Source organism: Durio zibethinus, chromosome 15, assembly GCF_047325235.1.
Source record: "Durio zibethinus cultivar Kanyao isolate XHJ-2024 chromosome 15, ASM4732523v1, whole genome shotgun sequence".
Lineage (NCBI taxonomy): Eukaryota > Viridiplantae > Streptophyta > Magnoliopsida > Malvales > Malvaceae > Durio > Durio zibethinus.
This window is the reverse complement of record NC_143176.1, coordinates 9942468-10014556: the sequence shown is the minus strand read 5'-3', so window position 1 is coordinate 10014556 and position 72089 is coordinate 9942468. Positions and strand designations below refer to the sequence as shown.

At 26.0% G+C, this 72089-nt stretch overlaps 1 protein-coding gene and 1 pseudogene across 5 annotated transcripts; one reads left to right on the top strand and one right to left on the bottom strand.

The window, feature by feature from the left end:
• The first annotated feature begins 32376 nt into the window (after nt 1-32376).
• Nucleotides 32377-37908, top strand: LOC111301974 (Pseudouridine synthase family protein). Of its 4 annotated transcripts, none has more exons than XM_089744588.1 (8): nt 32377-32786; nt 32898-33061; nt 33212-33357; nt 34857-34948; nt 35060-35406; nt 36045-36114; nt 37174-37249; nt 37500-37639. In XM_089744588.1, the coding sequence occupies exons 1-7, from the start codon at nt 32502-32504 to the stop codon at nt 37219-37221; spliced, it is 1152 nt and encodes a 383-aa protein (XP_089600714.1). In that variant the 5' UTR covers nt 32377-32501; the 3' UTR covers nt 37222-37249; nt 37500-37639. The 4 variants fall into 4 exon arrangements, with proteins under 4 accessions (XP_089600714.1, XP_089600715.1, XP_089600712.1 ...); XM_089744589.1 differs by having other exon boundaries at nt 32379-32786; nt 36045-36108; XM_089744586.1 differs by having other exon boundaries at nt 32385-32786; nt 37187-37249; nt 37500-37908.
• Nucleotides 37909-39710: 1802 nt separating this feature from the next.
• On the bottom strand, nt 39711-41473 carry LOC111302375 (UPF0481 protein At3g47200 pseudogene; annotated as a pseudogene). Its single transcript, XR_016327970.1, has one exon. The product of XR_016327970.1 is annotated as a UPF0481 protein At3g47200 pseudogene (transcript).
• Nucleotides 41474-72089: the final 30616 nt, after the last annotated feature.

Here is a 72089-nt window from a genome sequence, read left to right as displayed (position 1 = left end):
TACCAAGTTACAAATGGGTATTTGAGAAAAGTGAATTTTGGAAAAAATTATTTAAACCAAAAAGAAAATCGCAAATTGCAAAAGCTAAAAGAATAGTCGAATGAAGTAAAAGCTAAAGTAAATAACTAATGAATAGTTGAAATAGGTTCTAAAAGACAATGCTTGAATACTAAAAGTTAAAGGAAAGGAAAAGTAAATTATAGTTGGTCTGGAAAGAGAAATAGTAAAATAATGAAGATAAAGCTTGAAGTTGGTGATTGGATGCACTAAGTTTGGAGACAATTTTATTGGACTAGATTATTAAAGGCGTTTACTAAGAAAAATACCTTTAATAATTTTCTCTTAAATATTTTTTGAATAAATTATAGACGCCTTCAATAGAGTCGTAGTAAAATTGTTTGAGATTATTAAAGGCGTTTACATTCCAAAAACGCCTTTACTAATTTCATCTAATTTTTATGGTGTATTTATTGAAGGTATTTTTTGTATAATACACCTTTAATAATTCTCTCATTTTTATCTGTGAATATTAATTAAGATGGTTTTCTACTAAAAACGCTTTCAATAATTTTCTTTTAAAAATTCTTTAGGATTATTAAAGGCGTCTTCTATACAAAATGCCTTTAATATTACACCACTAAAATTTGAAGGGGTTATTGAAGGAGTTTATTCTAGAAAAATGCCTTAACTAATTCGTTTTATTTTTTTGAAGGAATTTATTGAAGACATTTTTTACAATAATTTTAAAGGAATTATTGAAGGCGTCTTCTAACGAAAAATGCCTTTAATGTTCCACTACTCAAATTTTAAAACGGTTAGTAAAGGCATTTATTCCAAAAAAATGCCTTTAATAATTTTCTTTTAAAAATTTTTGGGATTATTAAAAACGTCTTCTAGTGAAAAACACCTTCAATATTCCACTACTCAAATTTTAAAATAGTTAGTAAAAGCATTTATTTTAGAAAAATGCCTTCACTAATTTCTTTTAATTTATTTACATAATTATTGAAGGCATTTTTTAAGAATAAACACCTTCAATAATTTCTTTTTAAAATTTTTTGAGATTATTAAAGGCATCTTTTAGTGAAAAATGCCTTCAATATATCAGTACTTAAATTTTAAGATGATTAGTGAAAGTGTTTATTCTAGAAAAAAGCCTTCACTACTTCTTTTTAATTTTTGTACATAATTATTGAAGGTATTTTTTTAGAACAAACACCTTCAATAACTTTCTTTTAAAAATTTTTGGGATTATTAAAGATGTTTTTTAGTATAAAACACTTTCAATAATTTTAAGAGGATTTTTGAAGACATTTTTTTCAAAAAAATGCTTTCAGTAATTTACTATAATTTTTTGAAAGAATTTATTGAAGGCATTTTCTGTATAATACGTCTTCAATAATTTTCTCCATTCTTATCATGAAAATATCAGTGAAAGTAATTTTCTACTAAAAACACCCTCAATAATTTTTGTTTAGAATTATCAAAGGTATTTTTTGAGGAAAAACGCCTTTAATAATTTTCTTTGAAAATTAGTTTTTGGATTACTAAAGGCATCTTTTAGTAAAAAATGCCTTCAATAATCTCCAACTAAAATTTTAAAGGGATTATTGAAGGCATTTTTTCTTATAATTTTTATATTCATTCATCTATCTTAAACATCGAAATCACAAACTGTTAGTACAAAGAATGATTAAAAGCTACATTAATAAATCAAACCAAACCCATTAACACATTTCTATCAACTTTTATTTTTTTTATCCCCATCATCGCCATCGACCTTCAACAAATCAAAGGTGTGCACCTCTCTGTTTACCAATATGTCTTCTTTTTTTTGCTGCATTATTTATATTATTCGATAGAGGTATTTTTTTTTATTCCTTATTATTTATATATGCATATATATATTTTTATTAATTTCACCATAAGCATAGTCGTCCAAGCACTTTTCATTGCATGTATGATGTTTTTGTGTAGTTTTCTTTAAATATTGTGCTTTGTTGAACCTAGTTGCGTGATATTATTTTACTGAATGGTATTGTATGATATTGGTATGCTGAATCATATGTTAAATGGTTTGCTAAATGGTGTTTCTAATGGTTTGCTAAAGGGTGTGTCTGAGCACATTGCTGATTGGTTTGCTACATGATGTTTCTGTACGTAGTATGGTATTGGTTGAATTTAATTATGTATAGTGTTAAATTTAGACGGTCATTTTGTGTAATTCGTATAATTATGATCAAAATCATAGGTATTATAGACTTTGAACAACATCATTCTCTTTTTATTGAACATGCACAAGACACACCTATAGGCCAAAAAAAAAATAGAAGGGGCCCAAATAAACAAATTAAAATGAGTGACACAAAAATTCACATTAACTTCAATCAAAGTGGGCTATCTGTGTCTGAAGGAGTTGCCAAGTTGGCTACTCATATTGGAGTCATCGTCCATAATAGGATTTCAATTACGTGCACCAACTGGCGATAAGTTCCTAATGATCTAAAAGATGATATATGGCAGTCCGTTGTGGTATATTTATTCAACTATTTCATAAAATTTGTTAAATATTCATTTAATTGAAATTCAATTTATTCATACTAATTGTGTTAAATTATTTAGGAACAATTCGATGTCTCAATTGATTGTAAAAAGATTGTGTTACAATCTGTTGAGAAAGTATTCAGAGACTTTAAAAGTAGATTGACAATCTAATATATTTTACTGCTGGTTGATCAAGATGATGTATTGGTTGTTCCACCTACATCATATGTAGATGTAATAAGTGTTGAAAACTGGACAAATTTTGTTCCATATCAACTTTCAAAAGATTTCTCAGTACGCAAACACATTACCAAAAAAATTATTTATAAGTCTTTATGCAATATATCCTTTGATCTTCATATGTGATTGATGTAATTTCTTTCTTTTGTAGAAAATTAAAGAAAACCAATAGAACATTTGGGCCAAACAATAATATCACCATTGAATAGTGAGAAAATGATATACAAATGTGAAGTATGAGCTTGCATGTATTCGCATACTTGTTTTATACTTATTAATGAATATTTATGAATATTCATTTCATACATTTTGATTCTTATATTACGGTAATTTAATAACAATCAGTGAGCTCTAGCACTGAAGTTCTCAGATGGGATGTCTAGAAATAAGGACATCTACGAAAGATGGATCCTTTATATATGAAGCAACTAAAGAAATCGTAAAAAAGATTTTATGTATAACTGCTTTTTTAATATCATGTATGATTGGCATTGTGGTTGTATGCATGACTATATACTAGCTTGAATAGATTTATTGTTATAGCCCATCTTATTATTGTCTTTCAGGATGATTATGTTACCAAAGTCAAATCTTGTAAACTGGCAACCTAGTATGGCGAAGATCTATTGTCTTTAGCATTAGGTGCTAAAGCACTAAAGAAAGGCCTGGTCAAGTTCATAGGGTTGGTAAATTTGTTTTGCCATCAAAGTTTTTTAGTAATCAACCCAAAACTCTGTGAATGACAAATGCACAATATGAATCAATCATTAAGCAATAACAACAATGACTTGATGACCAGGAGCAACTCCTCAATGAGCAATAGCAAAACTCACTGTTTTGAAGGCCATGTTGGCAGTCATGTAGCATAGCATGTCAGTAGGCCAGTCGAATAGTATCGTCCACATAGGATAAGCTTTCGTTGCAAGTCAGGCAACGAACCCAACCTCCGCAACCACCTATGAGGTATGATTTTGTTTATAAGTTTAATATTAATTTGTTTATTATATTTATTGATTTGATTTTAATACTTATATTTCATTAAATATTGTAGCAAGATGTTAGGACTCAGAGTATGACTCTTGCTCAGGATACTATAGATGAATTATCTAATTATTCGTTGGAGCATTTATCCAGAGAAAACTTCATAACCATTGAGTCTGAGGAAGGGTTACTTGATAAACCATCATTTTCTTTCATTGGTGTGGAAGAAGTTAAAGAATTTTGTGAACTGGATGAATTATCAACTGTTGATATTGTTGCTTATATGAGGTTAGCTTATAAATACAAATATGCATACTCAATATGTATTAATCTATATTACGGTGTAATACTAACTAGTATTATTGATTGTTATCGTGCAGCTTCCTATATAGAGAGCTCAAGAGGAGACAGTTGACCAATGAATTTAGATTTGTTGACCCCAACTTTATTAGTGAACAAAGTGGCACAGTTGCTTATTGAGTTAATCATATGATTGAATGCATGAAAAGTTTGATTGATTGTTATTTGCTTCCATATAATGCACAATAAGTTATATTCATACAAATAATTATTGCAACCTTACCCAAATCTAATATGATGTGTAATCTAAGTATATCATTGTTATTATTTTGTAGTCATCATTGGGTGCTTATTGTGATTGACACCAAATCCTTAATGCCATACTAACTTAATTTAGTTAATTCAATAGCGATGCCTAACCTTGAAATTCAAACTTTTATAAAGCGGTATTACACTTTATTATATTATATATTTTCTTTTTTTCATAAGTAATTTTATTTATGTATTAAGTAATTTTCTTTTTTTCAATTTAGGGTAATATCTATATTCGATAAGAAGGCAAAGAAACTAAAATGGGTGTCATTACTAGTAAATGTGAAATTTATTCTTTTATGCTGAGTTTGTGTAGATAAATATTTTCTAAACACATTTAATTTAATTTTCAAGTACCTCGTTAACTCGGTAATATTGAATGTGGTTATTATGTTCTTCGTTTTATGCGGGAGATAGTTTTTCATGATTTTATGACCACACCATTCAAGGTTAGTATAAATTTCATAAACTCATTATATCTTTAAAAAATAAAAAGCTAAATTATATTCTCATTTATTAACATTTACTTCTGATTTTTTTTTTATTGGGATAGTAAAGAAAGCTTCACGATAGAGAAACTAGATGAAGTTTGTAAAGAATGATGTGAGTATGTATTATCATTTATCAATATTGATAAACCTTAAGGTTAAACATTGTTGGTTGAATGTATATATATGAGGAACAAATTATTATAATATTTTTAACATGCCATGTTGAATGGAAAATTTAAGTTTGTAGATTGAGGTATTGGTTTAATATTATTGGAATATAGTTGTTTTATATGAATACATTATGTGTGCTTAATATATTATTAAGTATAATTATTTCATAAAAGTATATTAATATGGCAACGTTATCAGTTTTAAATTCAGATGTGTAGTCAATTTATTGAAATACAACAATATTTATTATGTAAATTCTAAAATGTAATTCGTAGTATCACATATATAAACCAAATGTTTTCTGGACATAAATATACAATTGACTTCAAATGTTTTTTGGGCATAAACCTACAACTGACTTGACATATACAATATCAAAAATGTTTTTTTTATTAGATTAATGAAGGTATTTTTAGTAAGAAAACGCCTTAAATCATCCCTAACAAAATGTTATTGAAAGTGTTTTTAACCAAAATTGCCTTCAATAATCTCACCTAAAAATATATTGTGTGGAATATTAAAGGCATTTTAGGACAAAAATGCCTTCAATAATCTCTTTTAAAAATTTATTGATTGGATTATTAAAGGCACTTCACCCAAAAATGCCTTTAAGCATCCATTTCATATTTTTTCTATGAATTATTAAGGGCATATTTAGCAAGAAAATGCCTTGAATTATCCCTAGTAAAATATTATTGAATGCATTTTTTTACCAAAATCGCCTTCAATAATCCCACTTAAGAATTTATTATATGGTATATTAAAGGTGTTTTGGGCCAAAAATATCTTCAAGAATCCGTTTTAACTTTTTTGTATGGATTATTGAAGGTGGTTTTAAAAAAAAAACCGCCTTTAATAATACCAACTAAAAATTAATTGAATGGATTATTGAATGAACTTTCGACCAAAAACGCCTTCAAGAATCCGTTTGATATATTTTTCTATGGATTATTAAAGGTGTTTTTCTATCAGAAATGCCTTGAATAATCTCTAACAAAATGTTATTGAAGGCATTATTGACAAAAACTGCCTTCAATAATTTAACTATTCAAATTTATCGTATAGAATATTAAAGGCGTTTTAAGCCAAAAACACCTTCAAGAATCCATTCCAACTTTTGTGTATGGATTATTTAAGACATTTTTGACAAAAATTACCTTTAATAATCCAAACTAAAAATTTATTAATTGGATTATTGAAGGCGAGTTCGGTCAAAAATACCTTTAAAAATTGGTTCCATTTTTTCCTATAGATTATTAAGGGTGTTTCTCTATAAAAAAAATGCCTTCAATATTCTCTCAAAATTTTTTAAATCGATTGGTGAAGGAGTTTTTGCCCAAAAAATGCCTAGAATAATCAATTACAAATAATTTCTGTAAAAACCTAAAAAAGGTAAAGGGAGGGATCGAATCTACCACTTTATGGTTAACATCCGTACTATCTTAAAATTTTGCTAGGATATTTATTGAAGGCATTTTTGACTAAAAACACCTTCAATAAGCCTATGAAATTTTTTTGAAGGCGTTTCTTGTAAAAAATGCCTTTAATAATTGCATACATTTTTTCATAAAGGGATTATTAAAGGCATTGTCAGTCAAAAATGCCTTTAGTAATTCCCTATCAAGCTTTTTAATGGGATTATTCAAGTCGTTTTATGCCAAAAACACATTTAGTATTCACTCAAAATTTTAAGACAGGATTATTCAATGCGTTTTAATCGATAAACGCCGCTAATATCAAGATTATGTGGCATTTATAAGTAAAAACGTTGCTATTTGAATATTTAGTGGCATTTTGATAATAAACGTCTTAAGTTTTATAAAAACACGGAAGCTAGCGACGTTTGTAAGTGAAACGCTATTACAAAACTGCCACTAATCTTTCATTTTCTTGTAGTGTGTTAATTCCAAATATTAATCACTACAAAAAGTAATTCTAATTTTTGAAAATAAAGCTAAAACTATAAAGTTTACTTAAATTTTACTAAGTTAGATTTTCATTAATTGAACACACACATAAATTATTAGTCTAAAACACCATTTAACTTTCATCATTGGTGTTAAATATTATCTCCTTCAACTTTCAAATATAAAAATGTCTTTGAAATATTTTTACATACTTAAACTAACTCCAAATTCTCTTAAAGATGAGAAGGAGTTGGATTGAGGTGACTTTTTACTCATTCATTCTCCAACTCTACTTTTAAAATATTTCATATGACTTGGAACAAACCAAATATCATATTGGTTTTCTTTTATATTTGACTTAAACTCAACTTATAAATAGATAATCAGCTATTGACTCACATTTGACCTCAAATATATATTTAATATAAAATTAAATAAATAATATATTTTTATATACATCTCAAGACGAAGCGAGACAAAGTACCTTAAAATTCACCTCCAATCTAATTTAGATTTTTTTTAAAGAAATACTTATCCCACCTCTGATTTGACCCTGATTTAAAAAATTACCATTATAAGGTCAAAATGAATTAAAATCCATTAAGTATGAGTTGTTTTACCATCCTTAAAATCTATTTAAAATTTAATTTAAAAAAACAAATTCGATCTTGACAAATCATCATATATATATATATATATAACTCAAATATTTTGTAATAAATGTCAAGTTTTTTCTAAATAAATTATAAATTTATACATCTTAATTTTATTACATAAAACATAATAAAAAATTTGATTGTGTAATATTTATTTGGATTATTTACTTTTGATTTTCTTGTATTCATTTTTTTTAATCATTATTTTAAAAATGTATTGATCAACCTTTTAGTTTTATAACATTTATATTTTTTTATTTTCGATTTTCTCATGACTTATGATTTTCTATTACTTTAATTATTGACTTTTAATTTTCTTATATACATTTTATTTAAAACCATTATTTGTTAAAATTTATTGATCAAACCTTTGATTTTGTAACATTTATATTTTTTACTTAATTTTGATTTTCTTGTGATTTATGATTTTATATATCTTTTAAGGGTGAGAGTTATATGAGTTTTTTTCTGGTCTTTTTTACACTTTTTTCTTCCAATTCTTATTTGTCATATTACTTGGATTATTGATTTTTTATTTTCTTGTATTCATTTTCTTTAAAATCATTATCTGTTAAAATTTATTGATCAAATCTTTGGTTTTGTGGCGTTTATATTTTTGCCTTTTAATTTTCTTCTGACTTAAAGTTTTTCATCTTTTTTTTAGGATGAGATGTTATGTGAGTAATTTTTATACCTTTATTCCACTTTCTTCTCTTAATTCTTATTTGTCATATTGCTAATTATTAATCATGATCTATGTTTTTTTACATTTCATGTTTATTTATTAGTCAATTGATGTATTTTTTTAATGTTTTTATTTTTCTTACTTTTTTACCATATATATATATATATATTTGTAGTTTAAATTTGACTATTGACCATTACAAATAATGAGGTTTGTTTATTATTATGTTTTCATTTTTATAATTTTATAGCTTTTTTAATCATGATTTATGATTTTTTTTTTTTTTTGCATTTCAAGTTTCTTTCTTAGCCAATTAGTGTATTTTTTATTGTTTTTATTTTTATAATTATTTTACCATATATTTTTTTTTTTTTTGTAGTTTAAACTTAACTATTAACAAATTAGAATATACAATGATTAATAATTATCTCTTAAAAAGATGAATGGATTCATAATTTGTGTTTGCCGATAGTAAGATGTTTATTATTTTAAGATTAAATAACATGTTAGTACAAAAATGATGTTGATTAATGAAAAGGTATACATGTTTTTTTTCTCTATTTTTGTTATGTTATTTTCTTATCTCTAATTTATTTTATTATTTTATAGTTAAATCGTAGGCATGTGTATTATTTTTTATATTATTTATTTATGACTTTTGATTTTCTTTTTTTTGGATTATATAAATTCTTTCAATCTTTCATATATTTTTATTTTTTATCATGTTACTAATCATGAGATTTCTATGCATCCTCTTTATGGTTGCATTTTTATAATTTTTTATTTTTTATATGATCTATGATTGATTTTTTGCTATTCAAATATATTTGTTTGGCATTTGATACATGTTTAGAACTCATTTTTGCTTATGGCTTTCGAATTTTTTTAAGTGATAAATAAATTGTTGTAATGAGGATTGAAAGGTTTAATTTATTAATTGTATCATAATTTTTTATTTTATTTTGAAAGTACAAATTGATATTTTATTTTTAAGGAATCAAGTTAACTTAAAATTTGCATCTTTCTGTATTTTTTCCATTGTGTTTGATTTTTTACAAGAATTCAAAATTTTGGTAATGTATGAGTTCAATGACAATAGAAGGTGATACTTAAGTTTCAATGTTTCGATAAAATTTTGATTCCTTTTGTTATCTTATGTTTTTTTCTTTTTTTTTTCTCTTAATCTATTTATTGATTTTTTTTCTTCTTTTCTTTCGTTTCATAATTTTATGTGATAATTAATTATAAAATATAAATATTTCATGTTGTTATATTCATTTATATTGTTAACAAATTTATATTTTCTTTGGAAGATTTCTTTTAATTTTTAATGGTTTTTTTATGTGATTATAGTTTTTTTTTTTTATATTAAAGCAATAGTGTAAATTCTTTAAAAACTTGAGATCAATGTAATTTCTTTCTCAATAAAAAAGTATTATTCATCTTTTGGATAAGTCATTTTCTTCTTTATTTTTAAACTTCTTAAATTAATTAAAATGATAGATATAAAGGTTTACAAGGATAAAACTAATTAAACTAATTATAATATGATTAAAATAATCATATAATTCTTATAATTTTATAATATATCATGTATAACATACTTATAAATTTGATAAATTTTACGAAATAAATGCATTTTAAAATGAAAACATTTTTCTTTTAATTTTTAGTATTTAAAAATGAAATGTTATACTTGCAATTACATTTATGGTATAAATTTATGTAGTTTATAGATAATTATTTTCAATATATTTAACATTTTAACTTTTTAATCTTAAATTTAAAGTAATAATTTCTATTTTATTAATCTTTTTTTCTTCCAAAAAACTCTATCAACAATCAAATCATTTTTATGAATGAAATGGCAGAAAAGATTATTAAAAAGATTATATTTATTTTATTGTGCTAAGTAAATAATTTTTTTTTGTATTTATTTGATTATTTATCTTGCTATAATTTCAAAGAGATTAAAAAAAGTTAACGTTCTTTGTATTTGGAGATTATGAATATTTAAAAATCCATGTTACTTTCAAATTTTTTATCTATTTCTTGAGAATTTTTTCACATTAGATTATTACTAATAAAAAAGTTAATACTTTTTGCCATCAACATTAGATTTAATAATAATAAATAAATAAATAAAATTAACAATTTTTAAGTAAAATAAAATACTCAACTAAAGCCTCCAAGAATATTCCAAAGATTAAATTTTTTTTTCTTTTTTGCTCATTAATAATTAAATCTTAACATTTTTATTTTGTAGGTCTTAAATTGAGCAAAATCAAATAGATGAGTTTTACTAGATAGAAGAAAATTATACCAAAATATTTAGTTAAAATATTTACGGATTTTTTTACTTCATTTCACTATATTCTTTTGTTAAACATAGACATTTAGCGGTAATGATTTAATTATAATAATATAACTTTTTTATAGATTTTCCTTTTAAAGGCACAAACCTTTACAAAGGGAAAGTGAAAATATTAATATTAAATATATATAGGGTTTTATAAATCTTATGATTGAATTTATTTACTTTACTATTTTTAAATTTAATATTTTTTATCAAAATAATAACTTGACTAATAAAAATTGATATATTTGTTTTCTAGTACAATAACTACTTAAAATATGGGTTTCAATTGAAATTTTAATAATATAATTTTTGTATAGTTTCTTCTTCTAAAAATATCAAATGCACATAAAAATTATTTGAAAAAGTGTTGCATGAATTTGAATGAAGCTAAGAGTCTAATATAACATTGATAAATATTATAAAAATTGTAATAAATTTTACTTATTTTTTAAATATTCTTATGAACATATTATTTAATTAAAATATAGATTAGAGTAATGATTTATATAATAAAAAGTTTTATAGTAAAATAGAAGGTGGATAGTATTTATATTATATTTTATATATTTATATATACTCAATTGGATTATAAGGGTCTAATTTCAATTTCAAAAATCTTATGATTAATTAAGTTTATTTATTTATTTTCATATTTTATTTGTAAATAAATTCTTCCCAAAACTTAAATACTTTTCTTTTTTTTTTATTATTCATACTCACTATTGAAATCACGAATTAAAATGATAACTTATAATAATAAAAATTTTATGTGAATTACTACTTTAACAATATAAAGAAAAGACACATAATAATATTAATATTGTAAATATATGTGAATTTCTATAAACTTTTTGGATTTAATGCTAATTCATAATATCTAAAATTGAAACTAAAATTTTAAAATTTTTTTAGTGTAATTTTTATCAAAAGAATTTTTTTAAATTTGTCAATGCTAATAGTTCTTTTTAATCATGGTATTGATTAGTGGCTCTAAAATCAAGTTTAAGATCTTATATTCTTAAACAATTTATATTTTTATTAATTAGCAAAAAGATAATTAATTTTTTTATATTTTTTCCTCAACATCCATGACTTAAAGCTTAGGTTTGAACTATAAATTTTTATATAAATTTTCATTTATAAAAGGCACAAGTATAGCTAAAAGGAAAAGTTAAAGATTTTTCTATTAAATAAATTTGAGATCAAATAAACACTAAAGATTTAATGCTAAATTCACAAATTTCATTATTTAAATATAATAGTTTTATTTAAAGCAAAATAAAACACTGAGTGAAAAGTACTCTAAGTAATTTTTTTACCTTTTAAGAGTTCACCTCTTCTTTTTTATGAGATTGATACATTCATTAAATGAATTATTTTTTCTTTTGAAAGATAAATAAATTTAATAATCAATATTGAATAATGAATTTCTTACATTTTCACATTATTTAAGTATAGTTAATTTATTAAAATCTTTTATATTTTTCATTTAAATTTGTTTGTATCTCATTTTTTTTATAAATTGATCAATTTTTGAGTTAAATTGCAATATTGGTAATTTTCAACATACACTGAAATTTCCTAAATAAAATTTGGTTTATAGCAAATAAAAATATATACCATTTAGAAGAATACTTTTAATGATATTCTAACATTATAAATGCTTTTCATTACTCAAGTAGGTTATTCTAAGCCATGTGTTACAAGATCAATTTTTTAATAAATTATTTAAAATTAAAAAATTAAATATATCTCTACAAAATTTTAAATACCATATATTAAATAAATTATTATAATGCAATATATATTTGTAGGACTATTATTGTAAATATATTTGTATACCCTTTAGCAAGTTTATGTATTTTTTATTTCTATTATCGAATTTATTAAATACATATTAATGCAAATTATTTGAAATTTTCATTAACTAAATAAAGAGTTTAATATATATATATACACATGACTATTTATTTTTAAGCCCATTGAAAGCCGAAAGGCAAAAAAAGTAAGATACAATTAATATAATATGTATTTCTTTAAAATGATGAAAAATGAAAAGGTAAGAAAAGCAAAAAAAATATAATAAATTATTACGATTAATAAACATACATTATTTTTATTAAAATTAAAAAAAAAAAAGCAAAAAGAAAATAAAGTTGAAAAAAAAAATACATTCAATAATAACGGTTAATCCAATTTTAAATAGGTGAATATTATATCTAAACTTTTAAAAAATTAAAAGATAAAAAAAAAAAAAGCCTAAAAGATACAATCAATTATCATAATTAATAGATAAATATAATTTTTAAAGTTGAAGAAAATGAAAAGGTAAAAAACAAAAATTGAATAACAAATTACCACAGTTAATAGATAAATATTATTGAGAAAAATGAAAAGGTAAAGCCAAAAGGCAAAGAAAACAATACATAATTAATTTAATATATCTCTTTAAATTACGAAATTTAACAAATAAAAAAATACAATTAATTATCACAATTAATACTTAAAATAAAAAAATCAAAAGGTAAATAAAGCTAAAAAAATACGATCAATAATCACAATTAATCTAATTTTAAATAAGTGAATATTATCTTTAATATTGTAAAAAATAAAATATAATAAAACTTAAAAGACACAACCAATGATCATAATTAATAGATAAATATTATTTTTAAAACTAAAAAAAATTGAAAAAATAAAGAAAACCAAGTATACACAATTAATTAATAAATATTATTTTTAAAATCGAAGAAAATGAAAAAGCAAAGAAAGCCAAGAAAACACAATTAATTGATAAATATTAGTTTTAAATTGAAGAAAATAAAAAGGTAAAGAAAGCCCAAAAGAGCAATTATCACAATTAATTATTAAAATTTATTAATATTATATAATTAATTTTATGATCATTAATGAATATATTTGTTGACAAGTTCATTAATTAAAATGTATTATTTTTAAAAATATAAGTAATTTGTTTGTCTTTTAAAATTTAAAAAATTTTATTTCATGGAACAAGTTCACTTGAATTTTTATAAAAAGTTAAAATATTAAAGAAGTTCTAATGTGTGATAACAAAGTTTTAATTAAAATTTTTATATATTTTAAATTTATCATCTAATAATTCATAAAATTATGAGAAGAATTATATTGTTTTACATTTATTTTTTATTTTTTAATTGGACAATCCAATTCAATCATTTTTATTTGATTCTCTTTATTTACAAATAATGATAAATGCTCTTTGTACTATTTATTTTTTTCACTTTAAATTTTTTTATTGGATTTAATAAAGATGAGTCTCATACCATTTTAATTAAAATTAAAAATAATTTATCTAAGTTTTTAAACTAATTATTTAGGAACATGGCTTTTTTAGCATTAGAATTACAAATTCCTCAATGTAATTCACAAGATCAATTTTTATGTAAGAGATAGTGAATTTTGCTTTTGAATAAATTTTAAGATGCAATTATATTAAAACTTAAGAGCTTGTTATTTTTTTTATATCTGTATATTTTTGCTTTTATGTATACGAGATATTTTGATTGAAAGACTCACAAATAAAATTTACCTTAAATCTTAATAGAGCAAAATCACCAAAATATAATTAATATAAATCAATTTTAAAGGATTTTAGTCCTAACAATATTTTTATAATAAATTCAACTGTAATATGATTGGCATGGTTGAATTTTCTTGAATTCAACTCCTCAAAAATGTCTCTTGAGAAATATAGATTTTAGTGCAATTATAAATTGTAAAAATTCATAATGCATTTTATTACTCAGATTAATAGTATAGCGTGTGAGAACATGAGAATTTCACTAATTTTCTACACTTAATTTTGCATTTGTATTTATCAATATAGGGTTTGTATTGTTTGTAATAGTAACAAGATATTCTCCTCTTTTTAGATAAATAAAACACATCATTTATCAAAAAAAAAATTAAATAGAATATATTCGTGATGCAAACAATATTTTTTTCATCATCAAATAACTAAAAAAACAATAAAACTAGTATTTATGTTCTAATTGTTATGGCAAAAGGAACAATTTAATCCATCTTTATTATTGGGATTTTCATATTTATATTTAAATTTTAAGTACAAAATTGAAAGAGAAAAATAAATAGGATATTGATGATACGATATAAAATCGTATAATTATCAAAATTTTATAAATTCTAATACTAATTGATTATGAAATTAATTGTGCAAAGCACAAGTGTAAAAAACTTAGTATTTGTCAAAATTTTAAATACTCTCACTATATGGGAATAGGTCTTTAGTGGCTTTATTTTTTCATATTTAGCAGCATTTATAAACACCACTAAACGATTCATAACGTTAGCCAAAAATGCTATTAAGAGCATTGACTATACCTGTGTCTAAGAAAATTGTGACGTTTTAGGGGAAAATGTCATTTACTTAGCAGCATTCTCATGCACAAAAGCTACTAAATTTAGCAGGTTTGTGTTTAAAAATGCTACTAAATTTAACAACATTTTTGCGTACAAATGCCGCTAAATTACCAAAAATTAGATGCATTTTGCATAAAAACACTAATAAATTTAGCAGTATTTTTTAACACAAACGCCATTAAATTTTAATAATTTAATGGTGTTTTTTAATATAAATGTCGCTAAATCAAAAAATTTACTTTTTTTTTTCATTTCTTTCGGTATTTGCTACTATAATTAAATAAGAAAATTATTGAAAGAAATGAAAATGAATTCAAATTCATAAACTAAATATTATAAATATTTAAATATCTAAATGCATAATTTGTTCTATTGTCATTGTAATACAAAATTTAATATAATAATATTCAAATTATTTCAGTACATTAATCAGAAGTTCAAAATATATGAAATCGATGATCGCTTAAATTTTAAGCACTGCCATTTCATCGATGAAGTAGTATTCCAAACACCGATCCACAGACCTAAATTTCATAAATGAAAGAAATACAACACCAAATATGAAAGCCCACACTTTCTTTCACACCACCTAAGTTGTCAGAACAGTGCTAGAAGTCAGTTAAAGAAAATGGATCTCAAGGATTATAAGCCTTTTTGGCATGCTAGAGATAAAAGAGGCTGATAGAAACTTTGCTCGGGATAAATATCTAGCAAGATAAGCCACGGCACTCATCCAGCGTAAAAAGAAATTAATTAGTTCAAAAGTGACGCCACCACCCATGTTTTAGGCCTATATTATATATAATTTAATAGTTTTAGCATTTAAGCAATTCAAAGCACTACATTCTATCCAGAGCAAAGAAAAAGCAAGTAGAAGGGCGAATAAGGGGGGGACTTTCTATTTCCTAATCTTCAAACCAAGCAGTAGACTACCAATCTAGGAAAACATATGTGGAAATAGGCTTTTATTTTTGAGGAAACAAGATGGCAATGTTTTGATATCCGGTTGATGATGAGACATGTAAAATAGGCTTTGTTATATAAGTAGCATGCGTAGACTTTCTTTGCTCAGTGGGCATATCAAATTACTGAGAAGTGCATACAAATTAAAAGACTATTTAACTTAAGAAGTAGCTAAGCGATAATTCTATTTTTTTATAGAATTATCATAGGTTTTATGCTAAATTATAATATTTTTATACTTGATTTTCATTTGATTAAATTCATTTTTTACCTAAATGTGCTGATTGTCCTAAATATAGGTAAAATAAAATATTGAGGAGATTAAATTGGAAATACACATTGCAATTAAGTAGATATTTATGTTAATTCAACATTAGTTTATATGATAAAATTTTGAAGATTTAAGATTCGGAAAGATTCATATGCATATTATCATTTTCTTATAAATTAAATAAGCAAGGGTGGATAAAATTAAATATTTTCACATATGCAATCCATGTTTCCAAGCATCCATTAGTCTTGGACTATTGACAGTGAATGCCAAATTGTGAGGAAATTATTCAAACATATATTGTGATGAAACTTAGAGGGGAATCAAGAGCATTGATAAGCAATATCCATTTAAATTTAAAAATGTCCCAAAGTTGAATCAAAGAAAACTTAGGAAAAGTATTCCTTTTTGCTATTTTATTGAATAGGCTGCATAATTAGTTGAAATTGGAGGACATCAGAACTGCAGTTAAATTATTTGTTCTGCTCTTGTTTCAGCACACTTTGGAAAGCATCTGCAATTCTACATAGACAAATATATACTACGAAATAGTCATTATCTGCGGTTCGGTATATATTTTTCTTCAACAAGACTACTGTAGATGATTCTGCTTTTGATCATATCAGGTAAGCAAAACTATATGCATAAAATCTCTGTACCAAAATTGGGAATAACAAATAAACATCTCTGATATGATTTTAACACTCCTTAAGCATATATACAGTTTCTAGTAACGTTTCTTTGTATTAGAAATCCAACTATTTGGGAAGAATCCCAAAAACAATGGCAGCCAAAAAAGCAAGATCTCAAGAGAATGAGAATTCTGCTTCATGTGGTCAATAAAGTGGGGAAAGGCAGTAAATTTAACATTCAAATATCTTACTTTTCAATATCTCAGGCAGGGATGGATAAACTTACTCCATTAATCTAAAACCACAAGATATCTAAACAAAATAGTGTAGAATACCAGTTGGTATACTTCAACACGATACCAATGTATAAAGGTCTGTTTCGGAGCTCGATGCCTAAAAACTCATGAGATTTAGTGTCGTTTTAGAATATAGTGAGAAGTCACAATTTCAAACAGGTTTTATATAAAAGTAATTTTAAAATTGTGCGATGCACGGAAATATATCCATTTATCAATAAATTCTATATAAATATAAATTTTTTAAAATGATAATATAAGCTATGAAGTTTATGAACAACTTATAACTTATATAATTATTTTTATTTAAATTTATATATTTTAATATAATAAAACAAATTACCTACATATTGAATATACTTATGCAATTAGCATAAGTTCTAAAGAAAACTCAAATTATAATTTATTAAATCTAAATAAACTCTAAACAAAAGACAATAATGTTTTCAGTTTCAAAAAATTAAAAATTTTATCTTTAGAATCAATCTCGTATACAAACTTTTTTCATAAGAGATTTTTTCATATGTTGTTGTTGAAGTAAAGACGTAGCAATTGTTTTTTTTAGTATTTCTTGCTATCTTTGAAATATGTGTCATTTTACTTGATAAGCCAATAGATTTCATAGATGGAGGTGAAGAAATAGATAAAATAATAATCTATAATTTGACATCAGTTGAGTTATAATCTAAACTATATAATTTTATAACAAACATAATCATTATAATAAGTTTATACTTATCTCTTCCAATAATTTTTGACATTCAAGCTTAAGATTAAAATCATATACCTTATTTACTATAAGTTTGGTACTACTTATCTCAAGATTATACTTAGTTGCCCTCGTCTCGAACATATAAATCTTCAAATATCTCTTAGATTTTATAATCTTCATTTTTTTTAAATCATAAGTATAAATATATCATTCAATTAATTTGAATCTTAAATAATATTAAAATAATTTTTAACTCAATATCTTAACTGATATTTCATAAAGATCGTCAATATTTCTATTAATTAAATATTTAGCTTCTATATTGAATTGTACAAATATCATTTTTTTAAAATTATCATATGCCTCAATATTCAACTTACACCTATAAAAAATACAAAATTCTACAATTATAAATATAATATAATAATTTAACATACTTTTATTATCATCATGGAATAATAATTTTTTTATGTATCAAATATAAAAAATATAAATACTAATTACCTTGGAGTTGGATTAGGGACATTAACCTTGCAAGAATAATATTGAAATTTCCCATCAATTTTCAGATAATTTCTTGTTACATCCACATGACATATAGTACCAACCAAAAGTGATAAAACTTTTATGATAGTGACTCTATTGGTGAAAGATTTTTCCCGCATATACCCAATCATTTTTAAATCAATCATCAACAAAAAAATATTAAAAAAAGAAAGTTACTATCATAGTTAAAGAAATATAAAATATAAGTATAAAAAGAGAATAATCATTGAGCAATACAGACCAAGAAATGATGCAAAATGAAAATTAGTAAGAAAATTAAAGTAGAGTTGAGTAGTAATCAAAAGATATAAAATTAGTAAAAAGTGGTTAAAGATGCATTATGCTTAACCTAAAGCTACTTATACAAAAGGTGTGATGTAAGTTAATTAATAAGATAATTTTAAATTATGAAAGTTAATATTGAAATAATAAAAATTGTGAGTGAATAATGGTCTAACAATGACAAGTTGATTGATATTGAAATATTTTATTCTACCATTAATATTTAGAGATCTCTTAATTTAGAACAATAAAACAAATTAAATTTATTATATTTAATAAAGGCAATAAAACAAATTAATTTTTAATTAAATCAATGTGCATTAATATCTAGATTTTAAAATTATAAAACGTTACAAATGAAATCAAATAAAATCCAAGTGCATTAATATTTTATCAAATGAAATCAAACATGCATTAGTATTTTACCAAATGAAATCATATTTAATAAAATATAAATCTATCAATCAAATATAAATTAATAAAATATTTTATTCCATTAATTTAATTATGGAGAATTAATTTGATATATTTGCTTTCTATATTTACACATCAAATACATCAATTACTCAAATTAATGCTATATTTAATCAAATATAAATGTATCAAATAATTGATAATTGATTAGAGAATCAATTATTTTATAATTGTAATTGTAGTATTTATTAAATTATTAATTAATTATATATTGGTTGATTTAATTTGTCAAATTAAGAAAATTTTAAAATATTAATACTTTTAATATGAATTGAATTGAGAGTGCTGTAAAGTCAATAATTAAAACATAAATATAGTCAATTAATAATATAATTTTAAATTATGAAAGTTAAAAATGAAATAATAAAAATTGTGAGTAAATAAATGTATAACAATGGCAAGTTAATTGATATTAAAATATTTTATTTTGCAATTAATATTTAGAGATTCCTTAATTTAGAACAATAAAAAAAATTAAATTTATTGTATTTAATAAAGACAATAAAATAAAATAAATTTTAATTAAATCAACATGCATTAATATTAAATTATAAAATTATAAAACGTTACAAATAAAAACAAATGAAATCAACATGGATTAATATTTTATCAAATGAAAACAAATTAAATCATATTTAATGAAATATAAATGTATCAATCAAATATAAATTAATAAAATATTTTATTCCATTAATTTAATTGTAGAGAATTAATTTGATATATTTGCTTTATATATTTACACATGAGATACATCATGAAATATGTCAATTACTCAAATGAATACTATATTTAATCAAATATAAATGTATCGAATAATTAATTAGAGAATAAACTATTTCATAATTGTAATTATAGTATTTATTAATTTAGTAATTATATATTGATTGATTTAATTTGTCAAATTAAGAAAATTTTAAAATTTTAATAATTTTAATATGAATTGAATTGAGAGTGATTTAAAATTAATAATAAAAACATAAATATAATCAATTTAGTTTTTTGAATTATATTTGCTTTATATATTTACACATGAAATAAATCAATTACTGGATACTATATTTAATCAAATATAAATGTATCAAATAATTGATTAGGGAATCAACTATTTTATAATTGTAATTGTAGTATTTATTAATTTATTAATTATATATTGATTGATTTAATTTGTCAAATTAAGAAATTTTTAAAATTTTAGTACTTTTAATATAAATTGAAATTGAATTGAGAGTGATTTAAGATTAATAATAAAAACATAAATATAATCAATTTAGTTTTTTAAATTATTTTTAAATTAAAAATGTATTAAATAAAATAAAATGCATTTATTAGATGTCACGTGATGATTTTTAAAACCGTCCACATGTCAATATTTTAAGCTTTCCACATAAGATTTTTTCCATTTTTTTCCTTAAGCTTTTGACTTTTATATATTTATATAAGATATAAGATATAATCATCATGTTTGGAGTAAAAGAAAGAAATGAAAATATTAGGGGATTATAATTTATTAAATATAAACCTTTCGCTTCAATTGTCTTTTTCTTAGTAACTAACTTGCTCATAATTTCTACATCTGAACCAGCTTAAATTCCACTAGGCCTTTTTTATTGAAATTGTAAATATTTAATTTTGGGAGAAATGTTACAGGGAGGTGTTCTATGTTTTGGCTATAATTTTTCTATGATTAGGGGTTTATCAAACAGTCAAATAAATTAAGTGCTAGAGTTTATTTGGCTAAATCTTGTCCAAAAAAAAAAAAAAAAAAACTTCAAATAAAGGGAACATTCTCTTTAGATGAGGCAAGAAGATGTATACACCAATTAATACTACAGTACAAACAACAATTAATCTCGCTCCCAAGTAAATGTAAGTTAAATGTCTACTTTAACTCTAAATATATAACAAAATGTCACAATTGACCTTAAAAATTGAATTATAAATCATATTCCACCTTAATCATATAATATCATACCCTGGCTTTCAAATATTTTTTTATGACAAGTATTAGTTGTTTCCAAAAATTAGAGTCAATTCAATTAGTGATAACTTTAATGTATTGTATAAATTAAAGACCTCAATCCAATCTAAATTTGAAATGATCAAATTCAAATCTATTTTAGATTTAAGATAATACAATCCAAAATAATTTGATTTAAACCCGGTTTAATTTGTTCATTTTGACACTTTCATTAAATTAATTGATTTGTTGAAGTTAATATTTTTGTTTTTATATTTTTCACAAAATTAATAATAATAAAATTTTAAAATTTATGAGAAATAAAAAATAATTAAAAAAATGGAGTCTATCTTAGAGTTGGTAGAACTGGTCCGAATTTGAAAACCCGCCTCATCCTATTCAAGATCGAACTTAGATCGATTCGGATTGACTAAAAAAAGTCAGAGATCAAAACACAAAATAATTGAAACTTAAAAAAGCCTAAACACGTCATGACCTTTATCTGTAATGATCCGAACACAAGACTGATTCAATATGAAACCTGCAAAAAATCAGATTATAACCCTTAAAAATAATTAAGCAAATAAATGAAAAACATTTTTCTTAACTAAAAATTTAATTTAAAAAAATGTTATTATTGATAATTATTAGATAATTATACAATAATGTATTATTAACAAAATTAATGTTGAATTTTTAAATTCGATTATGAAATAAAATTAATTAAAATACACTAAATATGAATTTTAAATAATTTTTAATACTATCTTTATTATATTTACAATAATTACCAATAAAAAATAAAAATAATAGCATTAATTTAATATTTGATTTTATTATAAAAATAATCATTTATAAATATATTATTGATTATTGTCTACTATTCAACATTTTAATTGAATATTTGATAATTGTTGAATATAATTATATTTGATGCTAATATCAAAATGGTCAAATATTAAAATTAGATTAACACTATATAGATTAATTTTTACATATCATGGTTTTTTAAATTTTTTAAGTTTTGATTATTAAGATTAAATAAATTTATTGAAACTCTTTTAAAGTTTTAATATAGACTATTTAATATTCTAATTGAATAATTAATCAACTAGTATATATGATTAGATCTAATATAATTATGTTCACATTTAACTTATACCTGAATCAAAAAAAAAAAAGTAACGAAATTTTTGAAATTTTAAAATATTTGTTAAAAGTTATGATATAATAACTAAAAAAGCTAATAAGACAAAGTTAAAAATTAAAAATTAAATTTGTTGGACTAATGATCTAATGAGTTATTAGATTAAGACTTATGAATAAAAAACCATTTATATAAATGTTCAGTTGATTTTATTTATAACTTATGGAGTCTTTGAAATATATATATATATATATATATATATATTGTGGCCTAATGATTTTGGATTTTTACTTTTATATATTAGAATTATATATGTGTTTAGTTTTTGTTTGAACTTATAAGATAGACTAAAAAAGTAATGTATAATATTTAATACAAAATTATTATACAATGTATATTTATATAAACATTTATTAATTTTAAAATTTTAATTTTAGTATTTTTATCATATTTTTATTTAATTATTTAAAAGCTAAAATTAATTATTACTTCAAAATTATATAAAATTTATACCTTATAAAATTTTAAATTATTCAAATCCATCTAAGCCCACATGAATAGAATCGAATTTAAAATAATTCAATTTTAAAATAATTTAAATAATTTAAATTTGACTTTACTTAAATTTAAAATTATCTAAATTAAAAAATATTCAAATATGAAATAAACTCTAATCCAAATTATATGAATCCAAACACAATCTAATACAAATTTGTCCAAATCTACTCATTATGAATTTTGCTAGCACAACTTATTTTGTCGCAATAATTGGTCATGCTTTTGCACGATCTTTATCAAAGTGTCAGATTAGATCAAAAATATTTTTTAAAATAATTTTATCAAAACTTTTTAGTCCATGGATTATGGCTAGACATGGACAAAATGAATTATGATTCGACATGTGATATAATCCAATATAACATAATTCGTATATTTTTTTTATTTGGTTTCAATCAATTAGATCTTTAATTTTTTAAAGTTAATTAATGAGAAATGAGTAATGACCCTATCAAATCTTTTTTTTTTATGATATAGCTTTTTTTTTTTTTAAGTTGTGAGAGTTAATTGTTGGTAAAAATTATTATTTTTTGAGTTAATTAGTACTTATAAAATTTATTTATCTATAAGAATTTTTTTCTCTTTTTTATGGAAGTAGACATTTTAGATCAAACCTAATAAATCATGTATCTAACTTTTTTTTTTATTTTTTATGATTATGACACTAAAACAATAAATACATTAAAAAAATAATAATTAAAAAATATATATTAAAAAAAATATTGAGACCAACCAAGCACAACCGAACCAAATCTAACCCATTATATGTCGGGCTAAACTCTAGTACCGACACCATTCATAAAGTATTCAATCTACGATGGGCTCACTCCAAAAAATTATGAGCTATACATATCATGGTCGGGTTAAGCCATCACGGCCTGGTTAGCATAATGCCCATTACTGTGCCATGCTAGTTGGCCCAACAAGCCTATTTAATTTAAACGAGTTTACTGGACCTAATGTTATGTATCATTACCTTCAATTTCAGTAAATCTATCTATAATGTAAATACCGCAAATCGGAGGAATACTATTGTAGATACGTAATATTTGCTCCTTTCTTTTGATTTTTTTTTTGCTTTCTTTAATGGTGACACCTGTCACCATTTTTTTTTTTTTAGTTTTTCACATATTTTATACCTTTATTACTTTTCGATTGGGCCATTGTTTTTGTGAGACCCATTTTCTTTTTTTATTATTTTATAATTTTTTTTATAAATTTTTTCTTTTTGAACTTTTTTATTTTAAAAATATTTTTGTTAGTTTAAGTATAGATAAAGTGAATTAGGTTGTTTTTAAATTATTTCCTAAAGATAAATTTTAAATAAATGAAATGGTAAATATAGAATATAAAAAAAATTATGAAATTAAAGTACAAATAAATAATAATGAAAGTAAAAAAAGTAAGTAGAAAGATCAAATAGAAAGATTTATAGAGGTTTAATCTTTTTTTAAAAGTATCTACATTTTCTCCCTTAACTTTCTTAGCTAAGCTTTCAAATTCACTAGTAAAAAATATTCTTATACAAATTACAATCTCTATCTATCAAGGTTAGGGTAACAAGCTTTATTTCTTTGTAGGATTCTACACAATTCTTTACAAAGCTCTTAATAGGATACCTTACCTCTTAACTTACTAAGTCTTTTTTGAATACAAAGGCTTTTGCAAACTAATCAAAACCTCTAATAAATAAGTGTGTGTTAAGGTTAAGTGCAAAAATGAAGAGATAAATGAAGATTGGATACCAATGGATATTAAATATAAGAATTTAAGCTCTAAACAATTGATTTTTCTTGAATGACTTGAAGAAATTGAATCAATTCTTTTTGGGTGCTGTCTCTTAGCTTTAATAATATTGAAAGAGTCTTTTTTATAAAGAAAATATATCTGGAGTCATTGGGGACTGTTTAAAGAAGAAAATGCACATTTATCTCTTAAAAAAGTAGTCGTTAGAGGTTGTTATAGATTAAGGATTGATTAGGTACATTAATGGATCAATTGGGTATTGAATTTCATTCAAAATTTTGATCGTTGCCAGATAATAAATGGATCAATTTTGATAGGGGATCGATCAATTTTGATAGTTTTGCATTCAAAGTGATTTTGAATGAATAGTGCAGCCATTTGCCTGAAACTAAATCATGTTTTACACTATACTTACTAGTTTAATTATATCTTGAGTTTATAAAACTCCAAATCAAGCTTTGTTAGAAGATTTAGAAATTAGATTTAAGGGGCTTTTTATTCATATAAAATCCAACATTTGATTCAATGCAAAAAATTTATACCTATATAGTCTTTAGTAAAAATTCAAAACCTTTTCTTAAAAAATTTAGATTTTAATTTTGTTTGACCTATTAGAAAGTAGACTTAAAAAGATTTTCATTTATATAAAATTTAAATATTAAAAATTTTGTAAATCAATACAGAAAAATAAAACAAATTCAATGTTAGAAAATTTTGTTCATACTAAACAACTTTATCAAATTAATTCATTTCTTAATACCAATATTATCAAAATTGAATTGAGTCTAAGATGAATAAGTTCACTTTAAAAATAATAATTTGACTTTTATTTAAATTCAAATAAATAATCTTTAAAGATAATTTTGGTTTGAGAAATACAAAAACATAAAGAAAGGTTTCAAGTTTTATAGAAACATTTTTCAAATCAAATAATATTTTGGAAGACATAATATTTATTTAGTACCAAAATAATATATCAAAAGAATCATATGCTAAATAAATCTTATCAAAATCCAAAACCATTTTTAAAAAAAATTTTCATTTCAAATATCACATGTATTTATTTAGTACTAAAAACAATATAATTTAAAAACATGTACTAAATAATATTTTTTTCAAAATCTTAATCAAGCTTAATTAGAATTATATTTTGTCATTTTAAAATAAGGATTAATTCAAGGCTAACAATCTCATCTTTTTTGATATGACAAAACTTAAAAATAAATTTACTTAATGAAAAACTTTTTGTGAAATATTTAAGATTTTTGAAAACCTTTTTGAAAAACTTTCCCTTAAATAATGCATATTTCCTAGCAAAACTCCCCATCAACTAATGCACTCTTCATCCTAGTCCAACATTCATAATCCAATGCATTCTAGCACATATTCTTTTAAGTACATATATATCAAAACATCAAACACTTATAATTCAACATACATATATATTAAGGCATATACATATATTAAGCATACACACATATATGTATATTAAAGTAAATTTATCCATAAAATATTTTTTCCCTTTTTGTTATAACAAAAAGGTGATAATTCAAAGTATAGGACAAAAATTAAAGAGCAAATAATTTCAAGCAAATATTTTTAATTCAAAGCTTAATGAATTCATGTATTCAAATATAATATGCACAATGAAGTTTAAATACATGTATTCAAGTACAAGAGCATAAAAATATTTCAATATGTGTAATTTTAGTATTTTAGCACAACAGTCATAAGATTATAGCATGATTGTTATAAGTAAAGAGAAAGAAGAATATTATGCATATTACTCATACATCATACTTTCATAAAATGTCCTTAAAATTTAAAACATCAATATCATATAACCATATATTCAAGTACATATATTCAAACTCATACCAATTGTTAAATATATGTTATCATTAAACAAATCATTTTAATTCAAGCAAAATTATATTCTAAGATATCTCTTCTTTTTCAAAATAAAGAGTAATCAATTTAAGGCACATACAAATTTGCATAAAAGGTACAAGTTATATAAAAAATAGGCATAGATTTCATAATGAGCATAACCATTCATGAAAGTTCAAAAATTCATTAGAAATTTTGTTCACTAAACTTTCAAAGAGCAAAAATATTTTCATGCATATGAAAGATCTAGTCAATAAATTAAAATGATAAAAATAATCTTTCATAAGCATATCCTATTTAAACAAATTCTTAGTAAGAACCATAACTCATAGATAATTAATAAGATATGAGTACTAATTAGCAATAAGGTTCTTTCATCATGTTATAACAAAAATTATACAAGTATAATTTTCCAAACATAATAAACATATATGCTATATCAAAGAAATTGTAAAAGCATGATTATCCAAATGCATGATGGACACACAATCAAATATATTTCAAGTCATTTTAATGTATAACAATGTGTTCAATCCAAAATATGCAAGTATCTAAACATAATTCAAATATATATTTCAATTATACAAGTATATGCAAATACATTTCATATCACATATAGCAATATACCTAAGAAGATACAAATACTTAAGTATAATTTGGTACATGTTATCTCAATGGTCTCAATCAATGAACATGTATAAAATTTCAAATAATAAGTTCATAATTTATGTGCCAAAGCATTTAAAGTTCAAGAAATCAATATATTTAACTCATATCCATATTCAAATATGCATCTTAAATAAATATTCATGCATTAAAGATATTAATCTTATCAAAGCAGTCATGAATATAAATCAAGATGCATTTAATCAATCCAAACTTTTAAGAATGTTAAGACAATTTCTATCAAATAGCTTGGTGACTAATTTGTGTAAAGTGTTTATATATTTAAGTACAAAATCATATATTTGCATATAATTTCTAATGAAAAGTATTTAAAGCAATCAAAATATATATATCTTGTAAGCATATATCAATGCATATACTAAATATAATGTATGGTCTACTTATAATAAGATAAAATGATGAATCAATTATAGACCTATACAGTTTAGATTTAGTAAATTTACCTCCATACTTGTCAAGCTTTGTTGATATGCTTATTTGTCTTTGAATTCTTTGTTCCAATTGTTTTGAGCAAATCTTTGATGTATTTGGGCTTGGTTGATGAAAATGTTTTGGTTGCTTTACTTGAAATCTCAAAATGAATATGGATTCATTCATGCACATTTTAAGTTTTCCTTACATAGACTTAAAAATATCTTGGCAAGAAATATTCATTAATAGTATCAAGAATACTAATTGATAAAAATTATATCAATTATTAGAAAATAATTTCCATATTTCAAGTCTTTATAGGCAAGATAAAATTTATTCATTAAGTACAAGTTGCCAATAACAAGAGAGATATATTTCATCAAAATAAATTATTCAATATCAACTTAAGCTATAGGCCACATATCATATTGAACATCAAATGACATAATTGTGGCAGTAAAGCTAAAGTCCTTAAGTAATGTGTTAGCACCAACGCTTCTAAACCATATAAATAATAAGTACAAACAAGACATATTTAATATTCAAATATGTTCAAAGAAATTTTAGCACCAGAGAATATGTCAAAACAAATGTTATGCTATGTAAATTTTAAAAAAATTAAGAAAGACATATTTATCATCCAAATATATTTAACAAATTTTAGCACAAGGGAATCAATATGTCAACACAAGTAATATGCCATAATCAATAATGACTTAAGGTAAAAATAAGCATTACAAAAACAAAAAAATCACTTATTTAAGCCATATTGCAAGCATGTTAAGTCAAGTTAAATCACATTTATCATATAAGTATACACTTGACAAGAACAATAGATCAACCAATAATATGTTTCATTTAATATCAATTAGTTCATCATATATCAATTCATAATCACAAACCAAGAAATAAATCAATTAAGCACAAAATAAACATATTTCAAAATATATTGCAAAATCAAAACATAAATAGTTTAGTGTTTCAAATCACATAAATTAAGGTCAAGTTGAATTAATGATCATATAAGCATATATCATTATATATTGACTAAGACTATAAATGAATCAAGAATCAATATATTTCTTTTAGGCCTAAAAAGTTCATTCATTCACAAACATAAAAGAAGAAATAAGTCTTGAATCAACAATTAAAGATAAAGAATTAAAACTTTTTCAAGACTATTTCAAAAACAAAAAAATAAACAATTTAAGCATTTTCAAGAATCAAGTATTTTTACGATATAAGTATTGTATCAAGAGATAATTTCATCCATATAAGCACTGGATGATTTATGAAAGTAATGAAATTGAATTTCAAATATAAGAAATAATAATTCAAGCACTTGAAGCAAAATTTCAATTTTAACCTTGTGGTTAAGAGACGAGTTGAAAGTCATGTAGGTATGAGTTCAATCCTGCCATCTTCCTTCCCCCCTTATAAAGGCACTAGCCCTCCTTTACAACAAAAAAAAAAAAATTTAACACAAATAATTTTTCCAAGGTAGCATTAAAAAAATATAATCAAATAAATATTCATAATGCATACCCTTTTTAATCTTAAAAAAAATCATTTTTAAAGAATTTTTAAAGAAAAATTTTGTTGTTAGAAAATAATTTTATCAAGTTAATTAATTTCTCAAAACTAATATTGTTAAAATTGTATTGAGTCTAAAATAAATAAGTTCATTTTAAAAATAACAATTAGACTTTTATTTAAACTCAAAGAAATAAGCTTTAAAAATAGTTTTGATTCGAGAAATACGAAAGCATTAAAAAAGTTTTAAGTTTTATAGAAACATTTTTCAAATCAAATAATATTTTGGAAGACATAATATTTATTTAGTACCAAAATAATATATTATAAGAATCATGTAATAAATAATTATTTTCAAAGTCCAAAATCATTTTTCAAAATATTTTTCATTTCAAATATCACTAGTATTTATTTAGAATTAAAAATATTATAACTTAAGAACATGTACTAAATAATTTTTTTTTAAATTTCAATCAAACTTATTTAATTTAATGTTTTGTCATTTCAAAATAAAGATTAATTCAAGACTATTATTAATTTTTTAAGTTTTTAGTGGGTAACTATTTTTGTGGGACCATATTTTGTTTTTGGGTTTTTTTTTTAATAATTAATGTATTTTTTAAACTTATGATTCACTTTTATTTTTTTTTTTTAGACTTACTATTCTTGTATTTTTTTTTCTAAACTTGTTTAGGTGTCACTTTTTTTTTTTTTTTTTTTTTAGTTTCATAAATATTTTTTTAGTGGAGACCCACTTGATATCAATTTCCTTGTCATTTTGAAATAACTTAATTAATCTATTTTATATTTTAATTTTTTAAACCCACTTGATACCAAAAGTATCTTACATTTTTTTTTCAATTTTTCCTTTTTATATATTTAATAAATACTTTTTTATATTTCAATTTTTAGTGACTTACTTGTTATCAAAGGTATGTCATGTGTTCAGTTATTTGATTTTTTTTGTTTTTTAATTTTTTTCTATTTATAGCTTTTCTTTTTTTTTATTTAACAAATATTTTGAAATATTTTGAATTTTTTTAATGTTGGGCAAGTTTGGTATTATTATCAAAAAAAATATTTTCTGTTAATTTTTTTTAATTTGATAATTTTTAAAAATGAATATTAAAGGAAGTGTCAATATTATATCCAAATTTGAATTTTTTTCAATTCTTTCTTTCTTTCTTTTTTATTTTACTTTTCTTTAAAAATCCATAATATAAATTTTTCAAAAAAAAAAAGTCATTGTTGATGTGATGTGCCAACCTAACTTTAGTTTTCACTTTTTTTTTTATTTAATAAATATTTTGAATGATTTTTTATTTTTTTATGTGCAACGTCAATTTTATATTATAAATGAAAAAAATTTTGTTACCTATTTTGTGATTAGATATTTTTGTGAAAAAAAGATATTAATGAAGGTGTGAATTTGGCATCTAGATTTAATATTTTTCCTTTTTGGGTTTTTTTTTTTAGTTTTATATTATAGATAAGTTAAATTAGAAAATTATATTTTTAATTAATAATATCGAAGGCAAAATTTAAAAAAAGATTTATTTCTTTTGTCTTTTTAATTATATAATTTTAAAAAAATTAACATATGTTTATATGTTTAACCCTATTTCACTTTTTTAGCTTTTTTGGTTTTTTTTTTTGTTTTTTTAAATCAAATAATTGACAACAAATGTAATTAGTAAATTAATTTTTTAAGAAAATGTTAATGAATGTATGAATAATAAAATAGCTTGTAACCGATGAATTTTAATTTGTCCACATCTAATAGATGCATTTTCTTATGTGGATTTTTTCACCAAAAATCAAGGTCAAGTCCAATACAGATTTGTTGTGTTCTATTTTGCTTTAGCTATGTATTAAAAAATATTTTTAATTATTTATTTAATTTTATAATTATATATGTATAATATGAATGAGGTTATTATTTAATGCCCGGACTTGCCATCTTATTTTCTTTTTTTTCTCCTTTTTGCTTTTTTTTTTGCTTTTCTTTAAATTTTTTTATTTTTTTTAAAGGAACTAATGGATAAAAATGACAATATAATTTATATCCGATGAATCTCCACTCAATTAAAATATCCATGTAATATCCCAATGAGCTTTCTTTTTTTTTTTTTTTCCTTCTTAATTGTGTTTTTCTCTTTTTTCCTTTTTATGTTTTTAATAAAACTTTTTTTTTTTTTTTTGTAAAAAAACCTATGAATGTGTCTACATGCACCCCATTTTTGTTTTTTCATCTTTCATTTTTTATATATTTTTTAATTAGATAAATTTTGAATAGCTTGTGCCAATTTATAAAGGTCAAAATAACTCGTATCCTACAAATTTTGATTTATCTCAATCTTATAACGGTGATTCTATTTAATTAAGATTGAGTTAAGTTGGTTCGAGATTTTTTAAAGAAAAAAAGATTAGGTTCAAAATGTGTTTATAATATTTTGTCTCGATCCATTTTTGAGGTGTATATAAAACTAAATTTTTATTATATATTTAATTTTATACATATACATATTTATTGTATTAATAAAATATTTTTTGTCTTAATTTAAAAAATTTATATTCCAAACTCAATATAATATGTCAAAGTGACATCCTCTATTAACTCTTTCTTTTTACTTATTTTTTGTTTTTCTCCACTTTTTTGTTGGCCGTTTTCCCACTTTTTTCTCTTTTTTTTGTATTTAATTTTTAGATTAATTTTATGAAAGAAGAAGGCAATTAAGATACCCATATTTCATTCCCATTTGTTTTATTTTATTTTTTTAATTTGATAAATTTTGAAAAAAAATGATGAATAGATAAGGCATAGCAAAATAATTTTCAATTGTAACTAAATTAAGTAATTTAAAATATAAATATGATAATAAGACAAAAAAATGATACGAAAAAAGAGATAAAAATTATACGGGTTAAAATTAAAAAAAAACATATATAAATTTATCAAAAACATAAAAATATATTTTGAATTAATATAAATTATCATACATAATTTTTATATAAAATATAATATAAATACATAATATTTTACTATTTTATACTATATAAATATACAAATTACTACATTTATCCGTTACAACATATGAGCAACTTTCTGGTACTAACAAATTCGAATAGAACCCGATTATCATAGGACATCAAATCCTATTTAGTCGGGTCGGATTATGAGGTTGGCAATAACCCCGCAACAGTGCGGGCCCACTGGTGGAAGGGATGAGAGGGTTTTTAGCGTTAAAAACTGATTTTGCGTGGTGAGATAGCGAGATGCTCAGATGGCCGCTTTCCCAAAGTTGAGGTGGGGCGAATGTGAAGGTACATGCTGACATCCTCAACCCTAAAATCGGTGGCAACTTTTATTAGCAAAAAGAAAAAGCTGGGGAGATTCAGAGAATTGGTATCAATGTCGGTAATGGAAAACCAAACAGAAGACAAAGTCTTTTTTCACTATAATCACACCGACTCCTGCAATTCTTCAAGGTGGACTGCCAGGGAGAGCTTCCAATTCATGTATGAGCGACCCTGGCAGGATGTTGTCGATTTCTATTCCAATGTGGTCAGCGCCCGCTTGACCTTATCCAATTTGTTCGGCAATGGCGCTCAGGTGTCTGTTTCTTTCCAATTCAATACTCGTAAATAAATAAACAAATGTTCTAATTATATGGGTTTTTTTCAATACATTTATTTATTCGGCAAAGTTTTGATGGCATGGCAGACATGTATTCATGTTGATGATGATTCTAAAACATTAGAGTATTGTGATGAGAAGGCAGAAAGGAGTGGCAGATGGGGAAGAGTAACATTCAAGATAACTGTTTCATACAGTGGAGGTGCGTTTGATGGATGGCAGAAGCAGCCTGGTATGAACACTGTGCAGGAGTAAGTTGTTTTTTCTGTGTCAACTATCAAGAATTTCTGATTAACAAAATCAAAAGTGAAACAAAAATTTATCTCTTTCTTTCTATAAATGTGATGGGTGTGCTTCCTTTTAGGATCCTATTTTCATTCTTACTTTATTGCACTCTACAGAATAGTTGAAAGATCTCTTGGGAGATTTGTTGATGAGAAGAAAGCACAACTTTTGACAGCAAAATCTAAACCACTGGAAGGTTGTGCCGTGGTTGCTGGGCGCACTGACAAAGGAGTGTCTGCTATTCGGCAAGTTTGTTCTTTCTGTATGTTATAACTATTTTCATCAAAGATTCTTGCTCATTTTGTCTACTTTGAATTGCTCTTTTCCTGATGCAAGTCGTCCCTTTTCTTTTCTCTTGCATTTGCTACTGGATGTTTTGCTTAACTTTTCTTGTTTCCCTTTCACACTGATGCTACTTCTCATGTTCAAAGTTTTCTAAGCTTCTTAATATGTCCTTATAAGTTTTGCTGCTTCTAGTATCATTCTCTCCTTAATAGACAATTTTAAGACAGAAGGAGCTAGGTTCTAGAATTGTTGGAGAGATATATATGGATAAAAAGCATCATGTAAAACTGAGGAAATTATGTGTTTTAAATTTTAAAGTAATTGTTTTCTACCGCGCTCTTTTTTTCTCAACAATACATGTTCCATAAGATCAAAAGAATATATATATATATATTATGTGTTTTAAATTTTAAAGTAATTGTTTTCTACTGCACTCTTTTTTTCTCAACAATATGTGTTCCATCAGATCAAAAGAATATATATATATATATATATATATATTGTATGTTCAATTTCCATTTCCATTTTATTAACAATGAAAAAACTATTAAATATTCCAAATTGGCTTCTATTATTGCAAGTAATTCTGCTTTGCAGGTAATTGATGTTATACCTTTGTTCTTTGTTCATAATAAAGGGCCAAAAGACCAGAAACATTTTCGAGTTGACTGTACTATTTTTGAGTAAACAAAGGCATGTTTTACTCTCATGGGTCAACAGCATAAAAATAGCTAAGAGAGAACTTTAGCATTACAAAATTTTCCTATAATCTACATTTTTGTTATGAGTACCATTTCCATTTTATTAACAATGAAAAAACTATTAAATATTCCAAATTTACTACAATCATTGCAAACAATTCTGCAAAGCAGGTAATTGATGTTAAACCTTTGTTTTTTGTTCAAACAAAGGTCCAAAAAACCATAAACCTTTTCAAATTGTCTGTAGTATTTTTGTGTAAACAAAGTCATTTTTCACTCTCATGGGTCAACAGCATAATAGCTAAGAGAGGAAGTTAACATTACAAAATTTCCTATAATCTACATTTTTGTTATGAGTACCATTATAATTGAATCTCACCGCCATCCTTGTCTTTCCTATCAATAGGTGATTTTGATTTGTTATGAAAACTTCCTTAACATATTCATTCAAGGTTCAGTCAACGCATTGTAGGAGCTTATGACTACTGTTTCTAAAACTTTTGGTTGCTTCATCATTACCTCTTATTACATTGTATATATGTTTTTGCAAAACTTGGTACATTAATAATTGTTGTAATAATATAAATTCTTAATCATCCTTTCATTCGCTCTTTCATAGCAAATAATGAAGCAGTCTAGTTTGTAAGACATCTGATTATTGAAATAGAATATGTTCTGGTTACGCTTACTAGGATTGTATAAATTGTTTTCTTGCATCTTTCTTTTTCTAGAGTTGTATCTCATGTTTCTGCCACATTGTTGTTTTTATGTTTAGATACTTGGAGAAAGGATGTAAAACCTTGTGATATTGAGGATGCGATAAATAGTGTAGCACCTGGAAAACTCAGGGTTGTGTCAGTTTATGAGGTAATAGTTGTTCTAACCCAAGGGGAGAAAAGTTCCCTGATTACAGCAACTGCAAAGGTTATATATAATAATAACTTCTATATGCTTATAACTATTGTTAAATTATTGTAGGTTTCACGTGTATTCCATCCTAACTTCTCTGCAAAATGGAGGCGCTATTTGTATATTTTTCCTTTGAGTGATCAAGAAATTGAGAAGCAAAGCTGTGGGAATGAGAAGGAAGTTGAGAATTTTAGTTCTGATGGAAATTGTGAAGAGCCAAGAAATGGGTGTTTTAAAAGCATTAGTTGGGAAAATGTTGAGAACTTAATTATCAGCAATAATAATAAGGGGCTTGAGGCAGCAAACAAGCCAACCAGATTCAGTGTATGCAGGGTTAATCAGCTACTACGGAAACTAGAAGGAAAATTATTATCATACAAAATGTTTGCACGTGATACCAAAGCGTCTAGAAACATGTAAGAACCAAACAAAGGTGACATCATCAAGAAATTCATAGTTGAGATAAAGTAATGTCCATTGGCATACTCTTGTTTCTCTGAATCTATCAAACATGTCTGAATCTTTTTACTAGTATTTTAGGTTTAATTTATACATAAGCTTTGGATGTGGTGGATGAACAAAGTTGAAAATGCGGTTGATATCCTGATCATGTTGATTAATCTAATAGACAATAGGCAAAATTGGTTACTAGCTAAAAATCCTCCAAACTATCAGTTTCCCATTCTAGCAAAAGTCATACAAAAATTTACTATCGGTGGATTTATTTTAGTGTTTCATATATATCTATATATATATATATATATATATATATATATATATATATGAATGGTGTAATTGATGTTATGTCAGTCTTTTTTCTCTTTTTCATTCCCTAAGGTCTTTTGCCAATTGTTTAATATAATTTGTTATTCTAGTTTTATTGGATGTATCCTAAAGAATTCGATTTAGTTCACTATGACCAGTGAACATTAGTGGGATAATATCTTCATATTTGTTGATTCATAGAGTAGACATAATGTTATTCCCCTAGTTAAGAAGGTATTTTTCTTGTATTTTTTTTAATGACAGTTCTACATGTGAATATTAATTTCAGAGGACCACCAACGGAGTGCTTTATGTACCATGCTCGAGCTGCAGAAGCGAGATTACCCTGTTCTGTAAATGTCTCTTACTGTTATCAATGTTGCAAACTCTTTTTTTGTTCTTCACTTTTCTCCCCTGAGAATGAACATGACTTCAAGTTAGTTTCCATGAAACTTAAAAAAGATTTTGCATATAATGCAATTAGATGTGCGGGCTTTTCATTTGCTATTTTGTTGCTACAGCTTCATCTCATGTTCAAGGTTAGCCTGGTCCTAGGTATTGTCTTATGAATAAAACTGAAATGTATGAACATGACTTCAAGTTAGTTTCCATGAAACTTAAAAAAGATTTTGCATATAATGCAATTAGATGTGCGGGCTTTTCATTTGCTATTTTGTTGCTACAGCTTCATCTCATGTTCAAGGTTAGCCTGGTCCTAGGTATTGTCTTATGAATAAAACTGAAATGTAACTTTCGAATACTTAATTCCAACTTTTTCCATTTTGCTTGAGTGATGAATAATTATTCCAGACAACTTTTGAAATGGAAGGAATCCAGTTAAGTTGATTTAAGTTGGGCTTGTTTTAAATCTTTGCCTACTTTGTTTTCTCCCCAGCTTTGCTTGCTTTATATGCATGCTTGTATGTGTGCTTTGTGCCTGCATCTAGTAAGAGCTGATCTTTTGTTGTTTGTTTGCTTGTTTATTTTCAGGCTGAAAGGTCTATTTTTTGTATTACAATTGTACTCTTTTATGGATAATTGCAGGTTGTAATACTGTTTTATGGATAATTTTAATATTAGAATGGAAAAATTACCTGCCTATGTAATATATTTAAACAACTAGAAAATGTTTTTTCCCAGAGATTCACTCGGTAATGTGGGATAAATAACTGTTACGGTGGTATGAGTGTAGCTTTAGCTTTGTTGAGTTTGTGTTGGGACCTTTATAATTTTAGCCTTTTCAAGTCTTTTAGTGCATCCAAATTTTCCTTGTTTCTTTACAATGTTGATTCTCATTTATACACGAGCATAGTAATGCCATCACTAATAAACACTATAAGTTTGGATGCGTGTTTTTTCCTTTAACTTTATGATGGGATAAATCTGAATTTGTTTATTACTATTGACATCACTGATAGGATACTTTTGTAGAATCATGGGGAAGGAAGGAAGGTTATGTGTGTTGAGCTGGTTGCTAATAGATTCCTACGTAAGGTATACACTTATATGCTGCTTGCATGCTTACATGTATTTTTTTTTTTTCCAGAATTTCAAATTATATTGTTTCTAGATTTCCTAGTCATGTCTTGTTTTGCCAAATTAAATGAGTGATGTTAGAAAAATATGAACCCATCATCAATTTCCGGATGGGCAGTCTATATTTCTCAGGTTATAATAGTATCTGCATTGTGTTGTCACTGTTTCTCCTGCTTGCATTCTGATGGTACCCAACCAAATATAACAGATGGTTCGTGTGGTTGTGGCAACCTCAATAAGGGAAGCAGCTGCCGGAGCAGAAGAAGATGCATTGCTAAAACTGATGGAGGCTACCTGTAGACGGGCCACGGCACCCCCTGCCCCCCCTTATGGGCTATGTCTTGTTGATGTTGGATATACTGAATTTGACCCACAAAATTTTCTTATACGTTAAGGTATGTTAGCTCAAGGATTTACATAGGTTAGTTTGCAATATGAAGTAGCTAGGCACATAGAGTTAAGAACTCATAATTTTAGATTACTTGGGATTTCCAGAGAGAAATAATATCATCTAAGCATGTAAGAAAATGTAAGCATAATTTATTTTCTTAGCCCTACGATAGCTGTGAACTCGTTCTTTAACATGAATAGCTAAAATTAATATTTATATTTTTTTATATTCGATGCCTTCTGGTAAAATTTCTTAAGTTGTTAAAAAGAATTCTCTTTTTCTTTTAGCCGTTTGAAATTTATATTTTAATTTAATTAATTTATACAATAATTTTTAAGAGATGATATTTAACCGATCAAAATTTCAACCTTTTGTTAAGAAAAATTTTTTTTTTTTTGGGATAACGAGACTTCTAATCCAGCGAGATAAATGCCAATGATTCCCTTTGTAGTACAAAAAGGTGAATTAAATGAAAGTAACATAATAAACAGAAAATTTATTTAGTACGTCAGTGGAGTTTAACAGTTTTACTAGAGAAATTATTAAAAATCTATCGTATAATCTTTTAGAATATATTTAAAAGGTTTAATAAATTAACATGCAGAAAAATAGAATAATTTTTTAATTTAGTTTATAAAATTTAAAAATTCTAACAAATGTGTATGGGATAATAAGTTTTTCTCTCAATAATGACTAGGAGATAATTTGTCTTTTTATTATTTACCTCTTTCTTTAATAATGGCATCAACATCAAGTACGAATTTTATTGCAATTACGCATGGAAGACGGTATCTCAGATTTGACAAAAGCTGCTTGTCACGCGAGATTTAACCTTCAAATTCTCGTGATTTCGAATTTCGAACATTTATTTATCTTATTTTTAGATTAATTCGATTATTATTATTTATATTTTTATGAGATATTATTTATTTTAATTTTTTTAATTTTATGATTTTATCTTATAAAAAGTATCTAAAAAAAAGATGATATGAATCATTTTATATTTCAGTAATTCTTATTTTATATTCGATGTGAGATTCAAAATTCTTTCTTAGATCCGTGACATTTTTTTTCACTTAATCTCGTAATGCTTTCGTCACGAAGGCTGATTACTTTACCCATCTCTTTTGAGGGGTTTAACATAGATTGAACGGTTTAGGGTGATTTTGATATCACTTGTCACGAGTCGAAACTTAACTTCTGAATTCACATGATTTTGGGATCCGAACATCAACTCATTCGATATTTCAAATCAGTCTAACTGTTTTTGATCTTACGATTTTATTTTACAAAAAATTTTTCATAAGATTTAAATAATATAAACTCTTATATATCTTAATAACTTTTTTATCATATTTGATGTGAAATTTAAAACTCATTCTTTAAATTTATAACATTGAGCTAAGGTTAAATGTTGAGCCACGCACTCCAGTACCTTACATTAACTCTTAAAAATTGTTGAACGTTGAATGTTTTTACTTTCTATAGATAAGACTCTTTTGCTTTACTCAACTGAAATTAGATCCACTACTATTAAATTTTGGGTACAATTTTTCCATTAGCGTGCCACGATTGTTGACTGCGATATATTTAGCCTTCTACTTTTCAATAAATTTCAGAGTAAATTGCTTTTTGAATCTCTTAAATTTCTTAGTATTTTCTGTTTCTATAATCAAATTTTGCAAGCTAATGTTTTAATTATCGACACGTGTAAAATGTTACTGTTTTAATTACTCATTTGTTACAAAATAACTATCTTTCAACAGTGGAATTTGACATTTTATATTATTAGATCTTAATCAAGCGACAAAGCAGCCGACGCAGATTTGCCATTTTATCAAGGTATAGTGACCTGAAATGCCAAGTGAACAATAATATTTATAAATATAGACTACTAAAATGTTATTTTCCAAAGTTGTGCGACTTGGTCAAAATATAATTTACTCGAAATGTTGCGGAAGAAGTTCTTAGAAATCTATTGAATGTTAGGTTTTTCCTTTTAGAGACGTTTGAATGTCTGTTGGTGCAGTATAACTTTGGATTTGATTGCTGATGAATCTATTGGCCACTGAAGGGAAAAAAATAAAAATAACAAATAGCAAATTAAATAGATATTATGAGTATGCAAACATTTACATGAAAAAACAGAGTGCAGTGCAGTCTTAATTACTTATGAAAAGTTGAATAAATGGTGAAAAAGGTTTGTGCCAGGGTGAGTAGTAGGAGAATCAAGGCAGCCAATGCTGATAGAAAAGACCATGGAGTGTTAAAGTAGGTATACTTAAAGCTCGCCCATTGAACATGCCAGCTGTTCTTATAGTACTGGTTCACATCATCAAACAATCTGGACAGATAACAGATATCAATGTCAAATGCTATATCCTTACCCAGATTGTTGATGAATCGTGCAACCTCTGCATCTGTTCCAAAATAATTCTCCAGGATGTTGCGGTCGATTAGGTACTCGACATCCTTGTAGGTGTTCACAAGGCAATCCAAAAGAGTAGCATAAGTAGTGAAGTGTTTGGAACAACTACTCTGGCATTGCTCGTATGCCACACAATTCATCAGAAAAGAGCTCATGAAATCATCAATTGTAATTGTTGGCATTTCAATCACTCCACGCTTGAACTTCACCACCAGGAAACTGTCTGCCTTTCCTGGACTTAGCTTGATCCCGGCACGGCGGAGCTTGGAAACACAATGGATGACATGGGTAGGTGTCTGACCCCTGTGTGGTTCCCCATGATCTGATGGAATGAAGCTCATGCGAACCAAGTCAAGCAAATGCTTGCTTTCGAGATCATGGTACTTGGCAATGTCCGCATCGGATCTGAGCATTGCATTATTAAAGAATTCCAGAGCAATACTAGACAATGATGGACCTGATTCCTCTCCAGGCATTTTCGTTAAATCGAACAAACATTCAAGAATAAAGTAGGGGATTTGATTTTCTAATCGAAGAAGATCTCGGTAAAAAAATGCTAATATCCATGCCATGGAGCAAAAAGGATCATCAGGTTGAATCTTAACCAATCTCCCAACTATGCGGAACAACTCAATAATGAAACAACCATCAAGAACCATCATCTCAATAAATTCACTTGAATCGAGGTGGATAGCTTCTGAATAGCAATCTCTGGCTTTCATTTCTAGAGTGTGGACGGCCTCGAGTAAGTCTTCCAAGCCTAAGCCTTTGCTTTGAACCCTGCCGAGCAAAGACCCCAGATATCGCCACTTGTGCTCCTCAATCATCTTGAGCTGAGCCCCGCCGCGGTGGTATGGGCCTATGGACACGATTCGAGGCTGGTAAGACTTACCGTTGATTTCAACAAGGCTTTGGGGAACCCGGAAGATGCAGCATGTTCTCCTACCAGCTGCTTTGCTCAGAAATCTTGGCGGATCACTGATTTGCTTTTGCATAGCAGCTAGACGATCTTTGTTTATTTCCCATACTTTTATCACCTGATTGGTTTCTTCCTCAACCGTTTTGCTTCCCATCTCTGTCTGAAATTCTCAACCAAAAAAAAAAAAATGACAGGATCGGACTTCGGAGCCTGGGCCTACCAGATGCTCAAGAAAAAAAAAATCTACTGGATTTGGGTTCTTACAAAGGAATGCTCCTCCACCTGCTTTTAAACCTCACAAACAACAATTAACCAAACCAAAAGTCTGTGATAGCTCCTAGCCTATTAATGCTTTTATATTTTATCTGTTTAAAAAGTTGAACACTGAACAGACTTTTTCTTTCCCATTAAAAATGGGCAACCCGCAGTGCCAGTTCATGAAGATATCCAAGTTTAGAGTCATAGAATTTTATTATATTAATTATTAATAATATTTTTTTTAATTGTATTTTAAAATATATTCAAAATATTAATATAAAATATTTATTAATTAAATATCATCTCACGCGTTCCCGCAATTTTTAATTTTTTTTCTTCAATTTATACCATAATAGTTTAAGGTTCATATAGAAAGATAAACTAAACATATTTAATATGTTTTATAAATGTACGTATGTAATCGCAAATCGTTCAAACATTTCTTCAACATCAAAGCATGGAAACAGTCAACATAATATCATAAATGTTTGTTTCAAGTATTTAGGCTGCTAACTTGTTTCATTGCTATGGGGATCTTCTTGAAATGTTGTTTTAGGCATGCAAACCTGTTTTATTGCCGTAGGGGTCTTCTTCTTGAAATGATTGGAATAGTTGTAATCAGTTTACAGTTAGTTGTCTTTATGTATTGAATTTGTTATTTAGCAGTAAGTATTTAATGCAAATATGTAAGTGATTTGTTGTTCATACCTTTCATGTAAGATTTATTAAAAGGTTTTTTTTTTTTTTTTTTTTTTTTTTTCATTCTTGCTAAAAAAATAAACAACATTACCTTTTTAAAATAAAATGTTTTAATAGTAGCGTGCCTTGTTCTCAGTTTTTTGGCCGGTAATTCCTCATAAAACAAATCAGTTGGGAAACCAGTACCTTTGGGTGAGTAAGATGCATTCTCAATCATGACTTTTTTCTCTATATGTTGTTTAAGTTTTGGTGGAGGTAGCATCAAAATGGGTGATTTAGTTTCCATTTCTTCGGGTTGTTGTTGTAATGTGTGGGATTGGGAATTCGACCTCTTAGACGAATTTTAAAATATCAAAATAAAAAAGTTATCACTAATATTTTTAATTGATGTGATTGATCACTTAAAATATTTATCTTTTTAATAAAATTTAAAATTATTTAAGATTTATCAAAAAAATAAATTTTCTCTTTAAAACAGAGTTGGACTTGGGTATACGGTTATGCATGAAAAAAAATTAGTACCTCAACAATGTTTATTTAAAAAATGATACTAATTAATCATGTATTATCTTTTGGCCTTGATAAAAATAATCTTAGCTTTAATATTTAAAAATAATTCTTTAAATTTCACTTATAATCACATTTTTTTAATAATTTTTTTCTTTAAAAATAAATCATTTTATTCTAGATTAAAATGAAAATCTTTGATTTCAGAATATTTTCTAAATTACTTAATATTTAGGTGAGGTCTCAATAATTATTTTTAGTTAGAATATTATCTTATCTTATTTTATTTTAAGTTTTTTTTATTAAAACCATTAATTGCCATAAAATGATAAAATGCATATGAATGCAATAAACAAATAATGTAAATGCCAAAAAAAAAATACATGTAAATGCAATACAAAACAAATTGATCATGTAAATGAAAGTCAAAATGCACATAAATGCAATATAGATTAATGTTTAGGATTAGAGTTAGGTTTCTAGGTTTGGACAAAGGATCAAATTTAGGGTTTTGAGGAAGGTTCAAATTTGAGGTTTAGACAAGGATTCGATTTTAAGGTTTGACTTTAAGGATTTTAGGTTTGACTTTTCTAGGCTAGGGTTTGATTTTTGGGTTTTGGGGTTGACTCTTGGTATAAGGTTTGACCTAGGATTTAAGGTTTGTATTTTTAGGTTAGGGTTTGACCTAGGGTTTTAGGATTGACTCATGGCTTAAGAGTTTGACTTTTTAAGGTTGAGGTTTTAGGGTTTTAGAATGGCTTAGGGTTAAAGTTTTAGTGTTTTAGATTGGTTTATGGTATTGGGTAGGTTTAAGGTTAGGCTAGGGTTTTAGGGCTTGACTTAAGGTTTAAGGTTTGACTATAGGTTTAGGGTTTAATCTAAGGTTTAGCAAGGATATAATTATGATATAGAAATCAATGATCATTTAAGCATCCTCATAAATCTCCTATATCTAGAAGACTTTAAAAGCAAGCTTAATGACCATAATCCAATTTCTTTCTTTAGATATTATTGCTTAGTTAGTGTTAAACATGTAATACTAAACTAAATGCAAATGATGCATAGAAATGCAATTAAACTTAATTATGAAATGACTATACTACTATTAAAACATACTTAACATAACATAATGTAGGGATAATTAAATAAGCAAAAGGGTGGCCTACGGTAGGGAAAGAGGTCTCAACCTAGCCATGGAAGAAGCTTAGGCTAAGAGTCTCTAAGGCCATTCTAATGGTCTTGTATTGGCTTTTCACTAAGACAAGTAATTCATACATCAAGCGTATATCAATCACATGAAAAACATATTTAGAAGACTTCCTTTTATTTTTATAAACATTTATCAAACATTTCAAAAACAACAACAAATTTTATCAATAGTGAACATCAATGATGGAAAAGCTTGAAATAACATAAAAGAGAGAAGGAAATTAAAACAACCATGGAAGAGGGTTGCTATTCTCCCACTTTTTTCCTTAAACAAGTTTTGGCCAACCCATGATAATGGCCATTAGCTTAGGTTTTTGTAAGAGAAATTAGGAGTGAAAAAAAACTGAGAAAACCAAAAATTAATTCTAAACAATTAGTGTTTAGTTCAATTTAGATCGGTTTTTCATTCGGTTCAAATTAAGTTTAAATAATAAATGTATATATTAGGTTCAAATTTTAGATTAGGAAGTGAAAAATAGAAAAAAAAATCGATCCAATCGAACTGAATTATATATTTTTATTAGCGTATATATATTTTAAATTTTTATAAAATAAAAATAATTATTTTATACCAAAAAATATATATATTAAAAATCATATTAATATAATATATAAAACCAAAAAAATTTTAAAAACTAATGAATTGAATTGAATCGGTATAATTTGATTTGGATCAAATCGTATGAAAGTTTAGTTTAGATCAAATTTTAAAAATTTATAATTTTATACATTATCCAAAAAACTAAACCAATTTCGATTAGATTTGAACTATTATCACCCTTAGGAGAAATCAAAAGAAAAGGAAGCTATCAAGTATGTATTCTGGCTTTATTTTCTCTACAAGATTTAGAGAAAATCCTTCGACATTTATGAAGGCCTATTTATCTTGTAATATTATTGTAAAATAAACAAAAGAAATACAAAAGCTTAAAGGAAATGTAAAGCTACTTGCATGGGAATAAATATTTCATAGAAAGAAAAATGGAACAAAGGTTAGAAAAGCTATTTTTCAAGCTTTTTGCTATTTTTTTCCTTTTCTTGGGGATGCTGCCATTTTCTTTGCTACCAAAAAAAGGTCCTTATCTCAAACCTAGCATATCTTATTTAAAAACAAAGACCTCTTGTGGTAGCCATTGATCATATTTTACCTAATGATGGAGAGTAGTTTTTTTTTTTTTTTCTTACTAAACTTGGTGACCAAGTTTGCAATGTGGACTGAGTGATGATTGTACTCCAAGATCTAAGGATTCATATTATTTATAGCATATTCTCTTGGTTGTTTGAGGACTTGTCCCATCATGCCCTATAAAATTACAACTTTGCGTATCATTGAGCAAATTAGTCATTTTTGTGTTTTTCTTTCAATTTTTCTGTTCTAGTGCTACTTTTTTAACTTTATTATGCCAAAAGATGATAATGGAGGTCTCTAAACCTAAATTTATGTTTGCACCCAAAACCAACATCATTTTGACCAAATTTATGAGAATGTCCTTAAAAAGAGTATTGTTAGACTTTTGTGGTTTATTTAAGGTGAAATTTAATTTTTTTAGATCCTAAATCACAATTTTATTGATTCTAAACCTTAATTAGTCCCAATAAACTTGATTACTAAGGGTTGAGTTGAGTTTAACCAAAGTTGAAAAAAAATTATCAAGGGGCATTTTGGTTAAAGTTACGAATTTTGCTCACAATTTAGTTTTCTAATGAATTTTCTTTTAAAGCCCTGACAGGGTATAACTTCATTACCTAAAATTTGATCAAAGTTTACCAATTTGGCCTAATTTTGACTTAGGCTTAGCTTAGGTTATTTTGATCAAAATGTGAATTTTGATCAAATTGAAAAGTTCTCATTTAATTTTCTTAAAAATCCTATGGTTTGACTTAGCTTAACTGAAATGACCTAAGTTTGATCTAATTTGATATGAGTTTTGATCAAGAGGTATTTTGGTCAAAGTTCAAGTTTTAATCAAATCCAAAGGTTTTCGAGTTAAATTCCTTCAAAATTGTTCATTTTGATCAAGTTTGATGTTTTGCACCAAAGACTAATTTATTTGACTCGAGTTTCACTAAAAATTTGATTGAATGTTTTTGAAAGCCTTTTTGTAAATATTGACCAATAGTCTCTATTTCAAATGATTTCAAAAATTTTCACTTAGTTTTTAATCTTAAATTTTCATATTTGATAAAGTTTAATTAAGTTGATTTTTAGAGTTGATTTTGACTTCATCTTGACTTTCATCACTTTCTTTGAGTATTAAGTCAAAAAATTAACTTGTTCAAAAGATTTGGAGTGTTTGTAAGGTTTGAAACTTTTTGAAAAAAAGGTAGGTCATGACTTAAAATATTGAATTTTGACTAGAACGTGCCAAGACAAAATTAGGTGTTTATTGCTACTCTTCTTTGTATGTTCTTCAAAATTAGGAATAATGTAAAGATAAAGATAACAATTTTGTTCGAGACTAAAGACTTAGAAGTTTAAAGGTTTTTTGTTGTTGTTTTGTTTGTTTCTTGGATTTTTTTACAACGGCTTTTTTTTCAAAAGTGTTTTTTTTTTTAATTTTTGTTGTTATTTTTTTCATTTCTTTGTTTTTTTGAAAATAAATTTGAAAAGTTGGTTTAAGTCATAAGCTAGACTAAAGTGAAGCTTTAGAATGAAATGACTTGGACTGAGTCGAACCCTAAAATGAAATGACTTGGAATGAATCGAAGTCTAAAAATACAACAACTTAAACTGAACCGATGTTTAAAAATAAATTGACTTGGATGGATTGAAGTCTGAACATATAATGATCGAGACTGAGTTAAAGTCTAAAAATGACCTGAACTTAACCAAAGTCTAAAAAATACCATGACTTGGACTGAACTGAAACTTGAAAATGCTACGACTTGGACTAAATCGAAGTCTAAAAATGAATTGACATGGACAGAATTGAAGCCTAGAAGTGACATGACTTAGATTGAGCTGAAGTTTAAAAATAGAATGACCTGGACTGAATTGAAGTCTAAAACTGCTATGACTTAAGCTGAATCAAAGTATAAAAATATAATGACCTGGATTAAATCAAAGTCTAAAAATGTTATGACTTGGACTAAACTGAAACCTAAAAAAGCTATAACTTGGACTGAACTTAAGCCTAAAAATGAAATGACTAAGACTGAATTGAAGCCTAAAAATTTTATAACTTGGATTGAATCAAAGTCTAAAAATGAATTGAACTGAATTGAGCCAAAGTCTTAAAACAAATTGACTTGGATGAAACCAAAGTTTGAAAATGAAATGACTTGGATTGAGCCAAATTATTAAAATGTATTGACTTAGATGAAATTGTAGTTTTAAAATAAATTGATCTAGATGAAACCAAAGTCTGAAAATGAAATGATTTAGATGAAATTGAAGTTTAAAAATGAAATGACTTGGATGAAATTGAAGTCTAACAATAGAGTGACCTAAATGAAACCAAAATCTTAAAATGAAATGACTTAGACAAAATCGAAATTTTAAAATGTAATAACTTGGATAAAATTGAAGTCTAAAAATAGAGTGACCTAGATTAGGCTAGGACAAAATTGAATTCTTAAAATAAAGTGACTTGGATGAAATCGAAGTCTGAAAATGAATCGACTTAAATGAAACCAAAGTTTTAAAATGTATTACCTGGATGAAACTAAAGTTTTAAAATAAATTTATTTGGATTAAACCACAGTTGAAAAATGTGTTGACCTGGATGAAACTAGAGTCTTAAAATGAATTGACTTTAATGACTAAAGTTTTAAAATGTTAATATTTAGGCCAAACAATAGTGCAAACATAAATGTCTTTATGTAAACACATATGCTCTCTACACATGTAAAATCGTTACCAATAATGTACATTCATATGTCCTTCTTGTGATGTAAATGCTCCATACAAAATTGTAAATGCATAAATTTTTATCAGTGATAAATATGCGAATTTCTTTTTTAAGGTGCAAATGCACCTTCAAAAATGCAAATGCAAAATTCCTTACCAAAATATTTTCTTTTCAAGATACGAATGCCTCTTACAAAGATGCAAACGAAAATATTCATGCAAATTTAAATGCCTTTTTTTTTTTTTTTTTATAATGATACCTTTTACATAAATGTAAATGTTATACATTATGCATATGCCTTTTTCAAAAGTTTTATCAATGTTGCAAATGATGATGTCCTTTTCATACTATAAATGATGCAAATGCAAATGCAAATGCTCTTTTTCAAAGATGCAAATGTTCTATGCGAAGATGCAAATGCAAAATTTCTTACTCATAAATTTCCTTTTTCAAGATGCAAATACAGATATGAAGATGCACATACAAAGATCCTTAGCAATGATGGAAATGTACATTACTTTTTCATGATGCAAATGTCTTTACAAGGATTCAAATGTGAATATTTATCTTAGTGATTCAGATGTCCCTTACAGTGATGCAAATGCCTTTTGATAAAAGTGCAAATGCAAATACAAATATCTATCTTAATGATGCAATTGCCTCATTTTTTTTAATGATGAATATTCATGCAAAAAGATAAAAGTGCTTAAAACTTATTCCTTGTCAATTCTACTTACTTTTCCTTGCTTATCTAATTGATTTCTTTTAGTTCTTTCTTTCTAAAGATCTTTTTCTCCATTTCCTCATGTCCTTCCTTTATTTTCCTTAGTGTTACTTTACCAACTTTCATTCTCTTTTCTTCTTAAATATAATATTTTTTCTTTCTTTTAATTTTTGTTATCAATTTATCTTTCTTTTTTATTTCCATCATCAATTCCAACATACTAGATGTGTATGATCACTTCAAACTTAATGTATGTATCATGTAAAAGTCAAAAAGATGAACAACTGTGTTTTTCGTACTCTTTGAATGTAGAAAAGAATTTATTTTTCTTCTTAAAAAATTTTTACTCTTCAATAAAAACACTTTTTAATCAAAAATAGTCTAGATGATTTTTTTTATTCACTACAAAAGTGTCTAACTTGTCCCTCAAAATTTTTTAAAATAACCAATAAAATTACCCCATATAATTAAATTCTCTAATCAAAGATAATGAAATATCCAAATAAATTTGACTTTGGAGTGTATGGAAAATAAATGTTCCCTATTAGAAATAAACAAAGGCAAAAATTTTCTTTTTAAATGGATTAAATAGTTTGGTGCATCAAGGTCTTGGTTCATTTAAGAAGGTTTTGCACCTTGAAAGGGACAAAAGGGATGTATAATCTTTTAGCTAGCTTTTAAATGAAAGATAAATTTTTCTAAAAAGTATGAAATCCTTGAAAACCAAACATGTTTGGTGTTTTCTTTAGTCTTAAAATGTGGCATTTTGATAAATGTTAAGGCCAACTATGAATGGATCAAGATTTTGGAAAGTCATTTTGAAATGGAAAAAAAGACTCAAATTTTCAAAATCAATCATTTTAATGGATTTCAAACTTTTAGGGCAATGGTATTTTTGGATCTTTCAAAAGCCTTGAATTATTTCATATTGACCTTTCTAACTTGGGTAGGCAATGTCAAAAGTGGCTTTAAAGTCTTTAGGTTTGCTCTAAACTGCCATTTTTGTATGATTTTTACCTTAGTGCCTCTTTTTTTTTTTATCCTTTTTATTTTTCTCGATTATTCCATAAAACACTTAATAATTCAAATTTCATCCAAAATGGGTTAATGCCTTAAATGGGTAGTTTGGCAATCAAAGGAGGTAAAAGACTCAAAAGGAAAAGCTTTTCAATTTAAGCATTCATACTTAATCAAAATGGACCTTTCAAAGTATATAACATAGCCAAGGTTTAGGAATTTGAGCAAAAGAATAGATGGATCCAAAATGTGTTTAAGGGTGATCAATCCAAGGATCATTTTATGTTGTACGAAGTGTTTCTTTCTGACATTTGTCTTTTTATTTTCCCATACTTGTCACTCTATTACTTGTTCCTTTTTTCCTTTTTTTTCATATTTTTTTCATATTTTTTTCTTTTTTCATTTTTTTCTTCTTCTCTTCTTTTTTACACATATCCACTTTTGACTGAGTGAGTTTGAAACATTTTGGGAACTTCTTTTAGTAGACATTTACCCCATATAGGATTCTTTCTTAGAACTTTTCTATACATGGTTTTTGAATATGTCCCTTTTTTGCTTATAATGTAAAGAATGATCTTTAGTCAAGGTTAATTTCAAAGGAATTCATTAGACGCAAAAGGATAACAAGGGAATAATTTTTTATTTACAAAAGGATGATGAAAAACAATGATTATCATTTCAAGCATAGTCATTTAAATTGTAAAGCAGTTCCTTTTAGGCAAATGAGTTAAAAGAAAAGTTTTTCAAAACTTTCATTTGGAAATTTCTAGTTTTTTTTTACTTTATTTTATATTTTTTTCCCTTCATTTTAGGTTTTCTAGTTTTCTCTTCCTAGTTTCTTTCAATGTTTTGTTTTTTTGTTTTTTGATTTTTTGAGTTCTTGTTTGGATTTATTCATATTTTTCAAGTGTATAATATCACAATTAATTTTTTTTTGTTTACATGCCTCCACTTTGCCAAAAACTCAATTTATTGAAGATACCCTATTTTAATAATAATTCTATATTTTATAGAATTATCATAATGTAAATTGCTTGATATTAGCACTTATTAACTTGAATTGTGCTTAATTTAGTCCATTTTCCACCTAATTGTATGCAAATAGAAATTCTAGGTGAAATATGCCATGCATGGAGAGTCCTACATGTCTAAGCAAAGATACTTATGAAAGATGTATTATGAAGACTTTAGTTACATGACATGATGCATGAAGAAAAACTACATGATTTGTAGGTCAAGGTGAGCATGATTGGACTATAAGTGTATAACACTAAGACCATGTATGTGTGAGTTACAACCATTCTTGCATGGATTGCATGGGCTACTTTGGAGGTATTGAAGTTGATGTAAGCTGGATTTCACACTTCAATTAAGCTGTGAGGAGTTAAGGAAGCATATAAAACCAAGCCATCCCCTTAAAAAAGTTTAGGTCGAGACCAACCCCCATTGTGCATGGTTTACTCTTTTTTCATGCATAGGTTGAGTTGCAAGGATTTGGAGCTGATTTAGATGGTCTTAAAATTGAATTTTAGGCTTAATATTGAACAAAAACTATCCATAAAGGCTGACTCCAGTTGCTCACATGCTTGGCACAAAAGGTAGGGGCTATTGCATTAGAAAACAAAAGAGGATCACAAAGGAAAAAGACAAGCAACCACTACTTCTTGTTGTTGTCATTCATGGTTTGGGAAAGAATAAGGGATAAAAAATTTAGATTTCAAGAGTAAAATGAGTTGGCATAATGGTTAGAAGACATTGGCCCAACTAGCATGCAAGCATATGGGCACAAGTGAGGTGGATAGAGTGCATGAACACCAAGTTAGCTTGTTGCTACCAAATCTACCAACTTAGATTAGGGACCATTCTATATCCATCATTTAAGGTGCTTAACTTAGAAATATTTTCAAAGTAATGCAAATATGATTAAGTAAGAAACTTAATCAAAGAAAAATTATGTAGAGCTAGAATATAGCTTAAAAAAAGATCTTATGGTCAAATTGAGTGATTCTATAATAGAATGAATTAGATTAAAAGATTGCTTTGGATGAAGAATTGTAATTTTTAGATAAATGAATAGTGATTTCTCTTTGTATGAAAAGTTTAACTATTCAAATGAACAAATATGTTTGTAATATTTAAAAAGACATATTTTTAACTAAAAGGATGTGATTTTTGATTGAAACAACACAATTAAAGAGTCACAACCTTAGATTAAATCTCTATAAATAGAGATTGATGTGGATTCATTTGAAATACAATTTAATTCAAAATTACACATTTCTTTCACCCAACTTTCTCTTAGAATGCTATTTGCTTTAACATTGTTTACTATAAAAAATCTTGTTAAAGACAAAGTACTTTTGTTTTTCACTAAAAAGTGTTTAGTCGTTTGGTTTTTCTAATACAAAGTAAACCAAACTTAAGCTTTATTATATCTTGGAGGTTATTCAATTCAACCTTTTTTGCAAACCATAATTGGTGATGGTGAAGAAAATCTTATGAAAAGTGGCAATTATAGCACACGTTGAAGCCATTTCTCTTCGTGATTAAAGGTTCCATTGCACTATAAGAGGGTTATTAAAAGATTACAAGAAGATCACATCAAGTTTGTATTGTTTGGTGTTTTCTGTTGTGATTTTTTCTAACAATCTTATAGCGTTAGCTTCCACATACAAACTTGAACTTCATCAAATGAATGTTAAAATGACATTCATAAATGGTGAATTGGATGAAAAAATTTATATGGTACAACCGAAAGGTTTTATTCTTCCAGGTTAAGAAAAGAAAGTGTCTAAATTGATTAAGTTGTTATATAGACTTAAACAAGCTCTTAAGCAATGGTATAAAAAATTAGATTATGTGGTACCAAAAAATAGATTCAAGATAAATGAATCTAATAATTATGTCTATAGTAAGCTTAAAAAAGGCAAATGTACCATCATTTGTTTATATGTAGATGACATGTTAATCTTTTGTATAGATTTTAAACAAGTTGAAAGTACTAAAAGATTTCTTTCAAGCAATTTTGCTATGAAAGATATGAGTATTGCAAATGTGATTTTGGGAATTAAGATTGCTAGAAATAATTCTAATACAAGCTTAACATGATCACATTATATTAAAAATTTTTAAAAAAAGTTAGTCATCTAAATGGTACAGTAATTTCAATACCTTTTTAATTCTAGTTTGAAATTAACTTCAAATAAAAGAATGCCCATTTCACAACTAGAATATGCAAAGGTAATAGGTTATTTGATGTATGTAATGACATGCACAAGATCAAATATAACCTATGCAGTTGGGAAACTTAGTAGATATATAAGTAACATAAGTAATTTGCATTAAATTGCAATTTCAAGAGTTTTTAGATATTTAAAGAAATTTATGAACTATGGAATTACATATTGTGGTGAACCTTCTATTTTAGAAGGTTACACAGATGTAAGTTAGATTATAAACACGGAAGATCATTTACTGACAAGTTATTCGTGTTTGGTGGGAAAATAGTTTTTGGAAGTTCTAAGAAACAAACATTTATAATTGATTCTACTATGACATTAGAATTTGTGGCATTAGTTTTTGCTTGTAAAGAAGTGGAATGGAGAAGGAAGTTGTTATTTGAAACTTTATATGGCTAAAACCAATGTCACCCATTTTTATCCATTGTGATAGTCAAGCTATATTGACAAGGGTTTGTAGCCAAGTGTACAATGGGAAGTCAAGACACATTGGCATAAGACATAGTTATGTTTAACAACTAATTTCAGATGCGATGATCACCATAAATTTTGTTAAGTTAAGTGAAAACTTGATGGATCCATTGACAAAGGGTTTATTTAGATATATGGTGTCTAAGACTTTAAAAGGGATGAGATTCAAGCTTTTAAAATATGTCACACATGATGGAACTTAGACTCAATACTTAATTACACAGTAAGTCTTAAGTTTTAATGAGTTAAAGCACATCATTTGAATATAGTTACAAGTACTTAAATTATTAAAACCATCCCAAGAAAGATAAGTATTTGAAACATATGTTAAGATAGGTTGAGAATTATCTATTAAAAATCTATAACATGGCAAATTAATATTAGAATGCTTATATGGTTGCATTCTTGATGGAGTTCACCTATAGAGTGAAAGTGGTGTCGTTTCTAGGAGTAAAAGCTTATCTTCGAAAACACTCATGAATATGCTGGATAAATGGTCACTAAATGGTGTCAAAGAATTGCTAAATTAAACTTTAGTGAGGAATTGAAGTCTAGTTGGTTGCTTAAGTTGCTTAAGTTGGTTGGTTCCAACATCTAAGATCCATCAATTTTAATTTGACTAAATGAACAACACTATAGCAATAAGTTAAAGATTTTATATCATAATATATGATATCTTTACTTATGCATTACTTAGCCTTATTTTGAAAATAAGTAGGGGAATGTTTGAAATATTTTCAAAATAATGAAAATAAGATTAAGTAAGAAACTTTTTCAATGAGAAATTATGTTGAGCTAAAATATAGCTTAAGAAAAGTTCCTATAGTCAAATTGACATGATTCTATACTAAAAAGAGTCAAATCAAAACACTGTTTTGTATGAAGAATTGTAATTTTTAGAAACGTGAATAATGATTTCTTTTTGTATGAAAAGTTTAACTATTGATATGAAGAAATATGTCTGTAATCTTTGAAAGAGACATATTTTTAACTAAAAGGAAGTGACTTTTGATTGACACAACAAAATCAAAAAGTCACAACCTTAGAATAAATCTGTATAAATAAAGATTGATGTTGGTTCATTTGAAATACAATTTAATTCAAAATTACATATTTTTTTCTCCTAACTTTCTCTTAGAAGGCTAGTTGCTTTAGTAGTGTTTGCTGTGAAAAACCTTTTTAAAGACAAGGTACTTTCATTTCTCATTAAGGAATGTTAGTGGTTTGGTTTTTCTAGTGCAAATAAATCAAACTTAGACTTCAATGTATAATAGAGGCCATTTAATTCAACTTTTCTTGCATATAATAATTGGTGAGAGCAAAATAAACCTTAAGGAAAGTGACAATTACAGCACACCTTAAAGTTGTTTCTGTTCGTGATTGAAGGTTCCATTGTGCTACAAGAGGTTTAGGAGAAGAATCCAAGAAGATTACATCAAGTTTGTATTTTTTGGTGTTCTTAGCCTTGTGATTTTTTCTAACAACTAACATGACCATCTATGTGTCCTTAGAGTGGCTGCATAATCTGCCCTCATTGGTCCACATAAACACATCACATGTGTTAAACACATGGACAAAGGCAACCAAAGAAATTCTCATTTTTTTAAGGCAAATTTTCTCCCATTTTTGTTTTAGCCTTTACAGGGTTGACTTGGCCTTTAAGAGTTCTTTGATTGGTTGTAAAATAACCTAAGTTTTTACTATAAATATGACAGTATAGGGTAGTATAAAGAGAGACCCTTTTAAGTTTTAGCTTTTTTTTTTTTTCCTTTCTTACTCTTAAATGACACCTCTAATTGGTAGCCCTATGGCTAGCTTTGTTGAAGGCTATTTAGCTTCATTCTTAGCTTAGTTTTCTTATATTTTCTTCATATTTTAGCTAAATTTTATTTATCTTTAATTTACATTCTTATGAACCATTTATATTTAACATTTAAGACTTGTTTCACTTTATATTTCAATGCAAATTTCAAATTTTGTTTTTCCAACTTCTTGTGAGTTGTCTTTAACAAAAGTTATTCCAACTTTCCTTATGCTGACCAAGATACTAATTACACTTGTGTTTGCCCAAACAATGTTCTTATATGTAATAATTTGCAATATCATAAGAATGAATGTATCAATTTATTTCCAAAAAAGTTAGTTACCTACTAGTTCTTCACTCCTATTTCTAGTTTTCAACTGCTCATTGTCAACAAAATTGTAATATTATACAGGAAAAGCATTAGATACTTTTGTTAATTTAACAACCTTTTTAGTTCTAATGAAATTTATTGTGTAAAGATTCAGAACCACATTATTGTATTTTTTCTTTGACTAATGAAGAAGTTGTAAATGAAGAAAACTTCATTCTTTTGGAGAGTGTTTTCATATGCTACCATGTTAGTTGAATAGTAATGTTCTATTTTATATTTGAATATCCATTATAGCAAGTTGTTAGTAACTATTAATTGAAATAATAAAGAAACCTGGTTGTTTTAAAATAAATGTTTAAGTATAAACATATTTTTTGCATTTCAAATTAATTAAATACAAAATTAATGCTAAACATATTTGCATTACTTGTTTTCTTTTTTTATCTTATATTCACTAATCTAGTAGCCTTATTCTGCCTAGCTTGAATGATATAATTATTGTCCATTCTAATGTAAGAAAGATTGTAAATGCAAAAATTAAACACCCTAAATACAACATATAAACAGAGCATGCCAATAAAGATAAATTAATTAATTTTAACAAAAGACTAAACTTAGATTAAAATAATAAGGAATTATTCAAACAATATCTTATTTAAGCAACCAATCATTGATATAAAATACTTGGTTCACCCTTTGCAATATATGATGACTTCAAGATTGACAAGAATTTTACCTTTCAAAATGAACATTGAATCAAAAGTCTTATATGTAAGAGAAATTTCAATTAACAAAGGTACCCAACTTTTATAAGGGTGTTGTCTTCTTTAAAAAAAAAATTGATATAGCATTCATAACATAATAAGCATTTCAAATTGTAATTACAAACCAAATAATGGTGCTTCACAATTATGGTACGATGCATAAACATGTACTACGGCATGTAAATATCAATAAACTTCCATAGATAGAGTTTAACAGTTCATTTGTAAATTGTTTAAGGAGAGTTGAGATTTCAATGTGGACAATTGCACCCAAATCTAAAGCCACCCAAGTAGAACATTTAGAGGAAATGACATTCAAATTTAAAACCCCATTTTTGTGTGTTTAGTGGTGAAGGGCAGCCAAACATTTAACATAAAATTTTTTTGGCATAATTTTGCAAACTTATATATTTATTCACATATTGTATACAATTGTTCAATAACATGTATTTGTGTGGGGAAAATATATCCAGGAAAAATATATAACAAATACATTTCTAAAAGCAGGTTTAATTATATGTATTTCTATGTGAGAACATATCTAGGAAAATCATATAACAAATATAGTTTTCAATGGTTTTTTTTTTTCAAAATAAGTAATGTAATTAATTGTAGCAAATCCAAACTACCATATGCATATATTTATGAGATTTTAACAAATTTAACATAAATCTATCAAATTGTTAGCAAACATTTTTTTAAGTTTTTTTTTTTATTGTTTTAGGAAGTTTAATTTAGAAAATAGTTATAAATTGAATTATGTTTTTATTGAACAATAATAACAAACAATTTAGGCACTTTTGAGTTATAAGCAATCTATTTGGAATGAAATCTTGTGCAAAGAAATTCTTTCAGAGAAAGGGATGAATTGAAGCACAAGAATCACAGAATTAAAAAAAACCCTAAATGAAAGAGATTTACTGTAATAAGATATTATTTACTAATTGAATAATCTATTTTTTTAGGAAAATACAAAAATAATTGCATATGAAAAGGTTTTTTTGTGGAGCATTGATAATAATTAGATATATTTGATAATAAATGCAAATGAAATTCAATGGTTATGTACTTATTGATGTTAAAAGTTGAAGTTTTAGATCCTCCCAATCTATCCACATTCGGTGGATTTTTTATCTTGTCTAAATGAGTGTTTAGATTGCTTGAAATTAATACAATTAAATATGCATGGATAAGAGATTGAAGATCTATAAACGGCATATGAATTTTTTTTTTCACATAAAACTACCATTAATATCTTGAAACTGAAGGAGATGAAAAGATTGTTGGGTTTTTTTTTTTTTTAAATTGTCATAACGTTTAGGATGTGAAACCTACCCATTACACATAAAAACTATAGTCGTCACCAATCTTTTTTACTTGCGTGTGATTAGCCACTATATGAATCTATCCTCTCTAGGGTAATCCTAAGCCTAAAAGGAATAGGTTTCGGTCTACATCAGCAGAACTAATGTTTGAAAGTCAGTTACCTGTAAGAAAGGTATTAGCACCCATTTATGCCCAAAATTAGTACCACATTAATTATGTGTTATCTTGCTTAAGTCTTAATCAAAAATGGTTTTTATCATGCAAATCAAAATCATAACATGGTGATACACAAAATTCTATTAAAATATCAAATAATCATGCAATCATGCAATAAATATTAACAAAAAAAATCATACCATGCAATAAGTATCATGCAAATATATTATAGATTTTACCAAATATTATGTAATAATATCATGCCTAGATCATTCTAAAATATTCATGTAAGAATGTCATGCAAATATATTAATTATTATGCAATAATAATAATCATATAAATATATAATATCATACAAATCAAATATAATCATACAAATATGCTAGTAATATAATCATGCAATTATGTGCTCAATAAATATAAAAATATGTAATTAGATATCATTCAAAATTAATATAATATCATATCATGTAATAAATATAAAATCATGTAGTAATAATAATAATCAAGCAAATAAATATATTAATAATAATACAATCACACAAATAAATAAATTAATAATCATGCAAATAGACATGTAATTAAATATATAATCATGCAATTAACAATGTAAAACATGTAATTAAATATGTAATCATGCAATTAATAATGTAAAACATACAAATAAATATATAAACATGCAATTAACAATATAAATCATGCAAATAAACAAATAATCATGCAATTAACAATATAAATCATGCAATAAAATATATAATCATGCAATTAACAATATAAAACATGCAATTAACAATATAAAACATGCAAATATATATTATCATGCAATTAATAATATAAAACATTCAATTAAATATATTATCATGCAATTAACAATATCAAACATGCAAATAAATATTTTATCATGCAATTAAATATATAATAATACAAATAATAATATAAATCATGCAAATAAACATGCAATTAAATATATAATGATAATTATGTAATCACACAAATAATAAATTGATAATCATGCAAATAAATTAATAATCATGCAAACATATTAATAGTCATGCAAATATATTAATAAATCATGCAAATAAATTAATCATGTAAATAAAATATTAGGCAAATAAATTATCATGCAAATTCATGTAAAAATAAATGCCATTTAATAAGTATAAAAATAAAAGTAAGCAATTAAATATTACAAAAGTTATGCAAAAATAAAAAAAAAATGAAGGCAAACATTACCTTAATAGATCATGGGTTCCAACAAATTTTCACCTTTTAAAAACTGATATTTCATACTATAAATCTTAGCCCTCCTTCCAAAAACTCTAATTGGATCTTCTTGCAAATTTTTTTTGCTTGATTGCTTATTCCTTGTTGATTCAAAACTCTATCCAAATTTTTTCTCCTTTCAAAGACCTCTGTTTGATCTTGAAATCAATTGCTGTAAGGCCCCTTTTTGATCTTAGATTCAAGGTCCTTATATAGGGATTGAATTCTTTTCGATTTGGAAGAACTTAATTCAACCGAATCTATGATTTCTCTTCAAATTGTATTCTCTGTGCAATCTTCTCTTTTTCAATACATGGAGGCCCAAGTCTTTCCAAAATTATGCAACTATTAAAGTTAAAATCTGAAATAAAATCCTATAGTTGAATTGAATCCAAGATTTTTCATGCAAAATCCCACATTTTTCTTTTTGTTTTATTTTTTACTCTTTTTTTAAAAATGTTTTTTACCAATTGACTTTGACTATTTTGACTAAAAAAATTAAACTAAAAAATTAAAATGCAAATAAAATTTAAGGCTTAATGTTTGGGTCCAAAATTCATTTTTTCGATTAAACCTAATTGCATAATCAAGATAAAAAATCGAAACCCAATGAATTTAAAAAAATCCCTGGATAAAATAGTCTATAATTGCTCCTCTTTGTGCATTTTTTGTGAAACAGGAATTGTACAAAGACAAAAGACATTTATTTTTTTTGGGACAAGAAAAATAAAAAAGAAAAATTGCCAAGGCTCCTTCTTAGAGGTTGAAACTTTTTTTTTTTGAAAAACACTCCCCCACAACTAAGGCTTTGAAACTTTTGAAAAAAAAATGCTCCTCCAAAATTGAGGCTTTGGAATTTTTGAAAAATAAAATTCTCCCTCGTAATTGAGGCATTGAAACTTTTTGAAAATAAAATGCTCCCCCACAACTGAGGCTTTGAAACTTTTGAAAAATAAAATGTGATCTTACCTTTGAAAAATCTCCCCCCTGATAGAGGCATTGAAATTTTAAAAAATCTTACCTTAAATTGAGTTTCTACATTTCATTTGAATCATCATTGATTGCTTTCCAATGCTTTTCTTAAAATTATTTTCTCATCTAGTGTTTCCTTCCTACTTTCTAAACATATGCAATGAATGCATGCAATGAATGAAAAGATTCTCTACAATGCTCAAATTCAATTTCAAGATTCAAACTTTAATTTTTCTTCTTTTCAAACATGCATGATGCATAGGATGAATATGATGAACACAATGTATGCATACAATGAATGCATGAGCCAAAGCTTTTTCAAAATTTCATCCTAATTTCACAACTTAAACTTTGATCTTTCTTTTCCAAACATGGAAGTGCATGAGTGCAATAAATGCAATGATATATGCAACATGTAATGAATGCAGTGAATGCAACGCATGAATGTAAAATTCCTACCCAATTTCAAGCTTTAAATTTTTTTCCTTTTTCAAATATGCATGATGAATGCCATGAATGAGTACAGTATTCTTAGTATGATGCATGCAAGTTATGCATGTGGTGAATGCAATGTATGCTATGTAATTCATTTATTTTTTCGATTATGGTAAATTAGGGGGTTTTCAAAATTCTAATTTATCTTCTTACTTTCTTTAACTCTTCAACACTTGTAATTTTCAACATGAGCTATCATGTATCATCAATTAGTCTTATCCATTATATCATCCAAATCCAAAGTTTTTTTTTTCAATGGGATCTTAAGACTCTTCTTTATGTCTTCTTTTCAGCTTTTCATCATATTTTTTTCAACTTCTTTAGAACTAGCCAGCAAATGTACCAACTAATTTATGACCTAAAAACTCCTTTTCATTAGCCTTATCATTTGATCATAACATTTAGAATTTTTTTTTCATTTGTAAGCCATAAGGATCAACATTATCTTAAACTTCTTTCATCTTTTACATTTCATTTTCAATATGCCCCAATCTTTATCAATTTGAAATAATGCAAGGATCTTTCATAATAGTCATTCATTCATTCATCATCATTTCAATTCAATGCCAAATGTAATCAATCACATTTTTTTAATTAATCATGGGAAGAAATAAATGGTGAAGAACAAGAAAAATCAAATAAAGGGTATTTATGATAATAACAAGTCTGGTAAAGAATAATAGGCAATGAAATCATTTCATGATGAATTAAGATAAATGCTGGAAAGGGTATGAAACTTCTAAGATAATTAATATTCAGACAATTCTAGACAAATTAATTTTGAATTCTTTTTCAAAAGCTCATTCTATTGATATTCTTAATATTTCATTGATTCAAGCATTATCCTTATTTCTTGGGGAACCTTATTAAGGTTATTTTTTCAAGTTTCCTTTTTGTTACTTTAACTGCCTTTTTGGGTTTTTAGTTTAAGTTTCCTTATTCCTTATTCCTTATTCCTATTTCCTATTTTTTCTTTTTTTTTGTTTTTTGTTTTTACTTTTTTATTTTGTTTTGTTTTTTGTTTTGCATTTTTTACCTTTTTTTTGCACATCTCTTTCATATCCTTTCCTTTTCATTTCCCCCTTTCCCTTAATCTATCAGTGACATCTCGATAAAAAATCCTAACATTTTCATTACAAGTTTGTTTTAGTTCAATTCATGATTCTCCACTTCAACATTCACATTCGATCAAAATGAACTTTTAAGAGATGTAACATAGGCTAGGGTGAGGGTTTATGAAAGAAATGGATAAAGTAGGCTCAAAATTAATTTGAAGGGTTATTATAAACTAGAGGATCATTTATTATTATATGAAGCAACTTGGTTTTTTTGCCCCATTCTTTATCAATTCTCTCTTTTTCTTTTTGTCTTCAAATTTTTTTATTTGTACTTTTTATCCTTTTTTAGGAAAAATCTAAGCACCAAAGAACTTTTTTTTTCTTTGTCATTGAAATCATTAGGGACCTTCGTTCTTTTTTTTTGTTTTTCTTTTTGTGATTAAGCTTTTTTCAAACTTTATCCTTTAATGTGAAGAGTGATCCTTGGTTAAGGTTTCTTCTAAAAAAATTCAATAAGCTCGAATGGGATAACAAATGGATAATTTTACTCCTTATGTGAAGGGTAGAAGAAAGATGGCCATTTTTCATTTCAAATATGAATTAATGAAGAACATTTATTGACAAAGAGTAAACTTGTGAGTGAACCGTTATAAAAAACCAAACAGTACATCACTTCTGTCTATGAATGAGCAAAATCCCATGCTAGTTTTATTTCATGAAACATATCCTCTTTTACTTTAATGATCCCAATATATTAACAGTCTCAACTTATCAATTCTATCAATATGGGTGATGCTTTCAAAATCAAATCTTGAATTATTGTCATGATTGTCTGAACATTCATTATTTAAAATATAAGAATGGTTGAATTATGAAAGGCATGTATATTAAAGCAATGGAACAAATAAGGAAATATAATGAAAATGCATCTATCACTTTGTTAAAATGATGAAAGACAAATAAAAAACTAACATAAAAGACTTAAATGTTCCAAACTTGCATTATTTCTTAAAGTTCCTAAGGTGATAGACATTTATAATAACTCCTTCAAAATTATGCCCCAGTGTGGTTAAGCAAATTGTTTTTGATGACACATGTCTTTGCTTCTTGATCAAAATTCACTAATCCATTTTTGACCAAACTTTGCATTTTATACTTCAATGCTATGCAATTTTTTATAAAATAGCCAGCAATCCTAGGATTATAGTCATAAGCAACATTAGCATTATACCACTTGGGGTAGAAAGGCTCCATAGGTTTTGATATGCTTGTAGTAGATTGTAAGAGGTTTGACTCAAGCTCTATAAGGTCTTTTTTTCTCTATTACATTCATCATGTCTTCTTTAACATTTTCATAAAACTCAATTTAGGATGTATCCATCATCTTTTGTAACTTTTGATAAAAAACATCACAATATTGGATAGAATACCCCAAAGTCCTTTTATGATATTTGCAAGACTGGCTCAAATCCATCTTGTCACAATAGTTTTTATGACTTAGAGGTACTGGACAAATCATGTCTGCCTTAACCAGAGCTTTAAACACTTGTTTCAATAGAGTTTTGACATAATCAACACTTCTCTTAATGTGACAAGTTTTATGACCATTTATAGCATTAATGGTTCTAGCATGACTTGGTAGGGGATTCCTACTGATGTTTGGTCCTTTAGAGCTATCGAATTTTAACACACCCTGATCAATGAGATGTTACGCATTGTATTTCAAAGTAGGGTAATTTTTAGTTGGTGACCTATGTTCCCAGTATGATAGTCACATCTGACAATAGCATCATACCATTTAGGGTAAACGGCTTTAATAGTGCCATAAAGTGACCTTCTATTAATTGAGGGAATAGTTCAGTATAGGTCATAGGATAGGATCAATTCAGGTTATTTCTTAGGTAGCTTGAGACACCCTTGAATAACTAGCTTGTGTATTTGGCTGGGTGGTAGGAAAAAAAGTAGGGCCACACATGAGGGTTATGGGTTGGACATTAGGTTGATAAGTAGGTAGTGCAGGGCAGTAAGGATAGGTGTTTAGTGAAATGTTATGGGTGGAATGGTAAGGGTCTTGGTATATGGGGCATAGAGGATTTGAGGGTACCTTTTGAATTATGTCCCTTCACGAAATATAACCTGAGCATCAGCCTCTTTTTTGGGTGCAAGTCTTTTCTCTGCTTTAGACATTTCACCCTTTTCTAGCTTTCTATTCTTAATAATTTCAATGATTTCCCTAATGATTACAATATCAGTAAAATTCTTGGTGGCATTGCCAATCATTCTCTCATAGTAAAGAGCTTTGAGATTATTGTTTAATAAAATCGTGGTTTCTTTTTTAGTTAATAGGGGTTAAACTTGGGCTACCATATCTCTTCACTTTAGAGTGTATTCTTTGAAACTCTCACTTGCCTTTTTCTCCATACTTTGGAGAGACATACAATTTAGTGCCATGTTTATAATATGATTATATTGAGCAATGAAAGTCTTTGTAAGTTCTCTCTATCCACAGATGCAAGATTTATCCAATTTCACATACCACTTAGCTGCTGAACCAGTAATACTATCTTGAAAAACAAGGATGAGCAACTTTTCATTATAAGCATATGCAACCATTTTACGACAATACATCTTAACATGTATAATAGGGCATTTGGTCCTACCGTATTTATCGAACTCAGGAACTTTTAAATTTTGGTGGAATCATAACATTAGGGACTAAGTAGAGTCCAGTAGCATCCATTGACCTATAAAAATTCATCCTCTCGATAGCTCTAAGCCTTTCTTTAATAATGTCCATCTTTGGGTTTTAGAATTTTTTATAATTTCAATATGGCCAATCTTTAACTTTTCTTGTTCTTTAGGATCATCGAGATTTGGAACTTGTGTAGGATCATGGATCTTGATGTCAAGCAATAGGGGTAAGAAAAGCAAGAGCAATAGTTGTTAGGATGTCAGTTTACATATAGGGTTAGTTTGTAGTAAATGGCATTAGGTACTGGGCCCCTTGAGATGCCTGTGCTAAACATGGGCTAAAACTAGGGGAATATAGTGCATCAACCTGATTTTGTATCACCACCTCTTCCACTTTCTTCCCCTTGCTCATATTTTTCAAGAATTCAGTAATAGTTTCCAATTGCCCTTTCAATTCTTCTTGTGACTTTTCTAGCTTCTGGAGATAAATAATATTTTTTTCTTTCATGATCTTTGCTTGATATCTAGTATTGTAATGCCCTTAAATTGTTTGAAGGTTGAGCTATCCTTAAACTTTGATTTACACCAATTTTTAAATAAATTAGTATGACTTATTATTATGCACTTTAGAAAGATATTTATGTATGAATGCATTGAGGTATGAATGTAATAAAGAGGATTTACCACATAACAATTATTAACAAAAAAAATATTCATTGAATTGAAAGTTATTTCTAACCAAATCCAATATTACATCCATTAAAAGTCTAAAATTTATTATGGAAAAAAATCCCTAATTCATCAATATTGGCCTTGCACTTCATTAAGGAAAGCTAGCAACTTTTGGCCATGTGTTCCCACTGGCGATACCTTTGTCTTCCATTTTTCAACTTTTGCTAACATGTCCTTGGCTTTCTAGGTAGCTATAGTGATTTGATCAAGCAATCACTCCAATTGGTTATGTTTTCTCATATATGTTTCATTGGCTTATTCATATTCTTCATTCACAACACCCATTTGTGTTCCAATTTCGACCATTACCCGATGTGTTTTTCTGTTTTGATGAATGCTTCATCTTTTTCTTGCATTTTTGCTTGCAATTGTCCATTTTCTTTCAAAAGTTAAGCTAATTCATGATTAGTGGATAATTGTTTGATGTTGAGATCAGAAAAAAGACTCTTTCATTCATCCATTTCTTGTCTAAGTGCTTGAATCCTTTAGTCCATTCTTGCTTCTAACTCTTTTTGTAGCCTTTACTTTTCAAGCTCCAATTCATCTTTTTCAACTTAGAGCTTTCTTTTAATAGTTTCCACTACCAATAGGGGATCAAGAGGTGATGATTTCATTAGGCCTTTTGGAGTTATTTCTTCAGAGATTTTAATGTCTTTATCTCACCTAATGTGCCATACAAAGTACTCAGGGGTAACCTCATTTGAGCATTTCCTCCTATCTTTCTTTTGAGTAAATTCCAAGCTTGTAGGGCATTGGCTATCTTTATGGAGGCATCAATTTCAACATATAAGAATTCTACTTCTCTAAGTCTGAAAATGGCTAGGATAAACTATTCATAGCCAGATTGTCTTTGCATCATGATGGGTGTTATTACTAAACCTAAAAGACGTAAAAGAGGAACCCAAAGCTTATCTTCACAACCATATAATAGTGGTCCATATGGCATCCAAAGAGCTCTATTTTACATCTCGACTAGTGAACTTGCGTAGAAATAAGATCCATGTTTCCTTGGATTTTTGTGTAGGTCATTCATTTTCATAAAATTCCTTAATGGGAGTGCTTGTAGTGAAATAAGGCTTGTGAAATTTACCACCATTATTTTTTATATGACTTTTCATTCAAATGGTTAATAATTAAGCACATCTAGTAAAATGGCCGTCTCCATTTCAATGACAATGATTTAAAGATCTAATAGTCTAAGCTAAAATTGTAGGAATAGGGTTAATTTGGTAACCAAGTTGATCAAAGAAATTCACCACTACAACATCAATATAACCTATTACTTTTGGAAATACCATAATCCCATATAAAGCCAATGCCATCAAATCCATTCCTCTTTCAATGCCAAAATATTTGTATATAAAGTCATGAACAATAGATCAAGGAATTCTGACACTTTCACCTTTTCCTTTTATCCAATTATCAACAATTTTGGACATCTACGGCCATCATTTGAGCAAGCCTTTTATGGTAACTAGTCTTTTTATTCTTCCAACATAGCTTGTTAGGGTTAGGAAAATCCAAGTGAAAGAGAGTTAAATATTCTTCAATAGTTGGGTATCATGTCAACCTCATTGAACACAAAGCAGCAATCAGAAGGGTCTCAAAATTGAATCATGGCCCTAATAAGCTGATCATCCATAGGGATTGAAAGAAGTAATGTAAGGTCCCTAAATTTCTTTTGAAAAATCTCTTTGGGAGTGACACTCCATTGGTTCCAAATACTAACCAAATCACTAAGATCATTTCATTTAAGATTGAGATGGATTTTGGCAAGTAGAGTAGTTACAAAATTGACTAGCAAACAATCACCTTCTTTAAGTTGAGATTCCTTGGACTTCATTCTTAGGCTTATAGGGAACTTTGATAGGCTCTCCATAGATGTAATTAAGATTTTCTTTGTTAAGATTGTTTTGTGATAATCACTTCTTATGTAAATCTAATGATGCATGCATGCATACAAAATAAAGTAAAGAAAAAGGTTCATTAACATATACAAAGAATAGCATAATATATACAAGGAACAATATAAAAGGTCAGTATGCAAAAATATATACAAGGAATAGCATAAATTACAAGAATAATAATTGTCCCATTATGTGTCTTATTTAGATTTTTTCTAATAAAAAGAGGGTAGGGCTCTAACCTAGGTTTGGATTCTTAGGGTTCATGTACATGTTGGGTTCAAAGGCTTAACAATCTAAAGGCTCCTAAATTGTTCTCTACATCATCATCCGTTAAAGACTAGTAGGGTACCCCAATCCTTACCTTCCATTATAGGCCTAAAAAGAAATTATTCAATTTGAGTGGGAGTTTTCGTTAGCTCACATAGAAGTTATCACCTCATGAGAGCATAGGTACTTATTCTCTTCTAATAAAGGATAAATCTTGGGTATAGGGCTTATGCATGAATGCAAGTATGGTGTGTGTAAAGGGACAGACCAAATAATCAAATAAATTAATGCACATAAAAAAATTAAAATATGCAAAACAAGAAAACAATAACAATTAAGTTAGTAATATGAAAATCATAAATAATTACATAATAAAACCAACAAAGTAAGGCTTAAGATAACACATGACTAACTAATAGCTTGACTTTCTAATGCCCCCAGTGGTATCGCCAAACTATTATAATGTTTAGGTTAGGAAACCTATTAATTAGACACAAAAACTATGGAGTTGCCACCAATCTATTTTACTTAGGTGTGATTGGCCACCTATATGAATCTATCATCTCTAAGGTTATCCTAAGTCTAAACTAAAAGACCCTAAAAAGAATAGGTTTTGGTCTACATCAACAGAATTAAGGATTGAAAGTCGGTTATCTGTAGGGAAGGTATTAGCACCTCTTTATGCCCAAAATTAGTACCACATTAATTATGTGTTATCTTGCCTAAGCCTTAATCAAAGATGGTTTTTATCATGCAAATAAAAATCATAACATGGTGATACAAAAAATTCTATCTAACTATCAAATAATCATGCAATCATGTAATAAATATTAAAAAGAATCTTACATGCAATAATTATCATGCAAATATATTATAAATCATACTAAATATCATATAATGTTATGCCTAGATCATGCTAAAATATTCATGCAAGAATGTCATGCGAATATATTAATTATCATGCAATAATAATCATATAAATATATAATATCATGCAAATCAAATATAATCATACAAATATGTTAGTAATATAATCATGCAATTATGCACACAATAAATATAAAAATATACAATTAGATATCATTCAAAATTAATATAATATCATATCATGTAATAAATATAAAATCATGCAATAATAATAATCATGTAAATAAATATATTAACAATAATACAATCATACAAATAAATAAATTAATACTCATGGAAATAGACATGCAGTTAAATATATAATTATGCAATTAACAATGTAAAACATGTAATTAAATATCTAATCTTGCAATTGACAATATAAATGATGCCAATAAATATATAATCATGCAATTAACTATATAATCATGCAATTAACAATATAAATCATGCAACAAAATATACAATTAGGGAATTAACACATGTAATTAACAATATAAAACAAGCAAATAAATATATTATCATGCAATTAACAAAATAAAACATGCAAATATATATTATCATGCAATTAACAATATAAAACATGCAAATAAATATTTTATCATGCAATTAACAATATAAAACATGCAAATAAATATTTTATCATGCAGTTAAATATATAATAATACAAATAATAATATAAATCATGCAAATAAACATGCAATTAAATATATAATAATAATCATGTGATCACACAAATAAATAAATTGATAATCATGCAAATAAATTAATAATCATGCAAACATATTAATAGTCATGCAAATAAATTAATAATCATGCAAACATATTAATAGTCATGCAAATAAATTAATCATGTAAATAAAATATTAGGCAAATAAATTATCATGCAAATATAATATTAATCATGCAAATATAATATTAGTTATGTAAATTCATGCAAAAATAAATATCATGTAATAAATATAAAAATAAAAGTAAGCAATTAAATATTATGAAAGTTATGCAAAAATGACAAAAAAAAAAATAAAAGCAAACATTACCTCAATGGATCACGAGTTCCAACAAATTTTCACTTTTCAAAAACTGACATTTCTAGTATAAATCTTAGCCTCCATTCCAAAAACTTTAAATGGATCTTCTTGCAAAATTTTTTTACTTGATTGCTGTTTCTTTGTTGATTCAAAACTTTGCCAAAATTTTCTTTCTTTTCAATGACCTTTGTTTGATCTTGAAATTAATTGCTGTGAAGTCCCCCTTTTGATCTTAGATTTAAGGTCCTTATATAGGAATTAAATTCTTTTCAATTTGAAAAAAATTAATTCAACTAAATCTAGGATTTCTCTTCAAATTTTATTATCTATGCATCTTCCCTTTTTTAATAAATTGAGCTCCAAGTCTTTTCAAAATTATTCAACCATTAAAGTTGAAATTTGAGATAAAATCTAAGAGTTAAATTGAATCCAAGATTTTTCATGCAAAATCCCATATTTTTCTTTTTTTTACTCTTTTTAAAATTTTTTTTACCATTTGACTTTGACTTTTTTTACTAAAAAAACAAAAATTAAACTAAAAAATTAAAATACAAATAAAATTTAGGGCTTAATCTTTGGGTTAAAAATTCACTTTTCTGATTAAACCCAATTGCACAATCAAAATAAAAAATTGAAGCCCAATGAATTGAAAAAAATCCTAAGACAAACTATGGTGTCTACAAAAATGAAACATTAAATGCATCTCAAAAAGAGGGGAAGGGGGTTGTACATTTAAACAAAAAATAATACACATTAGATGGATACATAAGAAAAAGGAAAAATGGGATAATGGAAGGATATAACTAACGGAAAATTGGAATAAAAAAAGTTAATGTGGTAAGGCATGAATGGCATTAAATGGAGCTGATGTAGGTTGATGTGGCTGTGTCCACCTATCACAATTCTAGCTAACAGGGGATAAAAATATATCTATGTTGAATAATAAAATTTAAAATTAATTAATTAATTAGATTGAGTTAAATTCAAGCTTATATATATATATATATATTTATATAACAATCTAGTTGATTCAATTCATCAACAAACTATCAACAATAAAGAGACCAATAAAATAGTTAAGACAATATCATATTTCATTTGCAAGATAACATAAAAGGGTACTAAATTACTATTTGTCAAATTTTGGATTTAACTTTATACTTATTGCAGAATTTATAGTTTAATTAGTTCATATAGTCACTCTTAAGAGGAGGCATCCAACAAATATAAAGCTTGAATCTCAACACCTGTAACTTTTTTTCTTATCCCCAAACTATGACCTTCTTTAAAAAAACCTTATTCTCATTAAAATGTTACGTTACTCCATGTTCTAATTATTTCAACAAATTGAGTCCTAATTATCTAAAAAAAATGTCAAAGATTGATCTAGCACGATATAATTAACTTCGTTGATCCTTCTTCATTAAATATGTTAACATTTTGAAATAATATACATGGCAACGTGAAATTTCAAAATAATATATATTTTTTGTAAAATAAAAATATTATTATTTCAAAATAATATGTTTTGCCACATAAGAGACAAAACCATTTTGCTACCAATTAAAAACAAAAATAAGTTCTCTTCCCTCTTTTCTTTTCCTTTTTCCTTCTTTTATTTCTCTTTTTTACTTTTCTTGATCATAAAGATTAACAAAATCTATAATGCATTGATTCTAAGGTTCAAAAAGGATTTTAGCATTTTGAAGGGTATTTTGTTTTTTATTTGAATTTTGAAAGGTTATTTTGTTTTTAATTTGAAATTTATTTTATAGTTTAATTTTTAAAAAAATGAAAAGAGAAAGTGAAGAGAGGAGAGAAAATATACATAAAGAAAAATTGAAAAAGTATTCATTTTAAAAATAAATAATTTGAATGGAAGTTGAAGATATGGATCAAATTTATATTTTGTGATTAATTTTTTTCTTATATTCCTTTTAGAATTCAATTTTTATAACAATTATATCTTAACATTGTTAGCATGTGATCCTTTTTATTTCTTTTTCTTTGTCCCAATTATTTGAAAAAAAAAAGTTGTAAGTTAAAATTTATAATAATAAAACTTTCGTACAGAGATTCATACTTTTGGGGGGGGGGTGAGAATCATACTTCTAAATAATGCAAACACACATAAAAAGAAAATTAATTTTTTTTTAATTTTAAAAACATGTGAACTTGAATGAATGATAAGTACTACATAGGAATTCTATTAGTACGATAATATTTCAAAACCACAAACAAAATATAACTTCGAGAGAATAGATGGCAGGACGAACAATATATATGATTAATGAAACATTGTCTGATAAAGCAAAATGGTTGAAATGAACATACTTTTATTTATTAATCTTATCACCCTATTTAGACACCAAAAATGCAAAACAAGTTAGTGCAAATTTGATGGAGGGACTGAAGGATCAAAGGTCAAGAGTTTCTTTAGGAATTAAGGATTTGAATGTGTTAGAAAAAAAAAAGAGAATATAAATAATTGAAATGAATTTTCTCTTTAAGGTGTGAAAAATATTTTTATAAAGGTAATTATACCTCTAAGATACAATAAAACCTCAAACTCTCCAATTATAAATAATAAAAATGGTTATATTGAAAGATCTATTTATAATAAATGAATAAATACAAATTTCTATTTAAATAGTTATGATCATTTGTACAATTATGACTTGACCAATTATCTATTTATACTCAAATAGTTATGACCATTTGTAATTGTTTTTGTTTAAACATAATTATTCAGAATATGAATAAAATTAATACAAAAAATTAAGGCTATTCACCAATAATTAAGTTTTTCTATCCAATGCGGGATGCACCACATTTTAAACTACCAATAATCCTCCATTAATTTGAAATGTTGGTGCTTAATCTTTAACCTTTCACACAAATAAATGTTATGACTACAAGAAAGTATCTCTCAATTTAAACATTTGGTTAACGTATATATCTTAGACTTTTAACAAAGTTGATGGTATCCGTAGATTAAACTTCAACTTCTAACATTAAAATTGAAGATATAACACACATAATACTTAATTTTTTGTCAAAGATTTATAATTGCTTTAGTACTATTATGGCCATATGCTTTTTTTATTCCTAAACATTTACAAAAAAGATCTCAATTCCTTTTGTTAAAGTGGCACTGCTTTTATGTTTATATAGGTATAGTTTTCATAATGCTCTATTACTTTAGACATTTAAATAATAAATTCCATTAAGAGTATAAAAACTTATCCTCTCAATGCAATGGATCAAATTAGTTTTTGAAATTTGAATGAGTTTTATTAGTGCTTAATAGACACATAACAACAACTCATTTTTATCCATTAAATTTTGTAATTAGAGTTACTAATTCCAAGTTGGATTCTC

Coding starts and splice junctions, on each gene's coding strand:
- LOC111301974 (XM_089744586.1), top strand. CDS start 32,502: ATGCTGACATCCTCAACCCTAAAATCGGTGGCAACTTTTATTAGCAAA. Junction 32,787..32,897: donor TGTTCGGCAATGGCGCTCAG/GTGTCTGTTTCT, acceptor ATGGCATGGCAG/ACATGTATTCATGTTGATGA. Junction 33,358..34,856: donor TCGGCAAGTTTGTTCTTTCT/GTATGTTATAAC, acceptor TTTTATGTTTAG/ATACTTGGAGAAAGGATGTA.